At 40.0% G+C, this 54,537-nt stretch overlaps 2 protein-coding genes and 1 long non-coding RNA gene across 16 annotated transcripts; 1 reads left to right on the top strand and 2 right to left on the bottom strand.

The window, feature by feature from the left end:
• Window positions 1–291: 291 nt before the first annotated feature.
• Window positions 292–4,400, bottom strand: LOC104606435 (uncharacterized). 3 transcript variants are annotated; one of them, XM_088889958.1, is made up of 4 exons: window positions 3,778–4,391; window positions 2,834–3,057; window positions 1,156–1,522; window positions 292–1,008 (listed from the first exon to the last, which is right to left on the bottom strand). In XM_088889958.1, exons 3-4 carry the CDS (start codon window positions 1,510–1,512, stop codon window positions 469–471), a joined length of 897 nt encoding a protein of 298 aa, XP_088746084.1. In that variant the 5' UTR covers window positions 1,513–1,522; window positions 2,834–3,057; window positions 3,778–4,391; the 3' UTR covers window positions 292–468. The 3 variants fall into 3 exon arrangements, 2 of the variants coding, with proteins under 2 accessions (XP_088746084.1, XP_010269932.1); XR_016077470.1 differs by lacking the exon at window positions 2,834–3,057 and having other exon boundaries at window positions 292–1,049; window positions 3,778–4,400; XM_010271630.3 differs by lacking the exon at window positions 2,834–3,057 and having other exon boundaries at window positions 3,778–4,400.
• Window positions 4,401–19,297: 14,897 nt separating this feature from the next.
• On the top strand, window positions 19,298–39,168 carry LOC104606436 (DNA (cytosine-5)-methyltransferase DRM2-like). Of its 12 annotated transcripts, none has more exons than XM_010271633.2 (11): window positions 19,321–20,429; window positions 20,524–20,586; window positions 22,162–22,204; window positions 22,339–22,467; window positions 31,195–31,291; window positions 31,373–31,419; window positions 32,481–32,597; window positions 35,353–35,452; window positions 37,387–37,496; window positions 37,683–38,462; window positions 38,550–39,168. In XM_010271633.2, the coding sequence occupies exons 3-11, from the start codon at window positions 22,202–22,204 to the stop codon at window positions 38,976–38,978; spliced, it is 1,812 nt and encodes a 603-aa protein (XP_010269935.1). In that variant the 5' UTR covers window positions 19,321–20,429; window positions 20,524–20,586; window positions 22,162–22,201; the 3' UTR covers window positions 38,979–39,168. The 12 variants fall into 12 exon arrangements, with proteins under 12 accessions (XP_010269941.1, XP_010269938.1, XP_088746089.1 ...); XM_088889962.1 differs by having other exon boundaries at window positions 19,321–20,262; window positions 20,350–20,429; window positions 20,524–22,204; XM_088889964.1 differs by lacking the exon at window positions 20,524–20,586 and having other exon boundaries at window positions 19,321–20,262; window positions 20,350–20,429.
• Window positions 32,604–39,842, bottom strand: LOC148790748 (uncharacterized). The gene is made up of 3 exons (XR_016077471.1): window positions 39,585–39,842; window positions 34,842–34,905; window positions 32,604–33,316 (listed from the first exon to the last, which is right to left on the bottom strand). It is a non-coding gene; the product is annotated as an uncharacterized LOC148790748 (long non-coding RNA).
• Window positions 39,843–54,537: the final 14,695 nt, after the last annotated feature.

Consider the following 54,537-nt stretch of genomic DNA (forward strand, 5'->3'; position numbering starts at 1 on the left):
CCAACATCATTGAGTAAGAAGAATCCACCTGGATCAAATATACCTGCCACTCTTTCCAACGAAGGCAGGTGATATTCCAGATGTGCGACTGTGATATCATGGGCAGGTGTGGGTAGGAGATCTGAGGGCGTTAAGATTAACATTCCACTTCCACCAATTTTCTACTCTGAAAATGGAATCAAGTTTTGATGAAATTTATATGCATTCTATGAATTTATGATGATTGTTTGGCCGATGATCCAGTTGTCGAGATGGTCACTGGTTAATTTCGTTACCATGAAAGTCTACATCTTATTCAAGTGAAAATCCCATAACCATGTCTATGTATGAATTTATCAGAGCTCATCTATTTACAGAATCAATATTTACATTCACCGGTTTCCATTTCTTTCCTAACCTAATCACAGAAGTAATCATACTACCATTGATGTCCATGACAGATTCAAAAAGAAAAACAGAAAGAAAAATCTAAGTGAAGTGACGACTTATAGTCAACAATACCCAACCCTTCCTCCTTTCAATGGGAAGGCTCTTTAGCATGGAGAATGCTTTCACGTCGTCCATGAAACATTGACAAGCTTTGAGGCACTCCATTTCCTCGAGCTCTGGAACCTTGCAAACTTCTTCGTATACCTCTCTTGGATCAGACTCTTTCTTAGATGAAGCAAGCATATATTTCTCTAAGGAAGCAGCCATTTTTGCAATGGCAGATGCAAGTGTATCCTTGGTTTTACTTTTCTTGCTTGGTAGTGGGTTAACCAATGTAGATGATAATCGTACTTTTGCTTGCCTGATTCCAACACCATTAGGAGAATTAAGAGCATCGACGACTCTTGTACCTTCTAAACTAACAGAATTTGTATCACCAGCATCATCCCCATTTGCTTCCTCAGCATCTGCAGCTGTTTCAGCACCTTCCCCATTTGCTTTCTCACTTCCACATATTGTTACTATGTCATCCCAATTTTCAATAACCTTATTACGATACTTAATTGCACCAGGGTTTGCCTATAAAAATGCTGCATTATTAGATTTGCACCAGGATTTGCCTATAAAAATGCTGCATTATTAGATTCAACAATAGAACGTCTAACAGAAAGAAGGGAAAAGGAGAGTATAAATTTCAAAAGGAACCCAAGAAAAGGCATAACGTACCTCAACATAAGTTTTCCATACATTCTCGTCGGTAAATGATATGGTATTCCTGGTGTAATCCCATGTAAACCCACTTTGTCTAAGCATGTCGGTAATAAAAGCATAATGAATCTTCCAAACCTTCAGGCGATTCTTGATGTTGTCTTTTGTAATAGAAATGTGGGGAAATTGCATCCTCATTGCCTCTGTAGCAGTACTGTAAGCAATTGGCTTCCATCCTCCATCTGTTTTATTGCCACTGTTTAGTAGTTGAATGAGGACTGCGGCCAAGGCACGATCCATTTCTATGTTCCAATTTAGATAGCCTCTGTCATTCTCATTACCTTCTTTCTGATTTTTCTTCTTAATTTTACCCATCCTCAAAAATCTAAATCACACATCAACATGAACTCAAGCATATAAGAATAAATATTCAAAGTAAACAATACAAAGCCTACAAAAAATAAAGTAAAACATAATCTCGAGCTTCAATAAAATAAAAAGAAAAATCATGCTAAAAGTCACATCAAGTATGAAATTAATATTATATACCAAGCCACTACCAAATAGATGAATCCAAATGTCATATATATGAATTTAAACATTATTACCCAGAAAAAAGATCCAATATGAAAACCATACAAGCTCATAGATTTCTGTTACAGGAAAGGAAACCAAAAGGTAAACACTAGAAATTAAAGGACCAAAAATGTCAAATGGTTTACAAGGACTATGTCAGTTAGATTTCAGTGGGTTAGTAGATCGGCCAATGCCATGGCAGATTCTCTAGCTAAACAAGGGGCTTCAAGGGTTTCTCTGCTTTGGGATACTTTGTAAACTGTAATCTGAGAAGAGTTTGGGATTGGAATCATCCTTAAGGGGAAGTAACACCTACTGCCTCCTCTTAGGTTGATTGTACTATTTCTATCTCCATTTAATAAAAACACTATTCATTCATCAAAAAAAAACAAAGGATCCAACAAAAGAAAATTCCTCTGCAATAAAAAAAAAAGCATATCAAAGATCATGTTCTTGTCCTTTTTGGGCTTGAAAATCCTCAAACTTCTGAGTAGCCATTCTGTCTTCTGTTTATTGATTTGTTACTTTCTTTTGATCAGCTCCATTGATCTGTTATTTGAATACATGCAATCTCAACATCAAACTCATCAGCATTTTCAGGGACCTTCAGTTTCTAAATCATGATCAGCATATTCTAATTGTAGATCATTTGACTGCTCATCCCACATGAACCTATGAACAATGCAGTAAGCACAAGTAAACCTAATTTGAGTTTTTACATCAAAGAGGTAGTCTGTAATATATCTCATTGCTTTTCCATAAAACTGAATGTTCTTTAAATTACATTCCTTGCGGTTGAATGTCAAAGAGTAAATAAATAACTCCTTTATAATTTGTTGGATCACTATCATCACTTCCTGCCCATTATTTCGAGTGCTACCTTGTCTAACCATACTCAACCAACTATTTGGGTCAGCTGTACAAATCTTGTCTTGTCATTCTTCTCTATCAAGAGCCATGTTACTACATTGTTTCACGATAAGAAGCTAAAAATCCTCATCCCTTAGCATATCTGGATTCCACGAGAAAACATTTATCTACAATATAATTTAAATTTAATTCATTTAGAAGGACCTAGTGTTTATCAACTACAATACTAGTGAGAAAATTGTTGCCATACCCGATGGAATATGAAGATGGTCATCTCTTGTTGATGAACCATGTAACACTTGAGAGTCTGAAGAAGACCCTACCAACCAGGCAATTCATATATGATCTTTCATCTCAGTAGAACAAACTACCAAGACATTTGTTGAAATTTCACCTTTTCATCTCAGGAGAACAAACTACCAACATTGGGTAATGGCTTTTTTTATCTCAGAGGATGCATCTCTGAATCTTCTCCTACAGTTTTTACCAAAGTACCATACATTCAACAAAGTAAGATCTTAGTAATTTAGACACCATTTAACCACAGAAAAAGGAACAAAAACAATTTGGTGAAGGTCTATTTTTCCCAATCAAAAAATCATTCTTCCAAGTATTACCTGGCATTGTGATAGAAAAGAATGGTGGCAAACTAACTCTATAATACAATTATACAATCAAGGTTGCATTCAACTCATCAAGTAGCAGTGATGCCATTGTTACAAATAATTCTAAAATTTATTTGCGCAAATCATGAACATGTTAAAACACAAAATAAAATGACAAAATTGCTCACAGAAGGTTTATAATACCAAACAATTCATCTAAAGCACTTGGTATGGATTCATCAAGTACCAACATTACAGATAAAAGTGTAGAATGCAACGAACAAAAACAAGTATAGCAAGTAGAGAGTGTGAAGAATGAGTTCAGCCAAAATCTAAAGAAGAAATACTAAAAAAGCCAGAGCATCATGTGATCATCAAGACTAACGAACTCTAGAGTAGATCACAGATTAAATTTTGAATTCAGGGCAAAAATCAATAAGAAACAGTATGAAAACAGCAAAAAGGAATTAAAAAAGAAAATTAGAAAATGTAAGGGGGAAAAAAGGAAAAGCAGATCTAAGCTGGAAAGTATCTAGTACTGCCATGCAGACACATGCAAAAACAGGGAGAGGTAGGGAGAGAAACTCACCGGACAGTGAAGCTCGCCGGAGATGAAAGCCACGAAGCTCTGTTCGAATTCTAGTTGGCTAGACTCTAGAGTAAATAGAAAAGGAAAAGAACAATTAAAAGCTCAGAAGAATCATCTCAATCAAGCGAAAATAAACATATGGATCTATCGGCGGCCGGTGGTCGAAGAATAGAGGAGAGAGAGAGGTGAAGGAGGAGAAGAAAAGAGCGAAATCCAACTTCACCGACGCCGGCGGAGAGAAGTAGAGAGAAGAGGAAGAAGGGAAACTGGGCTTAGCCGTCGCCGTCCGCGGAATTGAGGAGCGGAAATGAAAACCCTAGCAATTCCAGGGGAGAATTGGGACCAAATCCTTTTCAGAAATGTGTGCCCTCAGTCTGAAAACCCAAACGGAGGAATCCGGAAACATGTTAGGGAACGGATGGACTAATTCCGCTTTCCGCTCCCGAATCCCTTGGTTACGTTTTTATCATGTTGAGAATCAGAAAGAGGGTTTTCACTTTCCACCTTCCAGAATCCAGGTGGGAGATAATCCATATTCCTTCATTGGACGTTTTTATCATGTTGAGAATCAGAAGAGGGTTTTCACTTTCCACCTTCAAGAATCCAGGTGGGACGTGGGAGATAATCCATATTCCTTCATTGGACGATCCCTCTACTTTAGCCACTACTCACTAGATGGGGAGGAAACGCACGCTGGCACGGTCAATGAAGGGAATTCGTTAGATGATGGGTCCACACTCCACATCCACTGAAACGCTACTCTTCGTAGACATGGTCCCAGAATCCAGTCCACTCTTCTTTTTTAAGCCCAAGGGCCCAGAAATTGCGTGTCTTTTCAATTAGGTCATTTAACACCCCCGATAGGTTAATTTATTTAAGTCTATCCTATAGTTTTCATTTTATTAAAATATCCTATAATTTGTTTTGTCCTCTAAAAATATTAACGTGATTACCTAAAAATGTTTAAGGGCATGGGCTCATACTTTTGTATAGAAAATAAAATTGACAAAGTATAGTGGTTGCTTGTGTCTGAGCAGAAATGGTATTTCATTTTTTTCTTTTTTTCCATTAAATTTATTCAAATGGACATTAAGGTCAAAACTGTTACTTTGTGCTATCATCTAATGGAAGTTTGATTAAATAAATCAATTGTAAACTATAGGTGTGTTTTAGTAAAATGCAAACTCTAGAATAGGTATGTATTTGGTATAGCTTTTGTCTATTAAATAAATATTTGTACTTGATTTGTCTTCAAAACCGAGAAAAGTACTTGATAAACTGTTTATTGACAACTAAGCGCCACATCAAGGAAACACTGAATAAATGCTGAATCGCTAGGGGAAGCATTAAAATGAAGCTTCCCCCAACGGTTGGTGCGCATATAAATCAAGACCAACATTTGTGAATAAATATGCGTACGGATGAACATGATGAAAAAAATGTTGATTTGGTAATGACATGACAACGTTTATCAAAATGCTTATCGCGAAACTCCCGCAGAACCAAACATATGCTTGGTTTTAATAAATCCGTAAAACTATTGCAGTGTTTTAACAAATAACCCTTTCGATTATTATGATGACCTTGTTGGGAATGGGAATCAATCAACTTTCAATGGTTCACGGCTAAAACCTATTCATGAGTCGGGCTTCAAGCCCAATTTTATATTGTCTTAGGCTTGGGCTTTGGGTCAGGCCCATTAGAATTTTGACAAAAGCCAAGCTCGAGCCCAGCCCATGAGCAGGTCTATTCACAACCATGGTTGTTCCTTCTCCTTGATACAAGATATCTTAGGCATGATCCCATGGATGAATAAGTATTGCAAGCATAGCCTTTTAAAATTATTTTATTGGATGTTCAACTAAAGCTTAGTTTGGAAAGAGTACAAATATAAATTTATAGAGTGCAAAACCTTATACTTTGTTTTATTTTGTATATATTTGTACTACACATATTTGTATTTGCACCCCTTCCAAACGGAGCCTTGATTTTTATCAAGGTTATGTGGCATATGTTAATGATCATCTCTTTTTTTTTTAATTTTGTTTTCTTTTAATCTATCACTTTTATGGTGGTAAAAACATGTTTAGTGGTACTAAACTACTAGTACTACAAAAGCATGTATGTTGTAAATGCCACATACTTGGGCTCTAAAATGTTGCATCTTGAGATCATTGTAGGTTTCAATGTAAATTCTACATGCAATATCTTCAATCTTGATGTGCAACATTCATCGTCATCATTTTGAGCCTTTTCCTAACTATATATGGTTGGCTACATGAATCCCACCATTCTATTCTGTTCAGTGCCATATCTTAAGTTATATTTCCTTCCATTTGTAACAAATTAATCAATGTTGTGATCAATATGCATGTCATGTTTTTTAAGTTGTCATGCTAATATACTATAAAATATGTTTATGTATTTTGGTTTCCCTTTGTCTTCTATATTTATAGCTTTTCAATGTCAATATATATGTAAATGGGTAAGTTTAGCATAAGAGTCTCAATCTAAACCTGATTTGAAACCCAACTAAGATTGGCTCCAACTTCACCTAACAATCTAATATCGTTCGTGAAGATATATTTACCACTTAACTTGACCCATAATATCCCTTTAGAGGTCTCGTGACTCTTTGCCCACTTCATTACTCCTCTTCACTCTCCTTTGCCATTCTAATTTAATTGTTAAAAAAAAACATTGAATATAAGGCCACTTCCATTCACTGGGAATCTATTTAGCTTCTTTTTTATGGGAAAATTAAATATAATTGTTTTTCTACAAGGTTTTAAAATTTTAATATGATACATTTAGTATGGGGCATATTATATCCTAAGGTGTGGATATGTACAATGCGATAAAAAATGATACAACCTATACCAACCAGTCATGGGCCTATAGTGCCTATTGTGACAACCGCCATAGCTACATTGATCTAACAATAATTTATACCAAAAATGTTTTTTTTCTCAATTTTTAAGACATTTGAGAATAAAAATAATTTATTTTATAATGTTCTAAACAATTTTCATGATAAGGAAGAACTGCAAGGTGGATCTATCAATGATTTATCAAATTCATTCATCCAACAACAATTTAATGTATCTTGTGGTAAACTTTTAGTAGATTGAAAAAGCTCAAACATTGTTTGATGTATTATTAGTAATATTATTATATAATATGTATATGTGTTAAACTATCAATATTGTTGATTGTAATGTATCTTTTCATATAGACTACAATAGTTTTTATTTCTTACGTATTTATAACTTATTGATAATTATTTCAACTTTAAATTTATTATTATTGATGCATTTATGGGATTTGTAGGAGTTTCCCCAATGGATCCAAGTGCATTCATTTTTTTCTACCATGTCCATGTATATCAAAAGTGTATTGTGATATGTATCTATGTCCAGGCTTATTGATATGGTACACACTACCAATATTTTAAACCTTACTTTCACTATAGAATATGGGGCATCTTTAACACAAGCTTGTGTATCATATGGATACCTTGTAAGTTCTAACATAATATACACTAGTAATAAGCTTGTGCAATGACTAACAAAAAAATTAAGGATATTGAAAACAATCAGTAGGAAAATGGTTTTGTGAGAGAAAAGTATGATAAAAAAGAATTTTAAAGGGGATGGATCACACTAAAAGTACAAGCAAAAGACAATTTCTATAGCACTCACACCACCTAGGGGGAAGTTGCCAACACTCGGATGGGACAAAAATGCCCCTTTTAATAATGGATTTTTATGGATAAAATGGTCATTACCCTATTTACATGAGAAATAAAAGAACATGGATAAATGCTCTTACTCAGGTAAGTGTTTCCCAAGAAAAACTTACCCAGGTAACTGCATTTACCTAGGTAAGTAACTTACCGAAAAGCAAACGGGGCCTGGAAATAAAAATATAGAGATAAAGGGGATGGATCACATGCCTAATCTTACTCGTGAGTTATTTATAATTTTTTTAAAGTGTAAGACTATGTGATTAGTCATCTCACACCATTAACAACACCATGGACATTAGCATAATTGCAGTACCTTGCTTTGCCTCCTAGCATAGTTGTTGCCTCAATTAGCCTTTCACTACATTCCTTGTTAAAGACTTAAGTACTGTAGAAGCACACATCCTCATATACACATGACAAGAAAGGGGCAAGTGCTCAAACACCAAAATAATTACTCAACATGTGATGAAATAATCATAATCAATCTAAGTGGCACAAATTCAATAACTGTGTAACTGTTGGAAGAGTAGCCATAGGCCCTTACTTGCTAATCCTCAACATGTTGGAGAATTCAATGGCCATGTGACAAGCCACATTTTGATGGAGAACAAATTATCTCTATGCTGCACTCTCACGCACAACCAAGCTTTTTCCTTGTATTATTATTTATCTATTTTCCTATAAAAAATCCTTTTTTGGTTGTTTTTTGCACAAGTATTTTTTGCATAGAGATATTATTATTGGAATATTAACCAGATCCATTCCAACTCTTATTGGGTCAATGGTGGATCATTTGGCCTAGTATAGACTGGATGATCAAGTGACAAGATCCTTGATTAGTGAGACACTTGTCTCAATCTGGAGAAGTTTTGACCTACTCAACCAACAATTCTTTTATAACATTCCTGTTAGCATTAAATGCGCAAGGAAACGTTAGAGACTAAGCCTGTTATATAAGGAGTACACAGCTTATATCTAACGCATGAAAAAGTTCTATGTGAAAAAGAATCAAGAGAGGTCAAAGCTCAATTCGGATTAGCTAGTCCCTCGTTGCACCTTGCTTAAAGGGCTTGTGTCTCGAGTCATTCTCTGTTGCTTATATTTGCAGTTTGGATCACATCAAGTTTCATGCATTGATATTTTGGTCACGATCACAAGTACACTCATCACTAGTATCAGAGCATCTACATAAAACCTTTGGTGCAGGTGAGCTACACCATATCGCGTCCCATTTTAAATATCCAGAAGAGTGAAGAGAGAAGTGAAGCATCCTTGTTAGTAACTCTTCTCTTCACCACTGACTTTAAGAGGCAAAAGGCTCCTCAATGCTTTTCAATCCAACCTGAATCTCCATTACCCCTTTTTTTAGTCCATCAAAACGGTTGTAATATGCTTCCAACAATTTTTTCCAGTAGCATTTTTTTTCACTATCTCCGTTATTTTTGTTTTCACTTTCTATCTTGAGTTCACAAGAACCCCAGTTTTTTCCAGCAGTGTTTCCTCCATTAGCAGCCTTTTATTTGGTGCTGTCAACGTTTCAACAAGGTCATTTTTTACTATTGTTCATTAGGAGTGTTAGACTTTTTTTTGGGTTCCATCTGTAACAAATCCTAAACAAATTTAGGGGTTTTTGGCTGAGCTTGCTTCCAGTGCTTCTGTAACTCTAATCTCTACAACAGTGGAAGATTGGAACAAAGGGTCGATACGAAAAACAAATCGGGTATTAGAGATCCACATTCCCCTATTTTTTGGGTTAGTTGTTATTGTTTAAATTGTTTATTTACTATAATTTTGTTTATCATTTTTTTTTCGCAATTTTTGCTTTTCTACACATGGGATTGTGTACTTGACGAGGAACATTTGAATCAATATGGTGCAAATCTATTGACACTATAAACTATTGCTAAATGAAGAAGGTCACCAATTCAGTTGGGTTAAGAGAAGTGAAATCTTCGGGGGACTAAATGGTTAAATCTTCAAATCAGCCAAGTTTCTCCTTATTCCCATTTTATTTTATTTTTTTTTATTTTGTAAACATGCCTACAACTACATTGTCTCAAGAGCTTAGTGACTGAAAAGATGAATGGAATGAACAATTCCCTTTGGAAATGAAGGATTAGAAGGATCTTGGATGAAGAAAATGTTGATTACATTTTAGATAAACCAATTCCTCCTAAACCCTCGGATGATGATGATGTTTTACATATTGTATGGGAATGTAATAAATTGGAAAAGGATAATAGAAAAAACAGAACCTGTTTGCTAACTTTCATGGAGCCTAATGTAGAAGTAATTTTTATGAATATAAATATGCTAAAGAAATCTTTGAAGCAATCAATGAAACATATGGAAAAATAATTGAAACTTATATTCAGTTATTAATAGAAAAATATTATGGTTGTGAGATGAAAGAAGAAGATTCAATAATCGATCATATAAACAGAATGAATGTGATTGCCAAAGAATTGGCATCTGCAGGTAACCCTATTCTAGAAAAAATTCAAGTTTCTACCATTTTGAATAGCTTACCTCAGTCATGGAATGCGGTAGTAACAACACTAAATTTGTCTGGAAGAGAAATACATGTTAAAAACCTTCCAACTCTTCTTGGCTTAAAAGCTGAGAGAAAGAAGAAAAAATCCCAACCACCTTCTTTAATGGTCACCCCAAAAATAGTTGAGAAACCCCAAGAAACTGAAATGCCTAAGGGCAAACACTTCAAAAACAAAGCTAAGAAATTTAACAAAAAGATAAAATTCTCAAAAGAATTCAAGAAAACTAAGAATGAACATTGTTTTGGTTGTGGTAAGCAGGGCTACACTAAATTTAATTGCCCTAATTATAGTAAAAGCAAAACAAATACTAGAAAGAGTAGTGCTAAAAAGAAAGGTATTATCTATGTGATATCTGAATCATTCTTTACTGATTCTAATTTGTATGATTGGTGCATAGATTCAGGTTTCTCTAGGCATATTTACAAATCTAAGGAGATGTTCATAGAATTAAAGGAGTTGAAAGCAGGAGAACATAGAGTATTTATGGGAAATAACACTTTCACTGATGTGTTTAGGACTAGAAATGTGAAGACCCCTATAAATGAAAGTACAAATCTGATTCTTACTGACTGTATGCACCTAACTTTAAGAAGAACTTGTTGTCTATCCCCTTATTGGATGAAAAGGGATTTGATGTACGTTTTAGGGGTGGAAAAGTGACTATTTGTAAACATGGAAGAGTACTATTGTTTGGGGTTAAATCTAATGGTTTTAACTATTTGAAAATCAATGACAATAAACAAGCCTCCCGTTCTCATTATCTTGATTATGCTTATCATATAGATAATGATTGTTACATTTGGCACTTAAGGCTTTGCTACATAAATAAAGACAAAATGATGAAAATGAGTTCAAATGAATTGATACCTAAGAGAAGAATTTCACATATTGTGAGTCATGCCTTAATGGAAAAATGTCTAGACTTCCCATTCAAGAAGGGAAAGAAATTAGAAGAATTATTAGCAATTATGCATTCAGATGTGTGTGTGATCCTCTAAATGTAAAAACTCATAAGGGCATGGAATACTTTATGACATTCATTGATGATTTTTCAAGGTATGGGCATGTATAATTAATTAAGAAAAAAATTGATGTATTAGAAAAGTTTAAAGAATACAAAATATTGGTAGAAAATCAATTAGGAAGGAAGATCAAAACTCTTAGAAGTGATAGAGGTGGAGAATACATCTCCAACCTATTTAATGAATTTTGTAAACAAAATGAAATAATACATCAGCTCACCATGTCCTTTACACCTCAACAAAATGGAGTAGTTGAACATAGGAATAGAACCTTACTAGACATGGTGAGGTCAATGCTATCTCACTCAAGTTTGGGAACACATTTTTTGGGAGAAGCTCTAGATACAACTGTTTACATACTAAATAAGATTCCAACCAAAGAAAATAGTTTAATATCCCATGAAATGTGGATAGATGGGAAACCAAACTTAACAGATATATCAAAATTTGGGATCTAGTGCATATGTAAGGATTCCAAATCAACAAAGGAGCAAACTGGATAACAAGAGTATTAAATGTACCTTCATAGGATATAGCGAGATTAGCAAAGGGTACAGATTCATTAATCACAAATATGATGGATCCATTGAATTAATAGAAAGCAGAGATACTGTATTCTTAGAAGACCAAATTCAAGATAACAAAGATTTGCCAAATTTGTTTGAAATTATTGAAGAAAAGAATGATGATAATGTCACATTTGAAAGACAAAATTTGTCTAATAACAACACTTTAACCAGAATTCAAAGAGAAAGATATCCCCCATCAAGGTTAAAGGATTATTACACTTATTTCAATGAAGAATGTATTGATGATCCCCTTGATTTTGAAGATGCTATGAAAGCACATGATAAAAAGAAATGGTGTGAAGCCATAAAAGAGGAACTAAACTCGATAAATAAAAATCAAGTTTGAGAACTACTTGATTTGCCTCAAAATGGAAAATTTATAGGATGCAAATGGGTATTAAAAATGAAGTTGAATGTTAATGGATCCATAGAAAAATATAAAGCAAGACTTGTTGCAAAATGATATAATCAATTAGAAGGGATTGAATATGAAGAAACGTATTCCCCAGTTGCAAGGTTTACTTCAATAAGAATCATAATGTCTTTGGTTGCATCCCTAGATTTGGAATTGTGTTAGTTAGATGTGAAAACTGGTTTTCTTAATAGAAAAATTGAATGAAGAAATATATATGTTTCAACCAAAAGGTTATGAAATCAAAGGACAAGAAGATAAGGTTTATAGATTAAGAAAACCACTATATGGTTTAAAGCAAACATCTAGAATGTGGTACCACACATTTCATGAAGCAATATTAAATTTTGGATTTATTCCTAATCCTTTTGACCATTGTGTTTACACTTAATTTTAATAGTAGGGGTAGTTTTGTTATTCTTTCTTTGTATGTAGATGACATTCTTATTTCTAGCAATGATGTTTCCACGGTTAATGAAACAAAAAATTGGTTAAAAACCAACTTTGATATGAAAGACTTGGGTAATGCTAGTTATTTGCTTGAAATCAAGATAGAAAGAGATAGGAAATCAAAGACTTTGGCTCTTTCACAAGAGCATTACCTAAAAAAGATCTTAAGAAAATTTAACATAAAGGATTGTAATGGAGTTGAGACTCCAATTTGTAAAGGGACCAAATTAAGCAAAGAAATGGCTCATTCAAATGAAGAAGAAATGCAAAGAATGAGAGATAAACCTTATGCTGAAGCAATAGGAAACTTAATATATGCAACACTTTGCACAAGACCTGATTTGTGTTATGTTGTTGGTCTTGTTTGTAGATACCAAAACAACCCAGGAAAACCCCATTAGAAAGTTGTTAAGAGAATATTCAAATATTTACAACTAACCAAATATTTTAAATTGACTTATCATGCAAATGGCTTAGAATTATTAAGCTATTGTGATGTTGATTTTGCAAGAGACCCGGATGATAGGAAATCAACAACTGGGTACATATTTCTCTATGGAGGGGTTGTTGTCTTATGGATAAGGAAAAAGCAGAGTTGTGTGGCGAAATCCACTATGGAGGCTGAATTCATTGCATGTAGCTCTGCAGCCTCGGAAGGAGTTTGGATTAGAAGGTTTCTAGAAGAATTCAAGATTCCGGGTACACCTATTGGACCTGTAATGTTGTTCAATGACAATCAATTCCTAGTACACCTATTGGACCTGTATTTGTATGATATCTACTAACGGAATGAGATCCTGGTGGACTATGTGCCCACGAAGGATATGATTGTCGACTCATTGACAAAACCTGTTGTAGTTTCAGATTATGTGAGGCACGTAAAATCAATGGGATTAGTCGGTAATGATTCATCTCAGGCCTAACTGGCCAAGTGGGAGATGTTGGAAGAGTGGCCATAGGCCCTCACTTGCTAATCCTCAACATGTTGGAGAATTCAATGGCCATGTGACAAGCCACATGTTGCTGAAGATCAAATTATCTCTATGCATCACTCTCACACACACAACCAAGTCTTTTTCCTTGTATTATTATTTATCTATTTTCCTATAAAAAATCCTTTTTTTGGTTGTTTTCTACACAAGTATTTTTTCGCATAGAGATATTATCCTTGATCAGTGAGACACTTGTGTCAATCCGGAGAAATTTTGACATAGTCAACTAATGGTTCTTTCATAACGTTCCTGTTAGCATTAAATGTGCAAGGAAACGTTAGAGACTAAGCCTGTTATATAAGGGGTACACAACTTATATCCAACACATAAAAAAGTTCTATGTGAAAAGAGTCAAGAGAGGTCAAAGCTCAATTTGAATTAGCTAGTCCCTCGTTGCACCTTACTTCAAGGGCTTGTGTCTCAAGTCATTCTCTGTTGCTTATATTTGCAGGTTGGATCACAACAAGTTTCATACATTGATATTTTTGTCATGGTCATGGGTATGCTCATCAGTAACAAACTTATAAAGGGCTTTCCTCAAAAAAAGAAAGACTTTAGGAGTCTAAATAGGTTCCCCCAAAAGAGGAACAAAAAGGGGAAGAGGTGGTTAGCCTCCTGATACATGGAAATCATTCATAAAAAAATGGATGTTCTCCTTGGACCTTAAAAACCAAACCCTCCATAGTGCTTAATCCCATCATCTCACACAAAGAATATACAAAATCATGGGGAGAGCTACATATGCAAATTAGTAGGAGAACCTACCTAGGCATAGGTATGACTAATAAAAAATTAGAGATATTGGAGAAAATTTAGGAGGAAAATTTGTTTTAGTGACAAAAAGGTAAGAAAAACGAAAAAGAACTTTAAATTGCGTTTGGAAATGATGCAAATGGAGTGTAAATCCCAGTTCAGGGTAAATTTGCACTCTGATTCACTTTTGCTTGTGTTTGGCAACCTTACATTTATGCATTGACAAATGACAAACCAATGCATATTTACATTGATAATAAGATGTAAAAGTACATTAATAAAAAAGAAGTAAATTTGCATTCACGTGGGCTTTTAATAAAAAAAGCATATGCTTTATTAGAATTCGTGTTTGTATCCATTACAACTAAAAGTCTACTTGGTAAGAAGGTAAATTTGTCAGTGTAAAATAACACAACTTTGCAATTTATATGGGCCGTTTTACACTCTACATATTTGCATCGTTTCCAAGTGCAACCTTAGGCATAATTTGGAAAGAATACAAATACAAATATGTATAGTGCATATACATACAAAATTCAAGGTTTTGCAACATATTTGTATTTGTACTCCTTCCAAAGTGAGCCTTAGGTCTAGTTTATATGTGTTTGTATTGTACATATTTGTATTTATACTCTTTCTAAATTGAACCTTAACGAAAAAAACTAAGGCTCAGTTTGGATGGAGTACAAATGCAAATATGTACAATGCAAATACATACAAAATAATAAAAAATATAAGGTTTTGCACTCTACATATTTGCATTTGTACTCCTTCCAAAGTGGGCCTAAATGAATTAGAAAGAGAAAGTATGAATGTAAGGAAAATATAAAAATAAAATAATACAAAAAAGTGGGAAATGCATGCTTTATCTTAAATGTGAATCTAATTCTATAATTTTTTGAAAAAAAAATATGTAAATTATAAAGAAAGCTATACCACCTTTTTCCCATTTGGTTTGGACTGGTTGCTAATGAATTATCTTTGGTACAGGTTAGGATAGACTCGACCCGACCTTACAAGTATGCAAAGTTCCATACCGAGCATGGTTTACAATTTGGGACTATTGGGTCTAAGACTTGATTATAATTGGCAGCTATGTTTTTAGCATGTGACTTGTGAATAATTCTATTTATCTAATTTTTCTTTTGTAGGCAAAACCTACTTATTTGTGAAAGTGACACATTTGGATATCATAATATGATAATATTGCAAGTATATCATGAAAAGATAGGTATTTTTTATGAAAAAATAAAAATAAATATTAGATACACATCTTTGTAATATGCTAATATGCATAATTGGTTTTAAATATATATGCAATTACATGTGTAATTGGTTTTGGATACCTAGACTATATATATATATATATATATTTTTTTTTTGCTCCAACCAATCTAATTATAATTGAGATACATAATGCAAACCCAAATCCTATATAATTGGGTTGATTTGGTTTGGACGTGGCCCACCCATTGACAAGCAAAAGAAAGGAAGGGTATTTTTCATCCATGTTGATATTGTGCAATACTTGGCTCTTACCATGATGGAGGACATACGACCTACCATCTCCTAATTTTTTAAATTTAAACCCTAAATTCCTAAATCTAAACTCTAAATCCTTAAACCTAAGCATATTAAATCCCAAATTTTAAATTCTAAACCCTAGAACCCTAAACCCTTAAATCCTAACATTTGTGTAAATGACTATAATAGGAGGTATATCTTTCAACATGGTAAGAGCAAGTATTTTTTTGGTGATATTCTCTTTCCTTAGGTTGTTGGATATGGTGAGAACCCTGATGATGGTGTGCGATCTAGAAGCTCCTAGCTGGGGAACTATCATGATGTATTTGCATGGTGAGTTGGATCAATCTGCAAAACAATGCTCAGAGAGACCGGGGCGGCGAACCCGGTGAGGTTGCTCCGATGCTTAAGTCAGTATGCTATGTCTTTGCGAGCTAAGTATGAATGCTAGAGAGCTTGGATGTGAGTAATTGCACGTACCTTCGCCTTGAGGATTGATGCCCTTATAGAGTTGAGTAGTTGTGAATCTTACGAAAAAGCTCTGGGATCTTCGGGCTGCATAGATAAGATCTGTTCCATTTCCAAAGGAGAGCAATGCGCCAGTTGATAAGGTCTATCACTTTCCTCCGATTCGGGCGGAGTGAGGATGAGCCCTGTTATTAGATGTCGTGATCCCAGGAAATCCGGAGTCCGTTGGGGAACCTTCTGGAGTCAATTATGTGGCACTTTGGTTCTTTGGCCCCGAACTGGCACTTTGGTTCTTTGGCTCTGAACTAAATTGGGTGCTGAGATGATTCTATGCCGAGGTGACCGAATACCCGAGCTCTAACTTGTGCTGACTGGGCTCTTTTCGCTAAGTTGTCATCCTTCGAGCAGATCGCGTCCACGTGACCTCTACTTACTAGGTTGTGCCAAATCACCCTTCATCAATTGCCCCCCACTCCTCGTGCTAGGGGTCCTGACCCAGCGCGGGGAGTTCATGACGAGCCCAGGTGGATTTGGCACGAAGCCTAGGTGACATGGAGGGCGGACCGTTGGTCGGACCTATTCAACCATTCGACTCAACCAGGAAGTGACCCAAATCGTGTCTCGGCTACGCGCAGACGTCACACCGTTTATAAATTCCGCGTACGTCAAAGGGCGCGCTCAACCGAATTTGTCCTCGGGTAGCGTGTAGCCGGTTTTCATGGGAGCTGTCGGATCACACATATCATAACCGTCTATTGCCGGATGTGGTGGATTATAAATAGGGGTCGAAGGGCCCATTATCCTCACCATAAATCGTGTAACTGAACTTTCTTGAGATCGCGTCAAAGTCCTTCAGCTCGCCATTCTCTCCCCTTGTGTCCAAGGTTGTTACCACCTTCTTTGGTGAGTTTGTCTTCTTGCACTGGTTGTCCCCTTTTCTTTTTTCTTTTCCTTTTTTTTTGTCCAATATGTCTAGCGTTAGCATAAATAGGCTACTTAGTGATTCTAGTGAGCTTAGGGGTGCCGAGATGCGGTCCTCAGCTCCCGCTGGTGAGGCTAGCTCTTCGCTAGAGAGCTCATCTTTGAACATTTCAGGAGTAGTGCTTTTACCTGACGTTGGGCCAGCTCGATTTGAGGAACCCGAACCTTAGGCAGAGCGGTTGACCTCCGAAGAGGGGGTCTCGTCTTCTACTCGAGGTCAGGATCCAGACAGCTTCGGTCCTTCCATGATGACATCGGTCAGATTGTTGTCCTTAATAACTCGTTACCGTCTCCCCGATACTCTCATCTTCAGCATTCCTTTGGGTCAGTACCCTTGGGTTCATGACCATTATGAGCTCGCGGTCTTTGAGGAGCAACTCGTAGCTGGGCTGCGCTTCCTGCTCCACCCCTTCAATTTTACCCTGAACCAGGATTTACACTCCATTTGTATCATTTCCAAACGCAACCTAAGTTAATATGGGCCTCAATGGGCTCTCATTTACATGGGATTGATTAGCAAAGTGGGTTGAGGTGGCATCCCTAATCCTAGGCTATAAATAGCCTTGCTTAGGATGAAAGAGTTCCCTTATTCACAATCACATTGCAAGAAACTCTCACACATCAACACTTGAGAATTGCAAGCAACCACAAGCCCTTGCAAATTCCAACTACTTCAAGATCAAGAGAGAAGAAAATAAGGGAACAAGTTTCATAGTTCTCTACAACACACTTGGATTCAAGCATTCTCAAAAAGATCAAGCCACTACAAAAATGTCATTCTTTAGAGAAGCATCATTCACAACCAATTAAGTGTGAAGTCCGGAGTGAAAAAATCTACATAAGCTCTTTATAAGCACCAAAATCAAGACAATCTACATCGGCACTTCAAGAAGTACGAGAAACCCGCCAACGACCCTCATCTTCACCGAATTTGACATTAATCAGAGGTTGCTCACATCATCAAGCAAGAAATCAAAAAAGAGTTTAAATCCCTTGTGTTTTCCTTTATTATAAATTTATTTTGTAATTTGTCTCCATATTTTGTATTAATCAAATACATGAAACTTGTGTCGACCAACTAAAATTATAAAATTAATTTATTTTATTTATCTTAAATGATTTATATATTTTATTTTGCATATAATTTATATGTTAAAAATGAAAACATACTTATTATTTGAAAAGATAGAGTTATTATTTATATAAAAATACTAAATAAATAAAATTTTCACAAAAAAGTTTAATAAAAGTTGTAAATTATAATTATAAAAATTGAACTAAATAATTTAAGAGTTAATTTCCTCAAAATTTCAATAAAACTGAAAATTATAAAAATAATTTATTTTATCTACCTTAAATGATTTATATATTTTATTTTAAAATTATATGTAAAATAAACAATTGTATGTTACAAATAAAAATAGATTTATTATTTTTTATAAAATAGAGATTATTTATATAAAAATGTAAAATGAAAAAATTTCCCAAAAAATTAATAAAGATCTAAAATTACAATTATAAGAAGTGAAATAAATTGATAATTATTATATGATATATACATCTTCTAGAGTGTCGGTATTGTTGATTGTAATGTTTATCCTCATATAACCTATCCACACACTTGCAATGGGAATAAAACGTAGTTAACGTGATTTTATGAGTTTATTTCCACTGCAGACGTGTCCGAAACTCATTGGTTACTGATAAGGATGCAGCAAATTTGCATTGATAGAAGTAAAGCCTTTTCACACTTTAGCACTTCGGATGATCCCCTCCTCACAAACTTTCCCCACTTCCCTACCTACAATACAATACTGCCGTGTATCAGGAATATCTCCTCACAAACTTCACCAATGCACGCTTATAGTGTCAAGCGGGTAGAAATGTTGAGACCTTACACATTAGTGAGTCGAGTCGAGACAAAGGAATAACTGTCACACCATCCATCCCATCATCGCCGCTGGATTTTTTCATATGGCTTAGATACGCGACACGTGTCCAAGGAGGGTATTTTGGTCGTAAAAAAATAACCATCGCAGAAAAGAATCAAGAACCTTCCCTCCATTGCTTCCCTCGCAGTTGCAACCATGATCATGTTATTTTTGCCGTAGCAAGGCAAACTCGCATCATTTGCGGTCCGAGTACGGCACCATAAAAGACGAGCTATAGTTTCTAGGGTTTTAACTTTTAAGAGTTGCAGAGGTCCTTTTAATGCTCGTTTTTGAAAGTGCTTTGACTGTTTATTGAACCAATCTGATGTTAGCTCAGTATAAGTTTACCTGAGTTGTTGCATGAGCTGAAATTATATTAGAAGTTGGCCATTGTGTTTGCTGTTTAATCTTCGCATTTGGTCCGTTTATTGAACCAATCTGATGTTAGCTCAGTATAATTTTATCTGAGTTGTTGCATGAGCTGAAATTATATTAGAAGTTGGCCATGGTGTTTCCTGTTTAATCTTCGCATTTGGTCCGTTTATTGAACCAATCTGATGTTAGCTCAGTATAAGTTTATCTGAGTTGTTGCATGAGCTGAAATTATATTAGAAGTTGGCCATGGTGTTTCCTGTTTAATCTTCGCATTTGGTCCGTTCAAATGATTCCTTATTCCTTATCGAGTTCTCGTTTCTTTTCTGCTTTTGAACTGTACATTTCTGTTGGTGGAGGCTCCCTTTCTTGTGGAGTTGTTATCTAGTCTTTGAATGTGTGCTTATTTGCTTGTTTTGTAGGGTTCTAATGGTGGTTGATCTAAATGTAACGCATGCTTTGCTATAACCTTTTTTTTTTTCTTTAATCTCGCTTGCATTTTGTGGTACAATTTTTGTGTATTTACGTGTTGTGTGGTTTCTCTCAACCTACATGATTCTTATTTTTAGGGTTTAGCATCTTTTGCTTCAGTGAAGCTGTTGTGAGTTCTTTACATATGTAAGTCGCTATCTCTCGTGTCCATTGAAAGCAATAATGAGCAAGAAGTTTGCATCCACCGAGAAAATTAAGACCTCACATTATAGTTAGGTTAGGCTATAGTTCAATCGGCTTTTTTGTATTTATAGAAGTTTTCTTGTTTATTGGGGTAAGTAAAAGTGACACTGGTATTTACAGAAAAGCTAAAAAGAAATATATGTACTTGCACTTGCCATTAACAAGGATACAAAAGACAATCTAGAGCAACAAGGGGGAAGGTGAGCATAGAATCCTAGGTTCTATTTGCTTGTTACTTACTTTCATGCAATGTTTTAAAAACTGACCCGGAGGCCGAACCATTTTTGCCTCCAGGTCATGGGTCACCGGTTCGACCATTCGGGTGGAACGGGTCATACCGTCCTACATGTATTTAAGGTATATATACGTGTGTATGTATAAAAATATATTTTATCAATTTGAGGCCAAAAAGGTTTTTTTTTTTCCGCAAAAGTAACAGGGCAAGGTGCCTATGGGATGCATAGATCTCAAAAAATTACCCAAAATAAAAAAAAGATCACCCCAATTAGACATCGGAGTGCGAAGCTATGGCCTTTGAAAGTTTGCATGCATTGAGTGTGCAACCCGTGACCCGGTTGAATGGGTCAATGGTTGAACCAGTTGGGTCAAATGGTTCTTGACCAAGTCAATGGTTTTTGACTGCCTGACGGGTTTTGACTGAATCGGACCTGGAATCCTGGCCGGGTGACGGTTCGAACGGTTCAACCGGCCGATCAACGGCAGGTTGAAAAAACACTGCTTTCATGTATGTTGAATATCCCAAAGCTTCCCTGCTGTCCAACATGATGTCATCTTGCTGAGCCAAATTCTACTACTCTATGTCAGCCTCTATGGCTATTCAACCTTCAATTTTACAATTACTACCCATTACTTTCTGCAAGGACCATCCCCTTGACCCAGAACTCAACCATATATGAGGGCAGATCTTTCATTATTGTCTCAAAAAAGAAAGTGATGGAGTAAGAGAGAAAGGAGAAAGGGCTCGAGTGCTTCAAAAATGGTTCAGTGGCTCACCAGATAGAAACAATACAGACAGCTATGTCATAAGGGATGCTCATCTTTTGCACCACCAAGAACAGATAACTATGTCATCAGGGAAACTAAAATTAGGGATGTCAATGGGTTGGGTAGACCTGACAGACCCAAACTGAACTCAGTCATATATGAGAGCAATTCAGTTATTCTTGTCTCAAGAAAGAAAGAAAGTAATATACTGAGAGAGAAGAGAAAGGGCTCTAATGCTTTAAAATGGTTCAGTACACTGTCAATACAGATAGCTATGTCGTCAGGGAAGCTCATCTTATGGACCACCAAGAACAGTGCCAACATGCTTAACTATTCTATTACTAGGAGGAATTCCATATTTAAAACCTGCTGTTTGCCGAATATAAGCGGATACTGAACCATGCTATAGTGGGGTACTGTCTGGAGGATTTTAAATGAGAGGGTCATCCGAGCCTTCTTGGTAGAACAACAGAAAAGATTGTAACAAAGATGTTGAAAATCCATGAGGCAAATAAAACATAAAAGAGCTAAAATGAAAAACATCTTCAAGTTTGGGTAATACTTAGCAAAAAAGGCTATTATTGTGATTAGTTTTGGAGTTAGGATGACTGGTTACTAGTACTACTTTTGCAAAACTTTGTTTTTGTTATTAAAGTTTTCATCATTTTTTGTCATTAACAGTGCTGATGTTTATCTGAAATACTCTAAAGTATTTTACCCAAAAAGACAAAAAGAATAAGGGATCAGTTCACTACTTTTTTCTAATCAACCATGAGAAGCAAATAATTTGCTTTGACATTTTGTTTTTCCTTGGGGTATTTAAGTTTCTTCATTATTAGAGTCTAGTTTTTTTACTAGACAGCTAAAATGGTGCTTATATGTTTTCTTTCTTTCTTTTTGTTCATTTTTTCATTTTTCCCTGAACAGTTTTGAGGAATTCCAGAAAGGGGAGTTCAGGACTTAAGGGATGGTGGGTTCACTTTTATTTATTTATTTTTTCACTTGTTTGTCAACCAAGAAAAAAAGATCCAGAACCTGTGAAATTCCGTTGTTTGGTTCTATTTCCAACATTTATATCTTTTTGTTGTATTTCAATTTACGTAGGATGGTAGCAGTGACAGTGAATGGAGCAATAACTCTGAATGGGAGATTGAAGATGAATTGGAAATTCAGAATTTTCCATCTTTTCCAACTTTGACAGTTCCTGCTCAAGTTCTTGCAGTCTGTGGGAAGGTAAACCTATTCCTCATATGAGAGTGAGCAGTTCCTTTATTGCAGCACTGAAGCAATTGAAACACATACTGTCATTTTGACTGAATTAACTGCAAATCCATATTGTTATAATTTCTTCTTGTTGCCTTTTCTGTTGTAAAGATTCTGTTAACTACATAAAGGAATGATGAATAGAACCAAGGGGATGTCATGTCTACAGTGCCATCTGATGATGAGTTCTTTAATCTTTCACTTTGTAGTTGTCAAACTGGCCATTTCTTACATTGAAATATAGAATTGTCTATAAATGTTTAGTATGCATGTGGAATATAGAGTACTGTTGTATTTGCTGTAGATAAACAAGGTATAACAACAAGATATCCTAAAAAGGAGTTTTGAACAAGGATTAAAATTTTGTCACATATTGCGGCGTTCACTCCTATCGGTTACCCTCTGATATGCCCCTATGCTAAGTGTTTTGGGGTCTGACCTGTTTCAAGGGGTAGACAGGCCTTAAACTGACCCCCCCCCTGAACTGGTTTGAAAAGAAGCCCTAAAAAGAAAATGGCTAAAGATACAAACCGACCGATACGCCCCATCCAGTGTATCGGCCTGTATCAATATTTTGAACCTTGGTTTTGGAAAGAAAAAACAGATATTACAAAGAAAAAGAGAGGTATTTTTGTTAAAGAAAAAAGAGAACAATGATTGAACAAAGAGAACGTACAATACTGGGTTAGGAAAGTAAAACTGCACTACAATATAGTGGTCACTGAAGAGAAGTAAAACAAAGTAAGAATGGCTTCTAACCAGAAACTTTAATTTAGGAAACAAAATAACCATAGAATCAACAGAATTGGCAGGTCAATAAAAATGATGCAGTGGAATATTTCTGTTACAGAACTGCAGACACTTCAATTAACAAGCAATGTCAACTGAATTTCTAAGATTAACTTTTCCTTTGATGGGTAAGGTGCATCATATCAATACAAAATGGGGAATGGAAGTCCATATTCAGTAATTCCATAAGCTGTTCCCTGTTGTTCTATGAACAACCTTACAAAAATGCTAAATCAACATAGAGGGTCTAAAATAAAGCTGTCCTAGGAGTCTGACCGATGCAGGGCATCAAGAATGTCTTTGTTTTATGTGGTTTATGTGCCACATGAGTGCAGGATCTATTCTTAGCAAGATCTTGGTATATAGATCTGAACATCATTGTTTCAATTAGCATCACTCATTGATGTGGACGCGTATTGGGAGCAGCAGCAGCAATGATCCGGTGTTCTCATCCTATCCAATTCGGCAGCAACAATCTTATCCATTCAGCAGATTAGATTAGACTATCTTGTTATTCTTATCTTATTAAGTTAGTAGATTAGATTATCTTATCTTATTAAATTAGGATTAAGAGAGACTTATCTTATTAGATTAGGATTAAGAGAGATTATCTTATCTTATTAGATTAGGATTAAGAGAGACTTATCTTATCTTATCAAGATAGAGTTGGAGGTCTCCCTATTCAACAAGGAGTCTCCCTAAGAGCAGGACTCTTGTAATCTCCTATTTAAGGAGCCACTATTATTGAATAAAGGCATAAAAAATTTCAGTCAAAGAGAAGAGTAAAGGAGAGTTAGGGTGATCTCTTGGACAAATCACCCCTTAGGTCGCCACGATAGGGTCAGCACGCAAAGGGAGGGGCAAGGGGAAACTAGAGGTTCTCCCTGTGGTCCGACCCGTGACAAGATCCTACGCCCGGGCCCATAACATTTTGGTATCAGAGCAAGGCGTCATGGGTGATTTAGAGCAGCTGCCGTCCAGGGTAAACGAACTCGAGCACCGGCTCATGGAGACCAGCTTGGAAGTATGGGAAATCAAGGACGAAGTCAGGGAACTACGGCGTCTGATGGAGTTATTCCTTTCTAGCAAAGAGAGGAACACAGAAGGGGTGACAGCCACTAGCGGCTGCCGACTAGATCTGTCAGAGTCTTCCGGCGAACAGCAGTTCGGAAACCAGGGGGCCGCAGTCATCCCCAAGTACAACAGGTTAGAATTACCGTCGTACAACGACAACAGAGATCCCTTGGGCTGGCTGTACCGGTGCGAGCAGTTTTTTTGAAATCAACGGACAGACGACCGGGATAAGGTAAGCCTAGCCGCCTTTCACTTAACAGAGGAAGCGCAACTCTGGTTCTATCGATTAAAACAGGAAGAACCTGGGCTCAGTTGGACCCAGTTCAAGTCCTACTGCCTTCTTAGATTTGGGCCCCCACTGACAAGCAACCCCTTAGGCGAGCTGATTAACCTTAAACAAACCGGCACAGTGGCAGAATACCAGCGCCAGTTCCAGACCCTCCTCGCGAGGGCATCTTCAGTGCGACCGGACCAGCAGGTAGACATGTTCACCGCTGGGTTAGCAGAACCCCTGCGGGTGGACGTGGAAATGCAGAATCCCCCCAACCTGGTTACAACCATGAATATAGCTCGCACCTTCGAACGCAAACTACAACTCAGCCGCGGAACCTTCAGTATGGGGCGGCCTCCATTAGCATGGACATCCCCGGAACCACTCGGAATGGCTCCATATTCAGCAGCCAGCCAAGAACGGAAGCCACAGACGAGCAACAATTCCAGATCAGCGTCCAGTGGGGAGCAGCGTCGTTGCACCCCCTATTAAGCACTTGTCCAAGGCTGAGATGGCGGAACGCAGGGCGAGGGGACAATGTTTTAATTGCGATGAACTCTACTCAGCAGGGCACAAGTGCAAGAGACTTTTCTGCCTCCTGGTGAAACAAGAGGAAGATGAGGATGAACCCTCTTCATTGGAACCCGATCCAGGAGGGCAAAGTCATTCCACCTATCCGGGATTCCTTTGACGGTGTTTCCCGACACCCATCCTGAATTCGAGCTTGAGGACAAGCTCGTAGTCCAAGAGGGGAGTAATGATGTGGACGCGTATTGGGAGCAACAACAACAATGATCCGGTGTTCTCATCCTATCCAATTCGACAACAACAATCTTATCCATTCAGCAGATTAGATTAGACTATCTTGTTATTCTTATCTTATTGAGTTAGTAGATTAGATTATCTTATCTTATTAGATTAGGATTAAGAGAGACTTATCTTATTAGATTAGGATTAAGAGAGATTATCTTATCTTATTAGATTAGGATTAAGAGAGACTTATCTTATCTTATCAAGATAGAGTTGGAGGTCTTCCTATTCAGCAAGGAGTCTCCCTAAGAGCAGGACTCTTGTAATCTCCTATTTAAGGAGCCACTATTATTGAATAAAGGCATCAAAAAATTCAGTCAAAGAGAAGAGTAAAGGAGAGTTAGGGTGATCTCTTGGACAAATCACCCCTTAGGTCGCCACGATAGGGTCAGCACGCAAAGGGAGGGGCAAGGGAAAACTAGAGGTTCTCCCCGTGGTCCGACCCGTGACGAGATCCTATGCCCGGGCCCATAACACTCATTGTAATCAATTTGGATTTTGGATTTCATAAGAAAGAATCTCTTTCTTATGTTGGTTTCTCCTACGACCAAACAAGAATTTTCATGACAACTTTTCCCAAGCTCCAACTTACTTTAACTCATTGTCTCATTTGGGCTGAATCCTGGCTTCAATTTGTTGGTTTGAGAGGAAAATCAATGTTTTCAACCTGCTGTTGACTCAGCTGGTTGAACCATTTGAACCATCACCCGGCCATGATTTTGTGTCTAGTTCTCCTAAAACCCAGGAATTGGTCAAATACCATCTGACTTGGGCGGTTGAATCATTGACCCATTTGACCTGGTGACTGGGTCATGGGTTACACACTAAATGTGTATGCAAACTTCTGGAGGCCATAATTTTGTGCTTTGATGTCTGATTGGGGTGATCTTTTCTGTTTTGACTGTTGGCAACTTTTTGAGATCCGTCTCCCAAGGCACCAAACCTTGCTATTTTCGCGAAAAAACCCCTTTTTGGCCTCATAATGCAATTTTAGCATTTTTTACATATACAAAATTAATAAATGAATTAAAAAATATAAAATAAATATAATACTTATATTATGTGTATAATATAATTGTACATTTTTATTGATAATCTATCTATGGTGATTATCTATACATTATTTTTTACATATACATTATTTATTGATAGTATAATATAAAATAATACTTGTATATATATATATATGTTGATGATGTGGTACGGTGTGACTCGTTCAACCCTGGCAATCGAATTGGTGACCCATGACCTGGAGTAAAAAATGGTTTGGCCTCTAGGTTGGTTTTTAGAAAGGCATATTGGTACAAGGTGGAGGGAATTAGGAAGGTGAGGGGGGGGGGGGAAGGAACACAAGGCTTTATGTCTATTGGTAAGAATGATTTTTTTTAATCTTTTTTTCTTTCTTTTCTTTTTTTTTATAACAATTTAATAAAATCTATACTACTATTAAAAGTGTGAATGGGAGTGTGTTACTTTTGTTTGACTAAAATACCCCAATTTTTGAATTTGGTCCCTCTCTAATTGTGAGGACAGAAATGCAATTTGAACAACCACTTTTCTCTTCATTCTATCCCTCTCATTAAGTCTTATATTTAAAGTATTAACTCCCATTAACATTTATTGAATCCTATTCTTGACTAGAATACCCCTATTTTGAATTCTTTTGGTAGTAAAAAGTCAAAAAGGGATTTCATTAAACTTCAACGGAAAACAAAAGACGATTTTCAGTTTCTAACAGCGGCTTTAGAACCCTGTGATTACAATCACTTATTTGAAAAGAGAGGACCGAAGACAAAGCCCAATTCGCCAAGCTATGAGCCACACCATTGATTAATTGTTGAGAAAATTGGAACTTAACCGAGAAGAAGTCACACATCGAAAGATCAATGTCAAGCAACATCCCAAATAGAGGGTCACAATGATTGCGGTCATGGCTTGAGATCTTGGAGATCACCTAGAGTGCATCCAACTCAACACCAGGTTAGCGATATTCATCCTCTTTTCTTCCAACAGATCATAATGGCCAAAAGGCTTCAGCCATACCAACTGAGAAGGCAACAGCCCAAACCAGCTCACATCCTAAATCATGATGACAAATGCCAAGCCCTGCCTTTAAAGACCCAGGCTTGACTGTAGCATCACAATTGACCTTAACCTATCCAGTATCCAGAGGGCTCCGTTTGGGCATAGAATGCGTAGATGGAGGATCATGGTCAACACCATCCTTGGTGAATTCAAACAGCAGATTGAGATTCTACTACACAACCTAGTCCCGCTGTCTTTCAACATCCAAAAGAGATGATCGTTCCATGATTTCCAGATGAACTAGTAAACTAAAGCTTTAAAGACTCTACCGTCTCCTTTCTTCCCCAATCAATGAAAGCACTTGACTCAACAACCAAGCTTCTGTCCTCTCTAATTGTGAGGTCACAAAATGTAATTTGAACTACTACATTTCTCCTCATTCAATTCCCTCTCATTTAAGTCTTATATTAGGGTACTAACTCCTATTCTTTTATTGAATCCTATATTAATTAACCATTTAAAAAAAATAAGTGTGACAAAGAATAATTGTTTTTATTGATGATAGAAATAGAATACAAATTTAAAACCAACCAAAAAATAAAGTTGCTTTTCTATTTGGTGGTGAGCCAACAATTCAACCTTTTGGGTCAAAATGTGTCAACCCTTGATGTCATAGCTAAATAATAATAAAAATTTAAAAAGATGAAACACACAAAAGTATAAAAAATACAAAAAGTTTTGTATAAAACACATGGGCACTTCTCTAATATCATATATTCATCATATTTAACAAAAATAAGTGTGACAAACAAAAATAATTTTTAGACAGAAATATAAAATAATTGTAAAAAAAAATGGAAACATATTATTTGCTATCACCACCACCATCATCATCATCAAAAATTTCCACATGCAAAGCACATGCACCCTTACTAGTAAGAAGAAAAGATGGTATATGAGGATGTTCAGATGGACAAGTGGCCAGATTAGGAAGGATAGAACCAGGAAAGTGCATTGTGGGAACTTTGGGAAGTCCTAGTTGGTAACAAGACAGTAGGGAGAAGTCTAAGATAGTCCAATCATGTGTATATAAGTCTATGGTGAGGGGCAATCTAATGCAAATTCAGGACTGAAAAGAGGTGGAGGTAGGACAAAAGGAACTTGGGACGAAGTAATTAGAAATGAACTGAGGGATCACAGTTTACCTGGACTTGTGATCCTGGTAAAGTGCTATGACGAGTGGAGCAAGAAGAAAATGAGACTCAAGTAGAACTTCAAACCAAAGAAGATCATAACCCACAAAATATCCCAGCATAAAATTTCCTCTCAACATATCGCTACCATGAAAGCAGACACAACCGACCATCAGCCCAAAACATACAGACGAAAACCCCACACCACCACATTCATGATGGCTAAAAATTGGGAGCCCGACTTGACAACAAGGACCAACTGAAACCAGACTATCTCCCCAAAACAACACAGAATAAAAGCCACCACTCACAAGAAAAACTTCAAAAGATGAAAACCCAGCTCATCTCTCAATCATAGACCCGGACAAAAGAACACCAACCAATTGATCATATTACATCTTGATTCTTTTCATGCCTCTCTTTGATTCCATTCAAAGAAAGGAAAAAAAATCCTTTTGTACTTTATAAACTGTCCTCTGTCCATCTGTTCCTCCCCTTCCAAATCAGATGAGCCCTCTCTTCAAGTCTTGAAAAAGGCCTTTGCATGGTTCATCCTTCCATATAAGATTTTTGACTCTCTACTGAGTCCTTGCATGACATGTATGTATAAAGGCAGCATCAGTAAAAAATGTTGGGTGCTGCAAGCAAGCAGAAATAGCAAGTTCAAGAACCCACTAGGGTACTACAACTAAGCAGTGGCCCCAAAAACAGAGTGCTAGTACCAATGTGTGTGTGTGGGGGGGGGGGGGTAGCATTGGAAGTATAATTCAACAGTTCAGTGCAGACTGATGTCTTTGTGGCTGGCATTATAGTTATTTCCCCATCAAGATAATTTCAGGGGCATGTTTAGTTCTGTGCATGAATAATTAACAATTTTGCTGATTTCTGTTAAGTATTATCACCACTTATTTCTCAATCTGATCCTCCTTTATAGTCATTTCCCCATCTAGAGAATTTCAGGAGCATTTTTAGTTCTGTGCATGAACAATCAACAATGTTGTTCAGCATGAGTCTGTTGATTTCTGTTGAGTATTATCATCACTTGTTCCTCAATCTGATCCTCCTTTGTAATGTGTTAAAGAAAGATCTGCTGGCTGTTAAATGGATCTCCTATTAATCTAATATTCTTTACCTAGAATCATGATTCCTGACTCATGATAGCAATCTTATTTAATTCTTTACCCATAGATATCGCTAAGTGAGAACGTTCCTCACATCTGACATAAAGCAGGACTCGTTATAATCTCAAACTTGTTTTTCATAGTTTCCCTAGCAAACCAAGTATAACAACTTGGTTTTAATGCAATGTTTTGACAATACTGCTTGTTTCCTCATTCCTTGGTATAATGGTAAAATCTTGGGCTGACAAGCATGGGAACACAGGTTTGAGTCTGAGAGCAGCCACTTTGTGCAATTGGGCAAAGGTTAGAACTGTATCCAGTTAACCACTTCCAAGACTAGCCTTTTTATTTGCTAGTTTTCTCATTATCATTTTATGACTAGTTACCCTTTATTGAAGAAAAATATTTGTATCCAGAGTTATCATGTAAAAATAAAGAGGTATTAAGTAGGGAATGCTGTGAATTGATTTAGCTGTTTGATGTGGGATAGATATATCTGGAAAGTTTCTGGGTTGAATTTTTAGTGATGATCTTTCTTCAATGTATTGATGGCATCTCTGGTAATTGTGGTTCAAAATGGAAATTGCCATTCATGATAGAAGGCCACAATTAAAGTGGTGGGGCTATAGCAGGAAACCAAGAGAGAAAAGGAAGGGAAAAAAAAAACAAAACTGATACTGGAGGGTCCAGTAAATTTTACTTTAAATTGGAAGATATTATTGGCATTTTGTATACAAGAGGAGGTGGTTGTTGGTTAGCTCTCTTCTTAAATTAAAGATGGTGTTTTCAACCCATTGTTGACATGGTTGGTTGGACCATTTGGCGCATCATCCAGTCATGATTCTGGTTTGATTAACCCTAAACCTGCCCTTACTTAAAGAACTGTTGACTTGGTCAGTGATCTGCTGACCTGGGAGGTTAAACCGTCAACCCACTGACCGGTCACAGGTTACAAATTATTACATATGTTTTTTTTCTCTTAATTTTTAAGTTCAATTTTTTTGAATATCATCTATATCCATGTATGTGTGGGCATCCGTAAAATTATGTATCTATATGAATGCATTATTTTCTGCTGAGCCACTGACCCACCACCTGGAGGGAAAAACAGTTTTTAAAACACTGCCTAAGGGTGAATATTATTAAAAATCCTGCCTTTTAGAGTGAAATTGATAAAAGACTAGATCTAAAGGCAGAATGTTTAGCATACTCTTTTATAATAACTTTCCCAAAAACAAATAGTTTAATATAAATAGAAAGATGGGTGATTTTGCACATCAACCAATATCGCAAATTTCTCCCTTTTCTTAAGTAACAATGACTAATTTTGCATCAATTAATGGTGGGTGATAAATTTATAATATGAAGTTGTCCTTGCATGGAGCTTACCCTTGATTTCTTTTTATTATGTCAGAGTACACCTGAAGGCTCTTCATACTCAAATTTGATTTCTCACTTTGTTGGAATGGGCTTCCAGAAAAACATGGTGGCTAAAGCAATTGAGGAAAATGGTTTGTATAGACATTTATTATCAGAAGTAGTAGAGCCTTCAGCTTAATAGGTTGCTCAGAACCTCGTTATGTTGCATATAGGGGAGAGAAATGCAGAAGCAATTCTTGAAACACTCCTTACACACTCGGTAAGCTGATACATCTTCAGTTTCCATTTGTTATGTGCACCATGTCTGGTCAATTTTATTTATACCCTTTTGTTGAGGCGGATCCATTTGATTCACAATTCTCATTATCCTAGAGAACTTTGCTGAATAAGAATCTTTCCAACTTTCATTTCATCCATAGATGTCAAGGTTCTAAGGCAAAGCCAGGTGTTAATGGAGAAGGGGGAGAGAGAGAGAGAATGAAGTCTACCTTCTTCTTCTTCTTTCTCAGCCACCACTGCCACCACCAACTCCTCTTCCTCCTCTTCCTAAGCTGCAGTTAACTGGTATCACCAACACCAATTCCTCCTTTCTCAGCTGCTGCCACTGCTGCCACCACCACCTCATCCTCTTCTTCTTTCTCAGCCACCACGGCTGCAGCTGCCACTGCCACCACCAACTCCTCTTCCTCTTATTCTTTTTCTTTTTAGCCACCTCTTCTCTCTCTCTCTCTCTCTCTCACACACACACACACACACACACACACACACACCCACACACCCACACCCACACACCTTACATTATGGTTTATATGTATTGTAATGATCAGAGGGGTGTCTTGTTCGAACTGGATGGTTGAACTGTTGACCCATCACCTGGAGGGAGAAACAGGTCAGTTTTTAAAATATTGCTTCAAATTGGTGATGTGGATATAGTCAATACACCATGTGCTTATGCCAACTTCATAGCATTAGGTCCAGGCATTTTTTAGCTGGATATGTTAAGGCAACAATTTAAGTGCAGCATTTTATACTTTATATGTGTAAGAAATGGACTTACTCCCATACTGAAATGTCAGGGTAACATAGATCTAGGTAAGAGGCAGCAAGAACCGAAACCCTATATATCAAACCATAACATCTAAGAACATGTTGATAAAAGCCATATTATGTTAGGCTCATGCCAAGTTGTAGGTGGTGTGCATGCATCATATCATGTTTATTTGCCCTACTTTAATTTCAGTAATTCAACAAAGCTTTCTTGGATATACTTCCTATGCAATAATTTCTTGGCATTAACGTTTTCTTCTTTGACTCCTATAGGTTCTTGAGAAATCCCCTCCAGACTACGAAATTATTCCATCAGACACAAGTTATTTAGAAAGGAAACAAGATACTCTTGATGAATACTCCAATATAGACAGCAGTCCTGGAAACGAGGTAATTCATTTTATTGGTTGCTATTACTGTATTCATATCCATGGATACGGGATACGCCACAACTGGGTATGTATCCCATGAATCGTGCATATCAGCACAATACACCTTTATAGCAGGCCGTATCAAACTGTATTGGTGGATACAGTCCGATATGCATCGATACGGAAGTGTATTGGTGCCTAGTTTTTGGTATTGTTGATCACAATATTTCTCTTCATATAACCTATTAAAGTGTGAGTTTCTCATGTGTTTATACCTTAGTCACAGATAATTCAGCTCTAGATTAGTGTTATTAATGTATTTATGGGATTTGCATGCATTTCCTAGCGTATCCAAGTGTTTCGATATCTTTCGTCTGTATCCATGCGTTTTGATTTCTTTCATCTGTATCAATGCGTTTCCACAGCATACCTGTATCTGTATCTGAGCTGTCTGATACGATACCCGATGCATCCAATTGAATTCGAATTTTAATTGACCTCCCATGCATTCAATTGGATTTTGGATTGAATTTGGATGGAGGACTTTCAATATCAAATTGAACTTGGATTTATATACATCTGATCTGAGTCCGATCCAATTATGGGCCTACTTTTATTGCATGTGTTGAATGCATTAAATCTTACTTGTCTATGACAATCTTATCGTCCCATGGACCATGGTCAGCTCTTGATCAACCATGAGATGCATTCATTTTCCTCTAACCAAACCTGCGATGCCTAAATGTTTGAAATGTCAGTGTCAGTGAAAATGTTGGTCGTGCAAATATGGGCAACATGTTGGAAATGTTGTAAAAATTATAGACATGGCGGAAACATTGTGAAATGTGAGAAAATATACAATGATGTTTAATGAAATGATAGAATCATAGATAATAGAGTAAGTTATCTTTTATACTTTTAAGTTAAAAACTACATGATAGATTAAGTTCAAGCAAAAGTTGAATTCTCAGAATGTGCTAATGGTTCCAATAGATCAACCAAATAGTTTTTTTTTAATTGATAGATCAACCAAATAGTTAAAAAAAAGGTTTATTACATAAACAAAAACTAGATTTAACGTCACATTCAAAAAGAATTTTGAGCTGCCACTTATCAAAAAAAAAAAAAAAAAGAATTTTGAGCTGTCTCAAAGTAGTCATCATCTCTATTAGGTAGGTAATAATACTATTGCTCCACATATTTGCAATATGGTTGCCAACTCATCATGTTACAATACCATCTTGTATATTCCCCATAATGCTGGTAGCATTCATTGGGGAATATGTTTTGTCCAGTAATATTTCATGCAAGTATCCATGGAGATGGACATATTGGAAAATATGTTGATATTTTAAACCATGGATATGCCTCCATAACCATTCCTAATTGGTTATGGAGAGAGAGAGGTTTAAATTTGAAATGGGGATGTTGCTAGGCAATTATATGAATAAGAAAACTAGTATCCTATCCCCCCAGATTGAGAATCTGGATCATTTAGAGGCTGGGGGATAGAAGGTGGCAACTGGAATAGGTTATAACTTGATTCTGGCTTGAAGTTGAATTGGTAATGTTGCTAGGCAATTATATTAATAGGAAAAGTACTATCCTATCCCAGGTTGAGAATCTTGGAGGCTGTGAAGACTATGACTAATGCAGAGAGGGAAAGAAGGCGACAACTAGAATAGGTTATGATTTGATTCTGTAAAAGAGAGAATCTATTGGAGACAAATAAATATGCAAGTGGGTTACTGAGAGTGTTGTTAATCCTATGTACTTACATTCTTTGTCTGATGGTAATGTTAAGGAAATCTATGTGTGTATGTTCTGTAGAAATCAATCAGTCAAAATTTCAGTTCCAACTATCTTGGAACCAAAAGTCAGAAGTATGATAGGCATGATATTTATGATTCAATTTGGAATTTTGACTCCAAATTTGAGATATTGGCTTATGATCTCTTTGTTTTGAGCGAATGGAGGTTGACTGGTGGAAGGAGGTTACAAGATAATCAAATAGATGTCAGGTGGTTCAAATTGGCCATGACCTTTTGTTACATTCAATCAGGGAGGTGAGAGCTTTGGTTTCCAGATTGCATATCTTGTCAGAAGAATCCTAAGGTCTGCTAATTTTTGGCCTCAGGAGGCCTTGGTCCTTGGTCCTTGTTGTGGGGTTGGTCTTGTACTTCTGCTTGTTTTCTGTCTCATTTTCTATTTTGATTCTTAATAAATTTTTTGTAATCAATAAAAAAGATGCAGTCATGCTTACTGTTGCAGAGACAGGTATGGATCCATTTGGCATATTCTGAACCTTTTGGGTAATATCATCAATCCTATCATTAAACAAGTCAAGAAACTCATAAGAATGGAAAATGAAACAACAAAGAAATAATGTGAATAATTGGAAAATCTGGACCAGGAAAATATCTCCATCAAATAGATAGTATAAATTTAACCATTAATGGTTCCACAAAGGAGCAGGGTCTAGAGCTTAGAAAATTCAGAGGTTTAAAAGTAACAGAAAAGCTTATACATGTTAGTTGGATGTTAGATCTACGATTATATTGTTCATGGATCAGTGGGTACAAAATTGTGCTTCAGCATATATGCAGAAGGTTGAGCATATATTCTGTCTTTTTCTTCTCCTTCTGTAGCTCTCTCAGCTTTGCAGCCATTATTGAGTATCAGCACTATTTAATATCTTGCGTGTGAGTGTTATGTTTGTTTTTGCAAGAAGCTTAGTTCTTTATGTAAGTTAACCAATTTGGTTTTTCTCCCAGGAAAGAACTGATAAATCATCTGACAATGAGAAGAAATTGCTGTTCTTAGTTGAGATGGGCTTTTCATTGGATGAGGCTTCATCTGCTATGGCTAATTGTGGTCTGTATCTAGCAGTGAAATTGATTTTATTACATCTTTGTGATTGTTAGATATTAGACATGAAACCATTAACAGATTCATCACAGTACCAAAAAAATTTCTAGTTGTTGGGAACCGGTTGGTAGCAGCATATCCTGTTAATGATACTAAAGATCTTTCCTGTACAACTGGAACACATTCTAATCAATCCAGACTGTTTAATCTGGAACAGTGATTTAAAAGGCGTGCCTAGGCGCTTAGGCAAGGACGCAAAGCACATTTTAAGGTATGTGCCTTGCCTAGGTCCTACGAGCAGCAGTTTCAAAAGGCATGCGCCTGGTGTGTAGGGGTGGCAACGAGCCGAGCTTTTCATGAGCTGTTCGAGCTCGGCTCGGTTTCAACGGAGCTCGAGCTCGAGCTCAAGCCCAATTCAGTGGCTCGATTATTAAGCGAGCCGAGCTTGAGCCTACTAGAGCTCGGCTCGTGAGGGTCGCGAGCCGGCTCAAATATATATATATATATATATATATATAATATATATAATACATAATTATTATAATTCTTAATTTTTTAAATATAAAATAATTTTTTTATATATAATTTTTGTTCTTATAAAATATTTTTTCTCAAAATCGAGCTTGAGCCGAGCCGAGCTCGAACTTGGTACTATTTGGGTCGGCTCAGCTCGAATCCACCCCTACTAGTGTGCCTTGCGCTTCAGCCCAAGCATGTGCCTTTTGTTCATTTTTGAACACTGAAGCTCCGAGAATCCCCTATTTGATAATGTTGTTCATTCATTCATCCTAGTAAAATATCTTCTTAAAAGACAATTAATATTAGAAAATCATTTGTTTTTGTGTAAGGATTAAAAGTTTAAGACCCTAACATGGATTTGTTTGGGCTTGCCTCGAGGGGCTTGGTACAAAGGCAGCTCGTGGAATTAGGAATGCAAGATGTTTTACATCAAATTAGCTATTTATTTTTGTGTAAGGATTAAAAATTTAAGACCCTAACATGGATTTGTTTGGGCTTGCCTCGAGGGGCTTGGTACAAAGGCAGCACGTAAAATCAGGAATGCAAGATGTTTTACATCACATTAGCTATTTGAAGTAATGCAATTGAGGAAAAAAAAAGAGGTAGGTTTTACATGCTTGAAAATGTTTTATATGTTTGATTTTATTCTTAAATTTTCATTTGAATGTGTTTTACACGTTATGTTTATGTATTTTAATTTTAGATAATAGGTTTTTAAAACATTTATTTTAAAATTTAAGTTTATATTTTTTATTAATATTATGTTTAATATTTTTATTTTTTGGCATTTTATTTGAACTTTATGACATTTTTTCCTTTTTTTTGTCATTTTTGTATTTTTGTGCCTTGCTTCAAAAAGGTGTGCCCCTTGCCTTGCACCTTGGGCACAAATTGCCCCTTGCGCTTTTTTTTTTTTTTTGCGCCTTGTGCTTTTAAAACACTGATATGAAATTCATAATGCATCTAAAGAAATTCTTTTCAATGGTGGGAATGATGACATGAGATTTTCATTTGCTGCTTTGAAACAAGTTTTCCTTGTTTTAAAACTGCCCAAGGTCAATAATAAATTAAAAAGAAGTATCACCCAATTTGGTTGAAGAATCACCTAAATGGTTGCTTTGCTTTGAACAAAATGGCCCAGCTTGTAAGTTCAGGTTTAACCATGTTTCATTTTAGTGAAACATATTTATTCCTGCTTTAATGCTTCTCACCAGAATTTTCTTTTTGTCTTGAATAGTCTGCACGATCAATATAGTGTAAATCATGGCTGCAAATGTATATCATATGCTCCACTCAGCAAAGCCTTGTTTCTGTGTTATGCTCCACTCAGCAAAGCCTTATCTTGACTACCTGAGCTTGCTTTCACAGTTCTACCCTATCAAAGGTTTTATTGCTAGTGTCTTGGTTCAAAATATTTGCAGGTCCAGGTACATCAATTGTGGAGTTGATGGACTTTATATATTCTGGACGAATGGAGAAGACAGCTAGTAGTTCACTGAGCACACCACAACCAACTTCAGATGAAGATGAGGTGCTCCCTTTCCCATCTTTTCGCGCATGGGATATGATATTCAATGCTTTATAGATAGGTTGTGATGTTGCTACCTTTTACTGCTGCTTTTGATCACTAGAAACCTTTTTGACCCACAATTGCTTCTGTTGTTTTATATCAAGTAGATTATTTTCTTACTTGTTTGATGTCTCATCTTTTTAATAGCTTGGCCCCAATCACTCCCACAGTGGTCCTGCAGATAAAAAGAGAAAGTGCTTTGAACACGAGGACAGGTGGAAAAGAAAATATGATTCATGGCGAATGAATCAAAAAGAATCAAGGAAGAAACAAAAGAAACTTTTTGAAAATGAAGATGATGAGACAGTTCATACATCAAAACACATGGTAGGATTTGGAGTCCCTAATGGACCTAAGCCCATATTCCAGGATAGAACAATTCCCCCAGCAGCTGTTGGGCGTCCCTACTTCTACTATGAAAATGTGGCTATTGCTCCTAAAGGGGTATGGAGTACCATCTCCCGCTTCTTATATGATATCGAGCCCGAGTTTGTGGACTCCATGTATTTCTGTGCAGCTGCAAGGAAAAGAGGTTATATTCATAATCTCCCAATCCATGGTAGATTTCCTCTCCAACCAATTCCACCACTTGCAATCCAAGAAGCATTTCCTTTGTCCAAGAAATGGTGGCCGTCTTGGGACAAAAGAACAAAACTCAACTGTCTCAACACTTGCACAGCCAGTGCAAAATTGACAGAGAGGATTCGGTGTGCCCTTGAAATGTGGGATGAGGAGCCGCCTCTAAAGACTCAAAAATATGTTCTTTATGAATGTAAAAAATGGAATTTAGTTTGGGTTGGCAGAAATAAGGCTGCTCCACTTGAGCCTGATGAAATAGAGATGTTGCTAGGGTACCCAAAGAACCATACTAGGGGAGGTGGAACCAGTAGGACGGAGAGATTTAGGGCACTTGGTAATTCATTTCAGGTCTGCGTTCCTGCAACGTCTACTCATGTCCTCTTTTGTTTGCTCAAATAAATTCTGAATTTCCATTAACAACTAAATGGATTCCAGGTTGACACTGTGGCCTTCCATCTCTCGGTTTTGAAGAATATGTTCCCAAATGGCATTTCAGTACTTTCTCTCTTCTCTGGTATTGGGGGTGCTGAAGTTGCTCTGCATCGACTGGGTATTCCCTTGAAAAATGTAGTTTCCATAGAGATTTCAGAAATTAACAGAAATATCCTTCGAAGCTGGTGGGATCAGACAAACCAGAAAGGAAATCTGATCCACATTGCCGATGTTCAGCGGCTGACGATTCATAAGTTGGAACAGTTTATTAACTCATTTGGTGGATTTGATCTTATTATTGGTGGGAGCCCGTGTAATAATCTTACAGGCAGCAACAGAGTAAGCAGGCATGGACTTGACGGAAAAGACTCAGGTCTGTTCTATGACTACTTTCGCATTCTAGATATTGTCAAGACAATTATGATAGGGTAAAAATTCATGATTCTGCAAGGACAAAAAATCTGAAAGGGCAACAACCAACAATGCTATGCTACAAAATGTTAGAATTTGTTTTTTGTTTTTTTCTGTTGTTCCAGACCTCTTTCTGGACTTGCTATGACATTTAGAAATAGTATGTATGGATCTGCATGGTAACATGTCCAGTGAACCTATATTATAAACATTACCTTGTTTGCTACTTGGTTTGGTTTGTTTTATATGATTCGCCGATCGAACCCAGATTTCCTACTCACTCTCCACCCGCCGTGAATTGCAGCCACATATCAAAATTCTTTCTTTTGACACATGTCCTGGTTCTAATATTTACGGTTTGAACAGGGGCCTTTTATTGGAAGGACCTTTTTTTCTTCCGAATTTACAGAAGAAATCCTCAAGCCGATTAAAGTTTGGATGATAATATGGCATGGGCTTATTGGAATGTATATTACAAAACTTGTTACAGGTTATATGATTCGAAAAAGGAATAACTAACAGCCCGCTAAATGATTCGAAATCACAAACAAAACATGGGAATAGTGTTTAGATATACTAACACGGCTAGACGGGCGAATGGGAAGAAAAACAAGAGAAAAAACGTACCTGCAGAGAGATCGACCACCACGGTGTCAGATGTCATATTCTGTTGGGCGAAAGGTTGAGGAAGACAAATCAACTGGAAGAAGGGACGGAAAACTATGAATGAGAGAGGGTTATCGAGTATGGCCATGTTTTTGTGCGGTTTAACTGTAATATATTCCTAATGAGATGTTCTCCATATGTGGCTGCGATGTTATGTGGGTAGACGTTGGAGTCTGTGTTGGCAGGAGGTCTGGACTCAAACTTTTCGCTTTTAAATTGGAAAAATTTCACTTTGGTACTTTGAAATTTGGGATAATGTTATCCGGTCTTTTATATGTCTTCTTTTGAAGGGTAGTTTTGACATTTTCAGTAGATAACTGACGGTCGATTAATGACAGGGACCAACTTGACATTTTATGAAAATTTAGTTACTACATTGACACATTTGCAAGTTTGGGTACTAATTTGACACTACCCCCAAAGTTCATTTTGGTATTGATTATTCACCTTTTGCCCTTATAGGGGCTGTAATTTAATTTTCATGGCATAGTATCACAAACCAAGGTTTTAAAAACCAATCTGGAAAGGAAACAGAACCGTTTTAGTTACCGGTTTCCAGGTCAGCGGTTCGACTGTCCGGGTTGAACAGTTTGCATTAGGGCAAATATTTATATGAGATTTGAGAAAAGAGAATTGGAGAAGAGATGTTGTTGGCTGAGAAAGAAGAAAAGGAAAAAACGAAAGAAAGGAAGGAAAAAGCAAAAAAAAGAAAAGAAGAGAAAAGAAAGGAGGAAAGGAGGGAAGAAGAGAGAAGAGGAGGATGATTTGATGTTCACTCGTAATGGCGAAGACGAGGCAATGGCAATAGACACATATCTGAGATCTGAAAACATTGCCGCAAACTTTACCTAGCAATATTACACTTTTCTCAAAGATGGATTTAGAGCCATTAATAATGGGGCTCAAAACCGCATCGCATCTAGGACTTACCCAGTTATATGCCAACCAAGCCACCACTCGATTGGTTAGAGGGTTTGATCTTTGATGTTTGTTATCAGTGTTATTCCCATTAAAAAGGCCTTATAGGCGGGCAACAACAAGATCTTTGTTGTCCGACGACTGTGTGGAGCAATTGGGACAATGCCAAGATCAACATGATGGCAAATTTCATGAAATTTTTTTTTTGTTGTTGAAAAATTGTTGCTGCAAAGGTAAGCCAATAATCAGTGAAGGAGATTCACTCCTAGTCATCAATCAATATCCTATAAAATTAATATAATCGAACATACCTTGGAGATGTACATCCATGGCTTTCAAAATCGGATAGGACCGGATGATCGGATCGGAAAAATCGGGAATTGGTCAGGTGATTGGTTCTATTTTTCACGAAAATTAGATTTTTGTAAAAAACCGTTGATTTGGTCAACAAACCGTTGATCCGGGCAGTTGAATCATTCAAACTGTTCAACAATTTTGACCATTTTTTATTTTTTATAGTTTTTTGTCAGAACGCCGACCATTCAGTTTGAACAGTCAGACCGTTCAACCCGGGAACCAGACCCCTGACTGGTTCAGTCTCTGGGTCGGGTTTAAAAACCTTGTGCACATCCCCATCGGAGGATTGCAAGAGGATAGTGCAAAGGGAGTACATGATGCCGGACCTCTTATTCATACACTCATCGAAAAGGAAACGCAGCAGCTGACTGGTTGGCCGGTAAAATCTCATTTTACTAAAATAGCATCGACTAGCTACGCCTGGTTTCAGATTGTGCCATTTGGATTTAATTCTGGTTTGTAACTGTGGAAAAACATTCTGTTTTAGTTGCTTCTTTGAGCTGAATCTCATTAGAGCAGGTTGATTAGGTTTGCAAGCCCACGTTTGAAAGAGGTGATTTTTCCTACTAGATCCCACAACATGCCAAATGTCTTGAATAACACTTCAGGTGTTGCATGAAAGGTTGATCTTTCTGTTGATTGAGTCTATTGTAAGCTTCGAGTCCCCTTTAATGGTGATGCTGAATTAGTTCAAGTCAACAGCAGAGAACACAAGCTTCCTTTTCCGCCTGTGATTGTTTACTAAAGAATGCATCAATTGGAAGTAGATAATATATCTTATGTTAAAAATTAATTTCCATTTTTTATTGTGCATCAATTGGTAATAGATAATATATCTTATGTTAACAATTAATTTCTATTTGTTTTATTGTGCAATGTTTTCACAAAGGATGTAGACCTGTTCACACGTCAGGCTTCAGGCCCAACTTTAACTGTTTTGGGCTTCGGCTTTGGATCAGTACTATTCAAATTTTGCCGGAAGCCAAGCCCAAACCCGCCCTATGAACAAGTCTAAATGGATGAAACATTAAAAATAACAGAAGTTTGTAAATATACATTTTCATTTGAATTTTGAAACTGATTTAACATGGTTTTAAAAAATGACTTAAAAACGGAAGCATTCTAGCCACCAGTTTCTGGGTCGATGGGTCGATAGTTCAACTGTTCGGTTTGAACGAACGGGTTGTTCTGACAAAAAATTAAAATTAAAAATGGCCAAAACTGTTGAATGGGTCGACAATTTGATCACCTGGGTCAATGGGTCATTGACTGATTCAATAGTTTTTGGCTAGGGACCAGGTTTGGGGTAAAATGGAACCAGTTGCCTAGACGGTTTCTGGGCCAAACGGTCTGACCATCTGAGTCAACGACAGTTAAAAAACCATGTGATTTAATATAAATTTTGGAACTGATTTGATATGGTTTTAAAAAACAACCCGGAAATGGAACCGTTCTTGATGGAGCGCAATTCGGTCGGTCCTAACTGTCAACAATCTTGCCTCTGACTGGAGCAAAAGGTGCCTGAAACGGGGAAGAAAGCGAGTAGTCTCCGAGGAGGAACCCGGTGAGAGTACTCCAAAGCTCAAGTTAGTATTTTCTCAAAGGCAAGATAAAAAACCAGATGGCGCAAAGTTATCACGTACCTCCATTCTTGGGGGAAAGAGGGCCTTTTATAACCACTTTGCACACTCACTCCCAAGCTCCTGTCAGGTCGGGTATCATTACCTCTGCACTTCTACCAGTTCGGGTGTCATCACCTCTGCTGGGGCAGACAACCGCCATTGCTCTCTTTGTTGGAGTCGTCTCTGTAACTGGAGGTGGCGGTGGCAAGTGGCCGTTGAAGTGCGGCTGTCAAGCGTCAAATCCTAAGTCAGTCAGGCGCGCCGCCTCAGGATACAAATTCCTTTGGTGTCAGGTACGGTTGTTCAGTTCGGCGGCCTGGAGACGAAGTGCCGGAGTGGTGTGCGAGGTGAAGTCTTGAGTTTGGATGGAAGTGTGGCCTGAACTGCCCTGGGGTGGGCCAGTTCGGGTTGTTGCCCTTTGCGCTCCTCGTAAGGCTTGGGGTCAAAGGGAGAGTTCGGGCTCCTTTTGGGGAGCTCGGACCGCTGGTTCCTCCTCTCGGAGCTCATGCCTTGAGCGTACTGTCGTGCCGAGCTGTCGCTCCTGCCAGGTCACCCTCGGTTGCTTCCACGTGTTGGGTGGCCAAGAGGTCGGGCCAAATCTTCCTCCATTAATTGCCCCCCACTCCTTGTGCTAAGGGTCTTGCCCTAGCGCGGGGAGTTCACGAGCTAACGGGTGGATTTGACCCGTACTTCAAACCAGTTGACTGACGGCGTGAAGTGTGCGTACGTCAGGAGATTTCCGGATTCCTCGAGCGCCAAAAAGTCAGAAAACACGTCAATCCGTCTTTAAATGCTGGGAGACGTGACGGCGGGCGTTATTTCAAATTCAAAAAATGCGCCACTGCTGCCTTCAATGCTGGGAGACGTGTGTCGGCGCCACTTCGGTTTCCAAAGATGTGCGGCCAGTCACGTCTCGGTCTTAGGAGGAGTGCGGTCAGCTTGATCGTGAGCCATTGGATTTGCCTCGATCAGAGCCGTCGGTTTTCAGTCACTGTGGGTATAAATAGTGGGGGACCCCCAGTCGCTTTCCATCGCCATTCTCCTGCGTTCGCTTCTTGAGCTCGCGTCCAAGTTTTAGCTCGCGTCAACCTTCCGTAGTCCGTTAGCTTTTTCCGGGTGAGTCAGTACTTTTTCCTGGTTTTCCTTTCCTCCCAATGTCTAGCTCGGACAGCTTCTTGAGGGGGTCAGATGCAGGTTTCATGAATCGAGCTGCAACCCCTGACAGCCTTAGTGAGCCCGAGGTAGAGCTCGAGAGAGAGCTCGAGGAAGAGTTCGAACCCGTAGGCCGAGTCACCTCGGGTAGTTTGGCATCCTCCTCCCGTCGAGGTCGGACGTTAGACAAGTTCGGGTCCTCAACCATGACGCCTGAGGGGCTTTACTCCCTTATCACCTAGTTCAACCTGCCCGGGGAGTATACTTACTTTATACCCTCGGGCGACTTCCCTTGGGAACACGGTTCGGACGAGATCGTGATGTTCCGGGAGCAGCTCGTTGCCGGGCTACGCCTACCTTTCCACCCTCTTATCGTCGAGGTTATGAACCATTTCGGTGTCACCGTCGATCAGCTCCACCCAAACTCTATCCGCAATTTGGTTGGGACTATATTCCTCTTTTGCGAACACATTCTGCCTTTAGACATAGAGATCTTCTCTTCTATTCTCATGCTTAAGAAGCAAGTGGGTCCCCTTTCCGAGCGTAGGCGGGCGTACTACCTGTCTCCTCGCCCGGGGTTCAAGCTTTTACACGATCTTCCCAACAAGGTCTCGGCGTGGAAACGAGACTACTTCGTGGTACGAAGTGCAACGGGGTGGCCGTTCCAAACCGGGTGGGGGTTGGCTGCCCCTGACCCCGGTGTTACGCTAGATAGGGAGACGGCGAAGGGCCTCCGGGACTAGGCCCGGCTCGGGCTAAAATGCCACCATTATCTGACGGAGGCCAAGCTCATCCAGGCCGGCCTGAGTTCGAGTAGGTTCCTTGCTCAGAGGCTTGCCTTTGTTTTGCTTTCCATTCTTTCGTTTTCCTGATGCCGAGTTCTTTTTGCAGGTGTGATGGACGCAGAAAAGACTCACGGTGGGAACCTGTTTCATGCCATGAAGAGGAGGAAGCGAGTTTCCAAACGGGCTCGTGCCAAACCGCCCTGAGATGCGGAGCCCGAGGTACCGAGCTCTCCGCCAATGGATCTGCCCAAGGAGCCCGAGATGGCCCCTCCAGTACAAGAAGCGGCAGGGGCCCCTTACGCTGAGGTTGCTTATACGGGGGCTCCTTACGCTGAGGCTGCTTATACCCGGGCTGGGCCTTCAGGCTCGAGAGGCCAAGGCGAATTCCGGAGCGTGCTGTCGCCGAACCACGCTCTTCAAAAAAGTAAGGAGGCCGTTTACCCTGAGGAGGTCGCGGCGTGGGCCGAGTTTCCTTTGAACCACGTAGCCGGGCGTGCTGCCTCTTATGCCATGGTGGTAAGTCAGCGACTTCTTGTCGGGCTCCTTGTCATTACCTTTCTCGCTATTACTCTTTTAAGATTGTCGTTATTTTTCTTTTTGGCATGTGAACTCCTCCATCCATGCTTTAGCAGCCCAAGCGGAAAGGAGCTCAAGGCAGGCACGAGCTGCCGAAGAGGCTTCCTGTGTTGCCGAAGCGGCTTCTTGCGCTGCACAGGTCAGGCTGGCAAGGTCTCAGAGAGACACCGAGGCACTGGGAGTGGTGATGAAGCACATGGCGGACCTGCGGCTGGACTTGCAGCATCAGGTCGAGTACCTGCAGGAGGATATTAGGGAGAGGACTAAGATCTTTTCTCAGGGCATCGAGGATGCCAAGAAGAAGGCCGTTGATGATTATATCGCCTCGCCGCGCTTTGATGACCTGATGGTGAACTTGTACATGAGGGGTTTTAAACTGAGCCGGTGGATGATCAGGAACACGTACCCCGAGCTCGACATCAGCGCCATAACCACTTCGCGCATTGCTCAGGAGATGACCAACGTGGCTGACGGTGAACCGGATTCTGAGGACGAGGCAGGACCCTCGGGTATCGTTGAAGTGGCTTTTGAGGGTGAGGAAGATGTACCTCTGGGCCTGTGAGCTCGCTTCTATTGTTTTTTTTTTGGAATGTAAACAGAGTATTTTGTAATGAAATGTTCTTTTGGTTAAGTGCTGTCGTCTTCTCCTTCTTTGCCGAACTGATTATATTGTTGGACTACTGGAATTAGGGCCTAGGGCGGATTAACATAATAAGGCTATATGCCCGAACTGACTATATTGTTCTGTCGAGAACCATACTCGTTCGGCTGCTTTCGACGTCAACACTTGGCCCCCGATGATGAGATACCGAGGTCCTTATCAGCTCGCTGTTAGCGCTTTGCCTCGTAAGCTTGGTGCTAGCATTTTGCCTTTGCTTGCCCATGCCGAGGTCCTTGGTAGCGACTTAGTCCACCTCGCTCAGTGATTTATAGGTAGTATCGTCTCAAGTTAACGACGTTTCATGCTCGGGGTACTTGTTTGCCCTCTAAGGTTTTGATCTCGTATGCTCCCCCGAGCGCTCTCTTTACTCGGTAGGGCCCTTCCCAATTCGGTCCAAGTTTGCCCACGCCGGGCTCGGGTGCCATGATCTTACTGAGAACCAGGTCGTCGACGCGGAAGTTCCGCTTTTTCTCTGGCATTGTAGTACCGAGCTACTCTTTGCTGGTAAGCTGTGGTCCGGATGTACGCGAGGTCTCTTACCTCGTCAAGTAGATCGAGGTTGGTACGTAGCTCGTCTCCGTTTGTCTGATCGTCGTATGCTTTTAGTCGCAGTGTAGGTACTTCGATCTCTGCCGGGATTACCGCTTCAGTGTCGTAGGTGAGGTTAAAGGGGGTCTCTCTCGTGGCGGCTTTTTTCGTAGTTCGGTGAGCCCATAGAACACTTGGTAGCTCGTTCACCCACAACCCTTTAGCTCGGTCTAGTCGCGCTTTCAGCCCGCGGAGGATAGCTCTGTTCATAACTTCTGGTTGACCGTTTGCCTGCGGGTGCGCGACCGATGTGAAGTTCTGCCGAATCCCCATATCTTGGCACCATTCCTGAAATTTGATGTCGTCGAACTACTTGCCATTGTCGGAGATCAGTACCCGAGGTAACCCGAAGCGACATACTATGTTCTTCCAAAAGAAGTTCTGTACGTTTCGAGCTGTGACTGTTGCGAGAGGTTCAGCATCTACCCACTTTGTGAAGTAATCTACCGCCACCACTAGGAACTTCCTCCCACCTGTTGCTGGCGGGAATGGCCCCAGGAGGTCGATGCCCCATTGCGCAAAGGGCCATGGACTAGTGAGATACTTGAGGTCGGCGGCAGGCTGATGGTGGATGTTGGCATGCTTCTGACACTTGTCGCATTTTATGACGAGTTCAATGGCCTCAGCCTTCATCGTTGGCCAGTAGTACCCTTGTTGAAGTGCCTTCTGGGCGAGGGCCCCGCCCCCCAAGTGTCCGTTGCATAGACCTTCATGAGTGTCATTGAATACGAGCTCGGCTTCGGCAGGTCGCAAGCAACGCCGGTAGGGGAGCGTGTAGGATCGTCTGTACAGTCGTTCATCTATTATGACATATTTGGCTGCCTGGCGCTGCACCCTTCTGGCTGCATTGCGATTTGCAGGGAGGGTCCCGTCTAGCAAGAAGCTCGCGAGTGGATCGATCCAGCTCGGCTCTGCTTCAAGGACGAGAGCGACCTCCTCTGCCCCCTCGAGAATGCTAGGCCGAGGCAAGTCCTCTATGTACATGGTTCTCATGGCGTTGTGACTGGTGTTGGCTAATCGGGATAGGGCGTCGGCCTCAGTGTTCTCTGACCTCGGGATTTGATTGATGAAGTGTGACTGGAAGTTGAGCAGAGCCTCCTTTACCTTTGCCAAGTAGGCGATCATAGTTAGCTCGCGTGCTTCGTATTCGCCCGTAACCTGGTTGACCACAAGCTGGGAATCGCTGCAGATAACTATGTGTTTCGCTCTTACCTCTTGTAGTAGGGCCAGCCCGGCTATCAATACCTCATACTCCGTCTCGTTGTTGGATGCCGCAAACTCAAAGCGTAGCGCGTATTCCAATTTCGTGCCACCCGGGTCGTGCAGGACTATTCTAGCCCCGTTGCCCCATTGGTTCGAGGAGCCATCTACGTGAAGGATCCAGGGCTCCTCATCCCAATTTGCGTTTGGCCTAACTAGGAGAGATGCCACCCTGGCTGCTACCTCACGGGGTTCGGATTCTATTGGCCTAGGAGCTCCAGGCTCACCCGAACTGGGGATCTCGGGCTCAACCGAACTAGGAACTTTGGAGTTGAACGTGCACTCGGCGATGAAATCTGCTAAGGCTTGGGCCTTAATAGCAGTTCGTGGCTTATACTGGAGGTCGTACTCGTTGAGCTCGATGGCCCACTTCGTCAGTCGACCGGAAACCTCGGGCTTGAGTAAGACTTGCCTCAGAGGTTTGTCAGTCAAGACGATGACAGTGTGAGCCTGGAAATATGGGCGGAGTTTCCGAGCTGCAATTATCAGTGCGTATGCCAACTTTTCTATCTGCGGGTATCTCGTCTCTGCTCCCTGCAAAATTTTACTAACATAATAGATGGGTCGTTGGACCCAATCTACTTCTTTTATTAGTACCGAACTGACCACCTCGTCGCTTGTCGAGAGGTACAGTTCTAAGACATCGCCCTCCTCGGGCCTGGTTATGACCGGTACACTAACGAGGTATTTCTTTAGCTCGTCGAATGCGAGCTGGCAGTCTCGGGTCCATTCGAACCCTTTGCCTTTAATTGCCTTAAAGAAAGGCAGGCAGCGGTCTGCCGACTTGGACATAAAGCGGCCCAAGGCGGCTATGCGGCCATTTAACCTTTGGACCTGCTTCAATTTCCGGGGCGGTCTCATGTCTATGATTGCCTTAATCTTGTCCGGGTTGGCCTCAATGCCGCGCCGGTTAACGATGTGCCCTAGGAACTTGCCCGAGGTGACACCGAAGATACATTTGTTCGGATTTAGTCTCATGTTGAATTGTCTCAGGATTTGAAATACAGAACACAAATCGTGTATTAATTCGTGCGAGAACTGTGTCTTGACGACCATGTCGTCTACATAGCACTCTATCTTTGTGCCAATTAAGGGTTGAAATAGCTTATTCACAAGCCTTTGAAAGGTTGCCCCAACATTTTTTAATCCGAAGGGCATAACCTTGTAATAGTATAGGCCGAACTCCGTGATGAACGAGGTCTTTTCCTCGTCGGCCGAATCCATTCTGATTTGGTTGTAGCCCGAATAGGCATCTAAGAAGCTCAGCAACTCGTGTCCCGAGGTCGCGTCTACCAAGCGGTCGATTCTGGGTAGTGGGAAGCAGTCTTTTGGACAGGCCCGGCTCAGGTCGGTGTAGTCGACGCACATGCGCCACTTGCCGTTGGCCTTCTTTACCAGAACGGGGTTGGCTACCCAGCTCGGGTAATGGACTTCTCTCACGAAGTCGGCTGCGAGAAGCTTCGCGACCTCCTCGTCGACTGCTTTCCATTGCTCTGGGGCTAGGTTGCGTTTCTTCTGTCTAACGGGCCTAACTTCAGGATCGGTATTAAGTTTGTGAGTTATAAGGTTGGGGTCAATACCGGGCATATCGGTCGCGGACCATGCAAAAATATCTAAATTTTGAAGTAAGAAACTTACCAGTTCGGATCGTAGAGGTTCCTGGACGGAAGAACCGATCTGTAGCGTCCGAGCTGGGTCCGTAGCTAAAGTTGGGATCGCGACCGTTTCTTCTGTGGGCGCAGCTCATTCTTCGCCTTGCTTTGTAGGCCGCTCCAGTTCGAGGTTGTCGGCCACCTTGGTTTTTCCCTTCAGGGCGGCAACATAAAACTTGCGGGACTCGAGCTGGTCGCCCCATGATACTCCCACACCGAAGTCTGTAGGAAATTTCATTGCCAAGTAGTAGGTGGAGACCACTGCCCGTAGGACATGAGTGATTGGCCGCCCTATTATGGCATTGTATGGGGAGGGGGTCGTGACCACCAGGAAATCGTGGTTGAGTCTGACCGCATGGGGCCATGTGCCGACTTCCACAGGTACTGTCACTTACCCGAGGGGCCTGACTTCCTCTCCACTGAAGCCCACCAGAGGAGTGTTTGCGGGGCTTCAATTCACTTCCCCGTAACTGAAGTTGGTCAAACGTCGACTTGAAGATAATGTCCACCGAGCTGCCTGAATCAACAAGCACGCGCCTGACTTCGAATTCGTTGATTCTTAGTTTTATGACAAGCGCATCATCGTGGGGGTAGTGGACCCCTCGCGCATCGTCTTCCGTGAAGAAAATCAGTTCCTCCGTCTTCGGCCTCTTCGGAGGGTTTTGCTCTTCTCGGGCAGCTTCGTGAACTGACGCCCGGCTGCTACCGAAGTACAACCCGCTACTACCGAACCTCCCACTATCACGTGGATGGTTCCCCGAATTGGCCTCTCTTCTGGAGGTTGTCTTTGCGACTGTTCGGCCGGCCTGCTGCTGGACTCGGGAGCATCCTTGCCGTGCTCCTCTTGCCGACCTGTCTTATTATTATTATTATTATGCTGTACAAAATTTCTTAAGTACCCGCGCCGGATGAGTTCCTCTATCTCGTCGCGGAGATTATTACAATGTTCGGTACTATGACCGTAATCTCTATAGAACTGTAGTACAAGTTTTTGTTCCTCTCGTTTGGGTTCCCTTTTAGGCGAGGTGGCCACTTTACGTACGGGGCGTCTTTGATCGTCATCAAGATCTCAGCCCGCTTCGTATTCAAGGGCGTGTAGTCTGTCCGACCTGCCATGGGAGCTCGGAACGGCTGGCTCGGTTTCGGCGCTCGAGTTGGATTCTTCCAGCTGTCTCCTTGATTGGGGAGTTCTTCTCTCTTTCTTTTCTCAAACCCACCCCCAGTCCTTTGGTTGATCTCCTCCTCCGTTCGCATGAATTTGTCCGCGAGCTTAAGGAACTCAGCAATGGTCACGGGCTGATTGGCCACTATGTGCCACTTGAACTCCTTGTGTGTCACCCCCATCTTGGCCGCTGCGAGCTGAACTGCAGGGTCCAGGCGTGAGATCTGCAGGCATGCGTCATTAAACCGCTTGATGTAGCTGTGGATGGGCTCCCCTTCCTTTTGGACCATGCTGAGGAGGGTCTCCTTGGTTCGGGGGCACCGCTTAATGGTGACGAAGTGCGCGGTGAAGACTTGCACGAACTGGGCCCAACTCCTTATTGACCCGGTGGCCAGGTTCCTGTACCAGGTGCGAGCCACTCCTCTGAAGGTGGTAGTGAAGGCTACGCACATACAAGACTCGTTGGCCCTACCCAAGTGCATCTGGGAGTGGAAGGCATCGACATGGTCGCTGGGGTCAAAGGACCCATCATACTTGTCGAGTGGGGGGAGTTTGAAGTCTCCGGGCATAGGAACTACAAGGAGTTTTGATGACAGGGGGGAAGGGACTGAGAGGATAGGGGCAGCCTTTACCTCGTCCGAGCTCGCTTCTTTACCTTGGACTCGGGCAGGACGCGGGTTGCAGTTCGACGGCTTCGCCGACGGCGCCTCTGCTGCTTGGAAGGCCCGGCGTTGGCACTGCTTGCCTCGGTGTTCCCGAGCTCGATGGGCCTGGACTGTTGGAGGTAGTCCGCGGCAAAGGCGCTGAACCGATTTTCGATGTGCAGGGGCCCATCCTGAGAGCGCCGAGGTGATGCTGATTTGATGGATCGGGTTCCTGGTCCGCCGGCGCGTGGCGAGGCGGGGGCAGCCGCTCTCTTTCTCTTGCCAGGGGATGAGGCATGGCTTCTAGAGGGGCTCCGAGCCTGGGAGGCCTGAGCTTGGGAAGCCTCCTAATGGGGGCGCCCGCCTTGAGGGGAGGGCTTGGCTCGCCTAACGGCAGGGTGCCGAGGTGGGAGCTGCGGCTAACTTTGAGGCAGTTGGGGGAACTGCTGCTGGTAGTGGTATTGGGATACATGGTGCAGCATCTGCTGCTAGTAGATTTGATGTTGTTGAAGTTGTTGCATTTGGGCTTGGATGGCCCGCATGCCATGCACCAGGTCATCAAGTTGGTTCTGGCTAGTTGCTAGGGGAACAATGGTTGGTTCAGCAAAGGTGGTTCCAACAGAGGGAGGAAGGGGGACGTTAATGGCAGGAAGATCGGGCGCCACTGTTCGTGGCGCATTCAGGCTGGGGATCCCATCCACCGGAAGGGGGATGGTGAACTGTCCGATGCACACCACGGGGACTTGAAGTTGTTCCCTAGTGGCGTTCATCTCCGTGCTACGTCCGGCATTGCTGGAAAAAGCCATGGGTGTTGGGGTTTCTTGGAAAAAAGGTGCTATGAAAGTTTTAGAGGGAGGCTTTTAGAAGCGTTCCCATAGACGGCGCTAATTGATGGAGCGCAATCCGGTCGGTCCTATCTATCAACGATCTTGCCTCTGATTGGAGCAAAAGATAACTGAAACGGGGAAGAAAGCGAATAGTCTCTAGGGAGGAACCCGGTGAGAGTGCTCCGAAGCTCAAGTTAGTATTTTCTCAAAGGCAAGATAAAAAGGCAAATGGCGCAAAGTTATCACGTACCTCCATTATTGGGGGAAAGAGGGCCTTTTATAACCACTTCGTGCACTCACTCCCAAGCTCCTGTCTGGTCGGGTATCATTACCTCTGCACTTCTACCAGTTCGGGTGTCATCACCTCTGCTGGGTCATACAACCGCCACTGCTCTCTTTGTCGGAGTTGTCTCTGTAACTGGAGGTGGCGGTGGCAGGTGGCCGTTGAAGTGTGGCTGTCAAGCGTCAGATCCTAAGTTAGTCAGGCGCGCCGCCTCAGGATACAGACTCTTTTGGTGTCAGGTACGGTTGTTCAGTTCGGCAACCTGGAGACGAAATGCCGGAGTGGTGTGCGAGGTGAAGTCTTGAGTTCGGATGGAAGTGTGGCCCGAACTACCCTGGGGTGGGCTAGTTCGGGTTGTTGCCCTTTGCGCTCCTCGTAAGGCTTGGGGTCAAAGGGAGAGTTCGGACCGCTGGTTCCTCCTCTCGGAGCTCGCGCCTTGAGCGCACTGCCGTGCCGAGCTGTCGCTCCTGCCAAGTCACCCTCGGTTGCTTCCACGTGTTGGGTGGCCAAGAGGTCGGGCCAAATCTTCCTCCATCAGTTCTAACCACCAATTTTGGGTCAATGATTTGACCGTCCGGTTTGAATAGACAACCCGTTCTGATAAAAAAATTAAAAATAAAAAATAGCCAAAAACCGTTGAACGGGTCGACAATTTGACCGCTCAAATCAATGGATCATTGACTGATTCAATAGTTTTTGGCCAAGGACAGGGTTTGTCTGAACGGTTTCTGGGCTAAATGGTCGAACATCTGGTCGGCGGTTAAAAAATCATGTAATTTAATACACCAAGGAGCACTGAAAAGTGCAATGGCAGCATCCTGGGTTAATTATTTAGTTTGTAAATATAGAAGCTAATTTAAAATTTCAGAATAGAACTTGTTGATTGTCTCTTTTCAGTGATGACTGTGGTATCAGCAACTTAATTCAATTCTGTTAGGGCCCAGCCCGTTAACGGCCCACATACCGACCTGGTTGCTCCACCGAACCAGATCACTTACAGGCCCATCCATCATAGCTCGGGTCTATTCTAGAAGGCCCCGTCAGCAGACCTGCATTATTGAGACCGTTGGAGGATATTCTCCTGACACTGAGTAACTAATTTGACAGGGAATATCCTTCTAAGTTGTAACCACCAAATGATTGAGAAGATTTGCCTTGCCTTGATTTTTGCTTTGATTTTTGTCTTGTTTCTTGTCGTTTTGGGGTCCATCTTTATAAGGGACCTGGCCTGAGGATTAAGCATATTACCCTTCAAATTTCTCTTCCCACTCTTAGTTGAGAATTCATTGCTAATAAAAAACAATTTTCATTGTTTATTACCACATGTTTTCAATTGGGATGCACCAAATGATACTAGTTACTGAGGAAAACTTATTTTACAATATATTTGTAAATTAATCAATTAATTACAATTTATAATGTTTCCACTTAATACAATTTTATTTCTGTTTCTCTTATTTTTCTATCAAACCAAATATAGCCTTGTGTTTTTTATTTGTCTGACAGAGGGGGTGGGGATGAGAGAAGTCAAACTCCTCTCATCAATAAGGAGAGAAAAAAGGGGGAGGAAGAAGAAATAAGGTTTCTCTATATTAACCTCTATATGCTCTATACCTACTTTTAGTGGGTTGGCAACAATAGGTTTCTGGGAGTTACAACCATAATAATTCCAAGAAACCAGTGGTGTAGTGGATGGTTCTAGTATTGTTTTATTTGTACATTCGCAGTGAAGTAAGGATAGAAGGATTGGAAACACTCAACTATCGTAACAACCTTTGTCGAAGAGAACAATTTACAGGAGATGCCATTACTTTTGCATCTGAAGTAATTCTTGTAAATGATGGTTCTTTCTTCAAGGTGATCAAACATCTATCCTGCCCCCCCCCCCCCCCCCCCCCTATTCACTTAAACTAGTTGACACAGGAGCTTTCTTGCAATTTATTGTAAAAAAAATGCTTGTCTTTGTTTTCCTTTGTTTTACTTAGAAGTTTCTGATCAATCAAAGTTTCAACTTTCAAATCAAATAGTTTTCCAAACACCAAATGACATGACATCTGGCCAAAACTATTCTTAAGGGTCTTCTGTGCACACAATGGCATTCTGAATTCATATTATGTTTAGTAAGTCTTTAATTAGAACCTTACCCTTCTCATAAGCAAGAATATATCAAAACAAGCTCCCTATTGTCTGTCTATGCTGTGCCTTTTGGGAAAGGTGTGTAATACATGCACTCAAAATCCCAGGTGCTTTTGCTTATAAAGGACATCAAATCGTCTTGTTTGGGCATGCAATGGGTATCTAGAACCAACAAGTGCTAGAGAGATATTTGTAACTCCACATGATCAACTTTTGAAGCAATGTTCAACCAAGGTAACAACTTCTACCCAAACCATAGCCAATCAATTCTCTTCCATGAAACTATCATAT

This window comes from Nelumbo nucifera, chromosome 6 (assembly GCF_055504915.1).
Source record: "Nelumbo nucifera cultivar China Antique chromosome 6, China Antique-T2T, whole genome shotgun sequence".
Classification (NCBI taxonomy): Eukaryota; Viridiplantae; Streptophyta; class Magnoliopsida; order Proteales; family Nelumbonaceae; genus Nelumbo; species Nelumbo nucifera.

What these genes read in the sequence shown, in the direction of transcription:
- LOC104606435 (XM_010271630.3), bottom strand. Translation starts at nt 1,512, where the DNA reads ATGGGTAAAATTAAGAAGAAAAATCAGAAAGAAGGTAATGAGAATGAC. An exon ending in TATGGAAAACTTATGTTGAG is followed by an intron (nt 1,009 to 1,155) that starts GTACGTTATGCC and finishes GCATTTTTATAG; the next exon opens with GCAAACCCTGGTGCAATTAA.
- LOC104606436 (XM_010271639.2), top strand. An exon ending in TTCTTGCAGTCTGTGGGAAG is followed by an intron (nt 22,468 to 31,194) that starts GTAAACCTATTC and finishes TTATTATGTCAG; the next exon opens with AGTACACCTGAAGGCTCTTC. An exon ending in CAACTTCAGATGAAGATGAG is followed by an intron (nt 37,497 to 37,682) that starts GTGCTCCCTTTC and finishes TCTTTTTAATAG; the next exon opens with CTTGGCCCCAATCACTCCCA.